This window comes from Nicotiana tabacum, chromosome 7, assembly GCF_000715075.1.
Source record: "Nicotiana tabacum cultivar K326 chromosome 7, ASM71507v2, whole genome shotgun sequence".
NCBI classification, from domain to species: Eukaryota; Viridiplantae; Streptophyta; class Magnoliopsida; order Solanales; family Solanaceae; genus Nicotiana; species Nicotiana tabacum.
Genome location: NC_134086.1, coordinates 82,985,823 through 83,057,911, shown reverse-complemented (window position 1 = coordinate 83,057,911; position 72,089 = coordinate 82,985,823). Strand labels below are relative to the sequence as shown.

Below are 72,089 nucleotides of genomic sequence, written 5' to 3'. Positions count from 1 at the left end.
CAGGGTTGTAACCCCTATTTAGGTCTTGTTTTGTTGTTCAAACCCCTTCACCGTTTGTCTAATGCAATTTTCTATTTTTTGTTATTTCTAGTCATTTATGTTTAGTTCTCTCCTCCTTTTATATTTTTTTTCTCTCATGATGGCTCTAGTGTCTTGACGTGCACGCATAATTCTAGGCCTGGTCTTAAAGTTTGTTTAATCATGAATCAATGAAGCAATTTTAAAGATGATAGGGACATTTGAGGAAAATAATTACAGATTTGGACATTTTGAGATCATTTGAAGCACGAACCATGTGAAACTGGGGCAGATAATTTGGGAAGTTAATAGGTTGGCAAGAATTTTTAAAGGAAAATGCATCTCGAACGATTTGAAGCAAGCCACTTTGAGTTTAAGTGCACCTCAAGTAACAAGATAAAGTCAATGAAGTTTTCTCCAAATTGACGGAGGATATCTACTGTGAAAAGGGAATCATCCAACGAGGGTTCTGTACTTGACAAGATGCTAAAGAAAAGTGGAAGGTATATCAGTGATATCAACGCCGAAGCAGCAAAAGAATTATTGTGCATGATCTTCAATTTTTTTTTCAAGTTGCATGTGTTGCACTTGGCATTTTTAGGGATTGGGAAGCCCTCTTTCAGCTACCCAAACACTTATACCATTTGATACTCTCTTGAGACTATACTAGTTTCTTTGACCTCCCATCCTTTGGAATCAAGTTAGAGTCATAAAAAAAAGAGAAAAAAAGTTTATGTCCCAATAGGTTTATTTGAAAAGGTTCATACTAAATGGAAAATTCAAAAAAAAAAAAAGCAAAATAGAAATAAAAAAGGGAAATAAAAAAAAGGGGAAAAAGAAAGAAAAGAAAAAAAGAGAAAAAGAAAAGAAAAAGAAAAATCGCAACAACAAAAGTAGTCTTGTGAACTACGTTTGATCTGATTCTTGTCACCACAAGATATGTAGGCAGCCTTAGGGTTCGGTCATACAAAATAAAATTATAAAAAAATTTCATAATCCCACGAAGTCGAGAGTGGGGCGGTCTTTCTTAGTAACTTCATCAAAAAAAGGAAAAAGAGAATTCCTTGTTTTAGAAATTGGGGCAAAGTTTTTAGAATGGATTCCAAAAGTTGTAAATAAATTAACCCCATTGTCTTAAATATTTTGAGCCTTTATGATATCCTTTCTTTCTAACCCTGTCCAAAAGCTACATTATAGTCCAAAAAGACCTCCCATATAATCTTTGAGAGTGCTGAGTTAGCCATGCCAGGAGAACATGATATTTTTACCGTGGTTGATGCCTTGCCATATGCAGAATCAGAGGAAATAAGAAGAAAAGAACAAAATAAGAGAGTCTTGTTGGTGAAAACGTTCACAGGCACTATAAGGCGATGGTGAGTTGAGAAAAATAACAAAATGAGAAAGGCTTGATGGTGAAAACCTTTCGGGCACCACAAGTCGAATAAGGATCGTGAATCAGATTGGATAATATGAGCACTGAAGCCCAGTTTCACGTTTTAGAGGTACAACAAGAGTTGAACATCGGACTTGTTTGACAGATTAGGCCACTTAATCCACAGGTGCATGTCATGGTCATTAGAGTTGTTATCCACATCTGATAGGTTTCTACTTTGTAGTTTTCTTGTTAGGAATCATCTCTTTCCTTTGTCCCTTACTCTATTCCTTTTGTCTTGTTTACTTCCTCTTCTTGAGTCTGTTTGGTCAAAACAAGTTAGAAATGACTTCAAAATTTGCTACCAGCTTTCCAATTACACAAAGCGGAGTCTGGCTAGCACATCAAAGCAACATAAGTCAGGAAAGAACAGTATGCGCACTAAGTTGGTAACAATCAATGTACTAAGTTTGATAAATGTCAGTTCATGAGCAATGCAACAGATAGAGGGTATTGGGTATGAATGGAGCAAAGGTATTTTCTGTGATAAGGCTGACAGAGAAAGTGGTTAGTCAATAAACAAGCAAGGTCTTTCAAGGTGAAATCAAAGTTATCATGGCAAGCGAAAGAGCAATCGCCGCAAAGTCAAGGACACAAACCAACCACCATGTTTAAACTCACAAGTTTTCTTTGTCTGAAACAGGGACGAAAGCTATGTTCATATCAAAGCTTGGAAGCTTGAAATTTTCAAGTGAGCTATTGAGAAGATCGCACATCACCCTAGGAGAAACACTGCCTAGTCTGGGTTTTCAAGTTATATGTTGTTGTAGGAAATACACTTCCTAAATTAAGAGTTCATTCATAGGAGACGCACTTCTTAGTTTGAGTCATTGAAGTTTCACCCATAGAAGACGCACTTCCTAAATTGAGAGTTCATTCATAGGAGACGCACTTCCTAGTTTGAGTCATTGAAGTTTCACCCATAGGAGATGCATTTCCTAAATTAAGACTTCATTCATAGGAGACGCACTTCCCAGTTTGAGTCATTGAAGTTACACCTTTAGGAGACGCACTTCCTAAATTGAGAGTTCACTCATAGGAGACACACTTCCTAGTTTGAGTCATTGAAGATTCACCCATAGGAGACGCACTTCCTAAATTTAGAGTTCATTCATAGGAGACACACTTCCTAGTTTGAGTCATTAAAGTTTTACCCATAGGAGATGAACTTCCTAAATTAAGACTTCATTCATAGGAGACGCACTTTCTAGTTTGAGTCATTGAAGTTTCACCCATAGGAGATGCACTTCCTAAATTGAGAGTTCATTCATAGGAAACGCACTTCCTAGTTTGAGTCATTGAAGTTACACCTTTAGGAGACGCACTTCCTAAATTGAGTGTTCATTTATATGAGACGCACTTCCTAGTTTGAGTCATTGAAGTTTCACCCCTAGGAGACGCACTTCTTAGTCTGGGTCTTTCATAATACACCTGTACCAACACTTGAATTGCTGCTTTGTTCTTCAGGCAGGCTCCTGATTACCAACACTTGAATTGTTGCTTTGTCCTTCAAGTGGGCTCCTGAGTAGCAACACTTGAATTGCTTTGTTCTCCAGGTGGGCTCCTGATTACCAAAACTTGAATTACTTTGTTCTCCAGGTGCGCTCCTGATTACCAACACTTGAATTGCTGCATTGTTCTTCAGGTGGGCTCCTGATTACCAACACTTGAATTGTTTTCCTTTCCTCTAAAACTTGAATTGTTTTCCCTTGAAACTTGAACTGTCTTCCCTTGTTCTCCAGGTGGGCGCCTGATTGCTCTAACTTTCCGTGTTCCCTTATTTTCCATGTGGGTGCCTGCAATCAAAACAAAAAAAACAAAATTTTCTACCCCAGTTTGCGTTGGCAAGATTTGTGAGTTGTTAGCAAAATTGTAAACCATTTACACTATTGATGAAATGATGAGTAAACTAAAGACTAGACTAGGATGTGCGTCTGCTACGAGTAAAAAAAAAATTGACTAGCAAATGCGTCTGCTAAAAATAAAACCTGAATGAACCAAATTGGGAAGTGCGTCTCCTAGGAGTGAAACTTGAATGAACCAAACTAGGAAGTGTGTCTCCTATAGGTAAAACTTCAATAAACCAGACTAGGAAGTGCGTCTCCTAGGGCCGAACTTAAATGACTCAAACTACGAAGTGTGTCTCTTAGAGGTGAAATCTCAATTTAGGAAGTGCGTATCCTACAGGTGTATCATGAAAGACCGAGACTAAGAAGTGCGTCTCCTAGGGGTGAAACTTCAATAACTCAAACTAGGAAGTATCAGGAGCCCACCTAAAGAACAAAGCAGTAATTCAAGTGTTGGTAATCAGGAGTCCACCTGAAGAACAAAGCAGCAATTCAAGTGTTGGTAATCATGAGCCCACCTAAAGAACAAAGAAACAATTCAAGTGTTGGTAATCAGGAGCCCACCTGAAGAACAAAGAAGCAATGTAAGTGTTGGTAATCAGGATCCCACCTGAAGAACAAAGCAGCAATTCAAGTGCTGGTAATCAGGAGCCCACCTGTAGAACAAAGCAGCAATTCAAGTGTTGGTAATCAGGAGCCCACTTGAAGAACAAAGGGAAGCAGTTCAAGTGTTGGTAATTAGGAGCCCACCTGAAGAACGAAGGGAAGCAGCAATTCAAGTGTTGGTAATCAGGAGCCTACCTGGAGAACAAAGGAAAAGCAATTCAAGTTTCAAAGGAAGATAGCATAGATTTCAAGGGAAAGTAGCAAGGTTCAAAGGAAGACAGTTCGAATATTGGCAATCAGGTGCCTACCTGGAGACAAATGAATTCACTTCAGAATGCAATGCAAGTCAGCAACAAAAGAAGCTCGCGGAAAGAATGCGAGTCAACAGTCTGAGGTGATCAACAAAAGTTAGTCACAATCCAGAATATAGAAAAAAAAAGAAAAAAAAAGGCAAGAAGGGAATCCAAATGCAGAAGTTGATGAAAGATGTGAGCTTCTCAAGACATGGTTGAGGTCACAAGCACTGTGTCTGGTTTTGATCCGAAAAGCTGAAGAAGAACGAGCTAGCACCTGCAACTAGCAAGCGTCAATGTTCAAATCCAAAGTCTGCATGAAGAACCATTCAAGACTCAAGATCAAGCTTCTAAAAACTTATAGATAGGAATCTTGTAACTCGTAGTTGACAGGCTTAACTAGTCTTTTTCATTTGTTTTGATTTTGATGTAATAACAGGACCATAGATCGGAACCTCGACGGAACGGCACCTCGACCGGCTCTCCACCTCGGTATACTCTATCATCTCACTCACCCCAGAACTACACGTGGCCTGATTCCTTTATAGCCAAGGATATGTAGGCAGCTCAGATACCAGGGCTCGGTCACATTCCACTTTTTTTTAGTTTTAGTCTCTCCAAATAAGGGTCGGGTCAAAAAACCTGTCTTGTCGTTCTTTGTCTGAAAACTCTTCGCATTTCCAGTCAAAGAGGGGCAGCTGTAGACATGTGATTTTTGACCCTCCCCAAGATTTTTCATATTTAGCACGTAAATATTTAATTTAGTCCTAATATAGCTATTTCAACTCATTTTTACTATTTTACTTTATTTTATTACAAGAAAACAAAAATTGCAAAAAATAGGTTCATTAACGTTTTGTAGTCATTTTTAATATTAAAAAATACAAAAATAATACCTTATTTTTATCTTTACATAATCTTGAAAATACAAAAAATATAAAATAGTTTCATGTTTTAATATAGTTTAGTGTAATTAATTAGAATTTGTTTTTGCATCATGTAGTGTATTTATCTTATATTAAAGGAATTTAGCTATGGTTTTGAATAATAATTTTTTGGAGTCTTGGAGCCCAATTTTAAGACCCAACAAGACATGAACTTACCCCAATCTCCTAAATTTAGGCCCAATAAGACCAAGACCATACTCTTTTAACCTAGAAAAACTTTTTTTTAAAAAAACCTAGGGACCTAATACACAAAAGACCTAGGGACTAGTTGGCAAAATATACAAAAATATAGACCTAGACTAGGGAATATAGACTAACGCCTAGAAAATCTGAACATAGGGTAATTAGCGCCGTTCTGAACAAATACACAGAGATCCATCGTCCTGCTTCTTCTTCATAGATTGGAAAACCAGCAAAAACCATAGGACCCCCTCCCTTTGAGCCATCATCTTCTTCAGCAAATAAGGGACATCAACAATAAACAACAAAATCCCCTCCATCAACTACTTTCTTCCTCTAACAACACAAACTAGCCACGATCCCTCCATTTCTGAAAACCAGCAACGCACACACATAGAAACAAGAAAAAGAGAACAAATCTCGGAAAATCACCCCCCTCTCCGCCTCGTTTGGCTCTCGCCGAATTCTGTCTTGCCGACGAGAAAGCCAAATTCGGCGGGGCTTCGCGATGGCCATAACTGTCACCCCTATATCTAACTACTATTCCTGTCCTTGCTTCCCCTTCTACTGTCACTGTTTCGGTGGAGTTGCACCATCGACTCCGAACGAATAGAAAACCGACGATATTCGTCGAAACTGCTGATATCGAAATTGAGCTGTTGATGTCGTTTGAGGCCATAGTTCGATGTTTCCAGGAAGAATCGAGGTTCTGACGTGGTCTTTGTTAACAGGTCTGTTCGTGTTTAGCTTCGTCGGCCTGGTTTTCTTTGTAGATGGGCAGGAAGCTCTTTGATAAGTTGAAAGCTACAAAAGGTCAATGTTTCGTTTTCCAATTTTTGTATCCCAATTCATATTATGCTTGCCATAAGGTTGAATTTTTGTGTCATCTATCTTCTCTGCTTATGGATTGATCTACGATTGTCTTACTGTTTTATTTGTTATTGTTGACGGATGTTCAAGCCATAATTGCTTACTGTTTTCTTAGTTTTTTTAGTTAGCATGTGGTGGTAGCCTGCCTTGAGTTGTTCGAATTGGATGGTTATGTCCGTTTTTACTTTACCTTCACTTTGGACAATTCTGTGTTTGGTTGTATAAAGGAGAGTATAGAGTTGTACAATGACTTTGGAAACTACTGTAGAAATGGATCTAATACACTAACATGAGATTATTTTCACATCAATACGTTGAGTGCCAATGATTTCAATATCAGATTTGTGAAGTTGACTCCAGGATGCATTTCCTTATTTATTTTTCTCCTATGAATTTGAGATTTCACTGTGTGAGTTATGTTTGTCGAATTATTATGTCAAAAAAATATTTTTTATTCAGATGTTTTATTGTATCATGTAATTATGACGAAATGAGTAACTGCAACATTTTGGATAAATAAGACTACATCTGAAGATATTTTGAAAGACAGTGAATCACAAATCATGGACCTCACTTAATTAACTTTAATTCTTTAGAAATCGGGGTGTTCCATTTAGTGAATTTTCCATGGCCCTCGCAAACTTGAAAGTGCGTAGTTGCTTTAGGCGCGTAATTTAAATTAACTTCCTTAAACTCGAGTGTGCATTTCATGTGACCCAAATCCAAATCTCAACAACGCTAGATAAAATGTGTCGCGGACTGTGGGTACATTTCATGTGGCATGGTCCAAGGTGCGTTTTAAATAGCATTGAACCTTCTTAAAAATGACTAAAAGCGGTTAATAAATTAAAATCTACCATAGGCTAAAACATGTTTTAAAATCAGATAATCAGGCCAATAATAACAGTTGAGCGACCGTGCTAAAACCACGGAACTCGGGAATGCCTAACACCTTCTCCCGAGTTAACAGAATACCTTACCCGAATTTCTGTGTTCTCGGATTGTAAAACAGAGTCAATCTTTTCCTCGATTCGGGATTTGAACCGGTGACTTGGGACAACATAAATTATCCCAAGTGGCGACTCTGAATCTTTAAATAATTAATCCCGTTTTGATTGTCTCTTTAAATTGAAAAAAAACTCCCCTTATACGCTTTCAGGTGTAGGAAAAAGGAGGTGTGACAGTGCACCACCCGCTCCCATTTCATTATATCTTATGGTACGCGTAGCACCCGCTCCTATTTTATAATATCTTGTGTAAGAATACCATCCGCTCCCATTTCATAATATCTTGTAATTTCAAGGAATCCCAGCAATGGAAAATAATCAATATAATAACTTCCCGGCAAGGGAACACAATAATGTAATAATTTTCCCGGGAAGGGAACAACAATATTGAAACGGTTATCCCGGCAAGAGAGAATCAGCTATAACCAATCTCAACTTAGCTTGTACTCAGTACAATTATTGAAAATACTCAATCATAGAAGATCATTAAGTAAAGCACCCAAGTGTCATTTAAGAACACAACAACTTTCAATTTAAGACTCACGGTCATGCTTGACACTAACGTATAGATACTCATCACCATGCCTATACGTTGTACTCAACAAGAAGCAAGTAGAAAATATGACTCAACTCCTAATCCCTCAAGTTAGGGTTAGACCAAACACTTACCTCGATGCCTAGAACACCACTCAAGTCTCAATTATAGCTATACCCCTCGATTCCACCACCAATCCGCTAGAATCTAGTCACAAGTTACTTAATTACATCAATAAGTGCTAAATGAATAAACACCAATGCATGAAAATGAGTTTTCCAAAGTTTTACCCAAAAGTCTAAAATCACCCATGAAAATCTTTGATTTGAAGTTGAAATCATGTTAAAAGATGTTAAGGAGTGAAGAAAATGAGTTAGAAATCACTTACCAACGTTCGGGAGAAGAAAGGTTGATTGAAAAATCGCCTCTTATGTTTTTGGGGTTTTGAAAAGTGAAAAATAACTGAAATTCCTGTTAATTTATACCCCTCTCAGACCCCCCTGTGCGGACCGCATCAAATGGACCGCAGCCGCACAAGCCTCCTTGAAGACCTACAGTTCAGCACCCTGTGCGGACCGCACAGAGGCGATTGCGGCTGCACAACCTCCACCGCGCTCCGCACAAAGGCGACCGCAGTCGCGCTGACCCCTCCACGGTCGCACACGATTTCTCGTGGACCATACTAAAGGGTTCAGAGACCTGCAACTTCCTGAACCTGCAACATCTGACTTTCTAAGCCTAAGGCATCACGAAACCTACTCGAAAATCACTTGAGCCCTCGAAACTCGAACCCAAGTATACACACAACCTCAAAAATTTTGTACGGACATATTCGTGTAATCAAATTACCAAAATAACATCACGAGCATCGAATTAAACCTCGAGATCAATGAAATTTCTCAAACTCTTTTAAACAACAAATTTCTCAATTAAGGTCCGGATCGCGTCAAACGACGTCCGTTTTAACCAAATTTCACAGGAATGACTCAAATCATATATAATACTTGTATCGGGCACCGGAACCAAAATACGGGCCCGATACCATCACCTTCTAATCAATTTTCATTTCGAATTTCCTTATAAAATTTCACTTAAAAATTCATTTCTCAGGCTTGGGACGTTGGAATTCAATTTCGGGCATACGCCCAAGTACCATATTTTCCTACGGACCCTCTGGGATCGTCAAATCACGGGTCCGGGTCCGTGTCCGTTTACCCAAAAGGTTGACCGAAGTCAAATTAACTCATTTTAAAGTCAAGACTTAACATTTTTCACAGAATTTCATATTTAAGCTTTAAGGCTACGCGCCCGGACTGCCCACGCAAATCGAGGTTACTCTAAATGAGGTTTCTAGGGCCTTGGAGGCATAGAATCCAATTAAAAACAGGTGATGACCCTTTGGGTCGTCACATAATTTCCTTATTTTACTTAGATTTCACATAAAAGCTTTCCAGAAACGTGCCTGGACTATGCACGCAAATCAAAGTGAGAAAAAAAAGGTTTTAAGGCCTCGAAACGTAGAATTTACTTTCAAAATAGGTGATGACCTTAACAACCGTTCGTCCTCGAACGAAAATTAGAAAAGTACCTGAGTCGGAGAAAAGATGGGGATATCGGCTCTGCATATCGGACTCGAACTCTCAGGTAGCTGCCTCGGCAGGCTGACCTCTCCACTGAACACGAACATAAGGGAAACTCTTCAATCTCAACTGATGAACCTGCCGGTCTAGAATAGCTACCGACTCCTCCTCATAGGACAAGTCCTTGTCCAACTGGACAGTGCTGAATCTAACACGTGGGATGGATCACCGTGATACTTCCGAAGCATGGACATATGAAACACTATATGCACGATTGATAAATTCAGAGGTAATGCAAGTCTGTAAGACACCTCTCCCACTTTATAGAGAATCTCAAAAGGACAAATGAATCTAGGCCTTAGCTTGCCCTTCTTTCCAAATCTCATCACGCCCTTCATAAGAGACACCCAAAGCAACACTCGCTCGTCGAGCATGAATACTACATCACGAACTTTACGGTCGGCATAACTCTTTTGCCTGGACTGAGCTGTACATAGCCTATCCTGAATGATCTTGACCTTGTCCAAGGCATCCTGTACTAGATCCGTACCCAACAACCGAGCCTCTCCCGGTTCAAACCATCCAACCGGCGACCGGCATTGCCTACCATATATCCCTCATAGGAAGCCATCTGGATGCTTGAGTAGTAACTGTTTTTATAGGCGAACTCCGCTAAAGGCAAGAGCTGATCCCGCGAGCCTCCAAAGTCAATAACACAAGCTCGGAGCATATCCTCCAAAATCTGAATAGTACGCTCGGACTGCCCATCTGTCTGAGGATGAAATGTTGTACTCAAATCGACCAGTGTGCCCAACTCTCGCTGAACTACCCTTCAATAATGTGAGGTTAACTGCGTACCTCGGTTAGAAATGATAGACACAGGCAAACCATGAATATGAACAATCTCCCGGATATAGATCTCGGCTAATCTCTCAGAAGACTAGGAAACTGCCATAGGAATGAAATGCGCTGATGTGGTCAGCCTATCAACAATAACCCACACTATATCGAGCTTCCTCTGAGTCCATGGGAGTCCAACAAAGAAGTCCATAGTGATACGCTCCCACTTCCACTCAGGAATCTCAATCCTCCGAAACAACCCACCAGGTCTCTGATGCTCGTACTTTACCTGCTAACAATTCAAACACCGAGCCACATATGCAACAATATCCTTTTTCATCCTCCTCCACCAGTACTGCTGCCACAAGTCCTGATACATCTTAGCAGCGCCCGTATGAATGGATTACCAGGAACTATAAGCCTCCTCCAAAATCAACTCTCGAAGTCCATCTACATTAGGCATGCAAACTCGACCCAGCATCCTCAAAACTCCATCATCTCCTAATGTAACCTGCTCGGCACCTCCGTGCCGCACTGTGTCTCTAAGGACAAGCAAATGAGGATCATCATACTGTCGATCTCGAATACGCTGAAATAATGAAAAACGAGCGATTGTGCAAGCTAACACACGGCTAGGCTCAGAAATATCCAACATCACGAACTGATTGGCTAAATCCTGAACATCCAAAGCAAGCGGTCTCTCACTGACCAAAATATACGAAAGAATGCCCATGCTTACTGACTTTCTAATCAAGGCATCGACCACTACATTGGGTTTCCTCGGATGGTATAAGATGGTAATATCATAGTCTTTCAATAGATCCAACCACCTTCTTTGCCTCAAATTTAGCTCCTTCTGCTTGAACAAGTATTGTAGACTCTAGTGATCTGTGAACACCTCACATGACACGCCATATAAATAGTGCCTCCAAATATTTAGCTCGTGAACAATGGCTGCTAACTCCAAATCATGAACTAAATAATTCTTCTCATGAATCTTCAACTGTCGCAAAGCATAAGCAATGACCTTGCCATCCTGCATTAATATTTCACCAAGTCCAATACGAGATGCATCACAATACACTGCATATGGCCCTAAACCTATGGGAAGAACCAACACCGGCACTGTAGTCAATGCTATCTTGAGCTTCTGAAAGCTCGTCTAACACTCGTCCGACCACCTAAACTGGGCACCCTTCTGGGTCAACCTGGTCATAGGGGCTGCAATAGATGAAAACCCCTCCACAAACCGATGGTAATAGCCCGCCAAACCCTAGAAACTTCAGATCTTTGTAGCTGATGCGGGTCTAGGACAGTCTTTTACTGCCTCTATCTTCTTCGGATCCACCTTAATACCCTTTGCTGATACGACGTGACCCAAGAATGCAACTAAACTCAACCAAAACTCACACTTCGAAAACTTAGCATACAAATGACTATCTCTCAAAGTCTGAAGAATAACTCTCAAATGCAGCTCATGCTCCTCCCGGCTACGGGAATAGATCAAAATATCATCAATGAATACTATCATGAATGAATCCAAGTAAGGCTTGAACAATCAGTTCATCAAATCCATGAAAGTTGCAGGGGCATTTGTCAACCCGAATGACATCACCAAAAACTCATAATGCCCATACCGAGTGCGAAAAGCTGTCTTAGGGACATCAGATGCCCTAATCCTCAACTAATGGTAGCCAGATCTCAAATCAATCTTCGAAAATTCCTTGGCACCCTGAAACTGATCAAACAAATCATCAATCCTCGGCAATGGATACTTATTCTTGATTGTGATCTTGTTCTACTGCCGATAATCTATGCACATCCTCATCGATCCGTCTTTCTTCTTAACAAACAACATTGGCACACTCCAAAGCAAGACACTAGGTCTAATAAAGCCTTTATCAAGCAAGTCTTGAAACTGCTCCTTCAATTTTTTCAACTCAGGTGGGGTCATGCGATACGGCGAAATAGAAATGGGCTGAGTGCCCGAATCCAAATCAATGCAAAAGTCAATATCCCTATTGGGTGGCATACCCGGCAGGTCTGAAGGAAATAACTCAGGAAACTCACGAACGACAGGCACAAAATCCATGGAAGGAACCTCAGCGCTAAAATCACGAACATACGCCAAATAGGCCAAACATCCCTTCTCAACCTTGCGCCAATATGAGATAACCCTACTGGTAGAATGACCAGAAGTCCCCCTCCGCTCAGAATGAGGCAACCCCGGCAAGGCTAATGTCACAGTCTTGGCATGACAATCCAAGATAACGTGGTAAGGTGATAACCACTCCATCCCCAATATGACATCAAAATCAACCATATCCAAAAGTAACAGATCTACTCGAGTCTCAAGACCCCCAATCACAACTATGCATGAACGATGGACACAATCTAACATTATAGAATCACCCACCGGTGTAGACATATATATAAGAGCACTCAATGAATTACTAGGCATGACCAGATATGGTAAAAAATAATATGTCACATAGGAGTATGTAGATCCTGGATCAAATAGAATTGAAGCATCTCTATACAAACCAGAACAGTAACTATGATAACTCCATCGGAGGCCTCAGCCTTAGGCCTCGCTGGAAGATCATAACATTGGGGTTGGACCCCACCACTCTTAACTACCTCTATGGAAATGCCTCTTGCTGGCTGGCTAAGATGGCGGTGGAACATTCGGTGCCTGAACCATGGCACGTAAACCCTGATGCTGAGAGTTGCTCGGTGCTCGAGGGCAAAATCTAGCAATATGCCTCGTGTCGCCACAAGTGTACAAGCCCTTGGCTGCTGGGACTAAAGACCCTGAAAACTTTGGAGTGGAGGTGCACTGATAGGAGCTGGTGATACACTGTAGGGCAGCTGATCAGAATACTGCATATGAGAATCACGGCCACCTGGAGCACCGTGAGAAACCTGTAGTGCTGAATGAAATGGCCTGGAAAGATGGCCATTACCAAAAGAATCCATGCCTCTAAACGAGGCACCACTAAACCTGCCTGAATGACGAGGCCTCTTGTCAGACCCCTAATCACTCCCCTGTCATAGAACTATCTCAACTCTCTTGGACACATTAGCTGCATCCTGAAAAGAAATCTCGCTCCCCGTCTCCTAAGCCATCTGCAATCGAATAGGCTAAACGAGTCCTTAAATGAACCTCCTCACCCTTTCTCTCTCAATGGGAAGTATAAGAAGAGCATGACGGGCCAAATCAATAAATCTAGACTCGTACTGAATGACAACCATAGAACCCTGCTGGAGATGCTCAAACTGCATCCGATAGTTTTCCTTTTGAGTGATAGGAAGAAACTTTTCCAGAAATAGCTGGGAGAACTGATCCCAAGTCAAATCCGGTGACCCAGCTAGTATAGCCAAACAATAATCTCTCCACCAAGTCTTGGCGGATCCAAAGAGACAAAAAGTAGCAAATTCGACCCCATTGGTCTCCACTATCCCCATGTTCCGTAGAACCTCATGACAACTGTCCAAATAATCCTAGGGATCCTCAGAAGATATACCACCAAAAGTAGTAGTAAAAAGCTTGGACAAGGTCACTAGTCTGTGCCACAACACCTGGCTAAACTACCCCAACTGGCTGAGCTGTTGGAGTCTGAAACTGGGGAGCCATTTGCTCCGAAGTTCGAGCAGAGGAGTCTAGGCTCCTCCTCCAGCCTAAGAGATGGCTGGTGCTATAAGAAGCAAGCCTGCCTGGGAGACACTCTCCATAAGGCCCACTAGTCGGACCAGAGAATCCTGAAGTACCGTGGTGGCGATGAACACCTTTGGGACCTGAGCTGGTCCTGCTGGAACTGTCTGGGATGGAACCTCATCATCAAACTCAACCTGAGGCTCCGCTGCTAGTGCTGCTGCTCGAGCTCCGGGCTGAGCTCTACCTCTACATTAGGCCCTATCACGGCCTCGGCCTCTGCCCCTCGCAGGAGCTGCTATTGGGGGCTTGGGCTGCTGGTCAGCTGATGAAGCGGTATGTGTCCTCACTATCTGCAAAAGAATATAGTGGAAGTTCAATTAGCATTGAGAAATCAAGTCGCAAGATAGGAAAGAATGGATGTGAAGTTTTTCCTAACTCTGTAGCCTTTGGGGGATAAACACAGACATCTCTGTACCGATCCTTCAGACTCTACTAAGCTTGTCCGTGAATTGTAATACCTAGGCAACCTAGAGCTCTGATGCCAACATGTCACGACCCAGATTTTCCACCCTCGGGAGTCGTGATGGTGCCTACTCGTGAAAGTTAGGAAAGCCGAGTATTACCGATTTTATTACCCTTTTTCCTTAAATTTTTAATAGTTATGAATTAACATGTGATCAACAATGGAATACTCATAATAATCAGAATTGCGGAAGAAAAAAATTAATAGTTTAACCAAATACTAGTACAAAATCCAACATACTACTCTACCCAGAATTGGTGTCACAATGTCATGGACCCTCTACGAATTCTACGAACAGCGGTCTGAATAAAAATACAAATTTGTCTCTAAAATACATAAAAACATAATGGAAAGATAGAAGGGGATGCCAAGACCTGCGGACGTTTGCAGGACTACCTCGGGTCTCTGCCACTGGACTGAAGGCAACAACCTCACTCTAGTCCAAAAGCTCCAGAATCGGGATCTGCACACAGTGCAATGTATAATATCAGCACAACCGACCCCATGTGTTGGTAAGTGTCGAGCCTAACCTCAGTGAAGTAGTGACGAGGCTAGGACAAGACTACCAAATAAACCTATGCAGTTATATCATACACAACAAATAATAAAAACAGAAACTAGTAGTTAAAGATGGGAAGGGGGAACATGCTGCGGGGGATAACAAGTACTAATAGAATTTCAGTAGAGAGGCACAAAGAACACCATAAATCAATTATGAACAAGAATAAGGAAAACAGTAACAAGTGCACGGCATCACCCTTCGTGCTTCTACTCTCGTCCTCACCATAAGAATCAATAGATTCGACACGACATCATCCTTCGTGCTTTTACCTCACATAATTATGGCACGAAATTATTCTCCATGCATTATCACTCATATCATGGCACGACATCGCCTTTCGTACTTTTACATTTACAATATCGGCACGTCATCACCCTTCGTGCATTAACACTCACTCACAAATATCACGCACAACATCATCCTTCGTGCTTTTACACTCTTCCATACCCAAGCAACAATCACAAAGCAATTCAGGCAAGATTATCAATAAAATCACAATAGAATCCCGGCAAGGGAACAATAGTATAACAATAATATCCCGGAAAGGGAAATAATATCATAAGCAATAACATCCCGGCAAGGGAAACAATATCATAAGCAATAACATCCAGGTAAGGGAAACAATATCATAAACGTCTTCTCTTTTCCACAATCACTTCACAACACAATTCTCAACTTGAGCCAATGCTCTACAATGTTCAATTACCAAGAATACTTCTATAAGTCTTGTTCAACATTAGAAATCATCATATTAAGCGGAAAATACATAACGGAGTTACAACAATCATAGTATAAGACTCACGGGCATGCTTGATACAAACATATAGCTAGATACTTGTCACCATACCTATACGTCGTACTCAACAATTAACACATAGAAAATAAGACTACAACTCATATTCCCTCAAGCTAAGGTTAGACCAAACACTTACCTCAATGCCACGAACACAATCAAGCCTCAACTACCGCTTTACCTCTTGATTCCACCATCAATATGCTTGTATCTAGCCATAATTTACTTAATAACATTAATAAATACTAAATAAACCAATTCTAATGCATGAAAATAGGTTTTCTAATGATTTCTCCAAAAAGGTCAAAAATCGACCCCTGGCCCGCTTGGTCAAAATATGAGATTCGAACCAAAACTCGATTACCCATTCCCCACGAACTCAAATATATAATTTGTGTTGAAATCGGACCTCAAATCGAGGTCCAAATCCCTAAAATTTGAAAATCCTAAGTTCTACCCAAAATCACCCAATTTCCCACGAAAAACCCTTGATTTTGAAATAAAATCATGTAAAAAGATGGATTAGATTGAAAAATATGAGTTAAAAATGACTTACTATTGATTTGGAAGAGTTGGTGCCTTCAAAAAATTGCCCAAGATGTTTTAGGGTTTGAAGGAGTTTGGAAAATGGGGAATAATCCCATCAAAATTTCATTTAGCAGGTCTCAGTTGTCGCAATTGCGACAAGGGTTCGCAATTGTGAACCTCTTTGGAAACTTGTTGTGTTCGCAAATGCAAAGAAACTATCGCATTTGTGACCCCTGCTAAATTTAGCCATCATCGCAATTGCGAAGGAAATGCCGCATTTGCGATGGGGTGTGCTTCGCAATTCCCAGCCCAGTGTTCGCATTTGCGAAAAGGGCTTACCTAGGCTTGGTTTGCATTTGCGACAGTGGGGTCGCATTTACCAAGTATGTCCACTTCGCAATTGCGAAGCCTGATCTTTCAATTGTGAGATCAGAGGCCTGGGCAAAAATACGAGGTACCAGAAAATTTTCCTAAGTCCAATTTCACTCGGGGCTCCAAACCAAACATGCACGCAAGTCCAAAAACATCATACGCACTTGCTCGTGCTATCAAATCATTAAGATAATCTCAACAACTATGAATTAAACCTCAAATTCATGAAATCACTCAAGAACATTGAAATTTCTATTTTCTCAACTATAGGTCCGTTTTATACCAAATCAATTTTGATCATTACCAAATTTCACATATCCAACTTAATTATTAATTTAAACTTGTACTGGGCTCCGAAACCAAGATACGGGCACGATACCATCAATAAATTACATCAATTCACTTCTAAAAGCCTTTATTTTTTCTAGCGAACAATTTTCATTAAAAATTCTTTTCTTGGGCGTGGGACCTCAGAATTCGATTCTGGGCATACACCCAAGTCCATATATTACCACGGACCCTACGAGACCGTCGGATCACGGGTTCGGGTCCGGGTACGTTTACCAAAAATGTTAACCAACGTCAACTTTAATCCATTTTAAAGGTCAATTTTCTTATTTTACTTAGATTTCACATAAAATCTTTTCGGAAATGCGCCCAGACTGCGCACGCAAATTGAGGTAAGACAAAAAGAGGTTTTTAAGGCCTCGGAACGCAGAATTTACTTTCAAAACAATACGACTTTGGAGTAGAGAGATATTCGCATTTTAGTGACATTGCGCCAAACAGCTCTCTATGGGTCCTACATAGGCATTTAGATATGTTGATATATATAGATGCCTCAACCCCATTTGAACTCATTCATTTTTAGTATCTTCAGACCCTAGACACCAAAAATAACTCTCTCAAGGTTCTCTCATGATCCAAGACCCAAAAAAGGGCAAACAACACAAATCTAGTGTCGGGAATCCCATCGCGCTAGTAAGTTTCTTGTTTCTCTTGGTGTTGCTGATTTTTGGGTGGTTCCAACTCGTGGGGGAGGTTTTTTTAGTGGATTATGTTATGTAAAATACTCTCCCATGGTTTTTATATCAATCCTAGGTTATTTCAAGTCTAGCAAATGGATTACACCATATTTCAACATCAAAAGTTAGGTCTAGTGAAGAATAACATCTCTTTGAGGTTGTGTCGTCATTGAGGATAGTTGTGGATGTGTTTTGCTGAAATTTCAAGTTGTTGCTACTGCCTAAGGTGAGTGTAACAGCCTACTAATTGTTTTAAGCTTGCTTGTATGTTGGTTATGCTGTTACGATGATAAACTACAAGATAATACTTGAATTAGCCATTACTAGAAACACATGGTTTTCCCACGGCGAAATCAGTGGAAAACTGGTGGAAAAATCGAGTTTTCCCACTGCACTCTCACTGAAACAGATTACCGGAAATATCTTCCCAGAGAAGAGGTGGGAAATTTCCCACGGTTTTCCCAGCGAAGAATTAATATGAAATAAAGAAGTTTCCCACCACCAATCAGTGGGAAATATTATTAGTAACTTTTATTAATTTTAATACATTAGCGAGGGAAATGGTGGGAAAATGCATGGGGATCTGAAAATAAAGTATGAGCTTTTCCGCTAATAACCGTGGGAAATATGCAAATGCAGAAAAATAGAGTATGAACTTTTCCACAAGTATCTGTGTGAAATATGTAAATTATGAAAATAAAAGTATGAACTCTCCCATTGATATCAGTGGGATAAATGCAAATTCTTAAAAAACGTATGAACAATCCCACCGATATCAGTGGGAAATATACAAGTTCTGTAACTAAATTGATGAACCTTCCCACGGATTCAGTGGGAAGTGCACGGGAAATCTAGAATTTTTTTGTGCATAATGCTGCTTTTTATACTGCACCACCTACAAACAAAAAATACCACTAACAACCTAAATATAATTAAACATTCACACACAAAATTCAGTATCTCCCGATCTATTTCATTAACAACCAACCAAAACTGAAAATACTAGAAACCAATAATGCAACTAAACATTCAAATAAGAAATTCAGCATTTAATCTTATCCAATTGATACATAATATCCAACATCCTAGTCCCACCCAAAATTAGATTAATAAAAAAAAACTACTCCTTAGTATTGTTAGAGCGTGATGTAGAACGTGGTAAAGGAATGCACCAGATGCTAAGAGGGAGTTTAGCTGGGCCTTGAGGCTTTCAATGTCACTAGTGACACGTGCAAATGCACCATCCTTTTGCCTCATTTCATCCTCCCTCCGCCTCTCCTCTTCCTCCCTCCCCTATCTTCTTCCTCCCTTTGCTTTGCCTCCTCCTCCCGCGCAGCTCTTTCCTGTGCATACAACTAAGTGATCTATGATATTCTTCTATTCAATAGCTCAAACTTATTCTGATTAATCGAGGACCTTGAGGAAGATGAGCCACCAGAAGACCGACGGCTAGAACTAAACTCTGATCCAAGGCCGTAAACTCTTCCCTTGTGTACGCCACCAGCCGCCTTAATCCACAAGTCCATATAATTCTCATGCGATGGTTGGATTGGCTTTCCTTGATCATCAGTTGGTTGGCTTTGAATGAACTCATACAAGGATTGTTTGCAAGTATTCTGCAAAAAAATTACAACTATTATATGAACAAATTTAATTAATAAAAAATATTAAAAAGTAACTTGAAATCTTACCTAGGTTGTCTCGGCTCGCGGCTCGATCCCAATTGTCTTTGTTCCATCCTTTAGCTTCTTCATATGTGTATACTCAAATACCTCATCTTGAGTAGCTGGTCTTTTTAAAAACTTTTCCTGTTAAATACATTATCAGTTACAACTCGTGAGTCAATGTGGAAGCACTGATTATGTGTCCTACAATTTGTTGCAAGAATAACTATTGAAGCAGAATTTGACATCCACGTCAAAGCAAGTAATTTAAACTTTTCTATTTGGCTTAAGTTTTTTTGTCTCTTTCAAGATCATACTGTTTTAGATCACAGCTTAAATTTTAGGATATTTCATAGCTAAATTTTGATGCAAGTCAAGCTTTCTTTCTGCAAACTGAAGGAAGCGCAACCTCAAAAGATTAGCATGTTGCTCATCAGTTAAGGACCTTCTTTAATGTGAAATATAATGCAGGGGCCATGAATTTGGAATGGTCAAAAAATGGAAATTGCTTCAATGAATTTGAGCATGTACCTATAGAAGATTATAGAGGAAGTAATCAAACTAGAAGACGATGAAAATAGTAGTTTAGCAAAGTCTGCAGTAGAGGAATTAAGTATAAGACATATGAATGTTGAAGAAATACGCAGCTCTCGGATTTCAGAAAAGATGATCATTCAAGTACCTATTAAAAACCAAATCTTTCTCAAAGTGGAAATAGTTTCTTCCTTTTCTGCAGAATGTAAGATTAATGAATTCTTAGGTAAAGAAACAAAAAACAGATTCTAATACACAAGCAAATCAACATGTCAATAGATGGACCAATCTATTTTTACAAAAAAAAAACCGATTCTAATACACAAAATATTCAAAATACAAACTTTTGGAACTACTCATTAGTATGAAATGATACAATGAAGATAAGATAGTAATTCAAAAAAATAAAACAATTTGTGTAAGTACTAACAACAACAACAACAAATATTATCAATATACTAAATATGTCTAAGTACTAAATATTATCAATCTACTGACCAGCTAAGGCATTTGTTTGGCAATGACAACCAATTCAACTAAAACTTCTGACATACCAAATAAGATATGTTTTCCAGATGCACACTCAGGTCTTAGGATCAAAATGAGCAAAAGTAGTTTACTCAACCCAAAAAATGAAAGATCAAAAACAAAGATAAGACACCTCTTGCTTCATGATTTATATTTGTCTTTCATGGAAACAACATATTGGAGAGAAAAACAGTAATGGTTTCTAACGCATAACTGCAGATCAAAGGGGAATTGCCATACAAGATATCCACGAAACGTCTGTCCATAATACTAAAGACTCTATCAGTCATTAGACTCCTAGTTTTATGCAAGATGCTTGTGCTATGCCAGAGGAAGATGCCAGGACTAGACTAGTATAATAAACACATACCAACGTCCTATACATAATGGAGTAGATTCAGATGAAGGCATGAAAGAGTGCTTTGTAGGCCGACTAGAAGATGTGGGCATGCTAGGGGAAGAATAAGAGGGTATGCCGGGGGAAGATGATAAAGGAATAACGGGAGACGATGATGTTTGAATGCCATGGGATGGAATGACTGGAGTAAATGATGGGTGTATGCCAGGTCTAGGTGTAGGCATAGATGGGCAAGCAGGTCTAGATTAAAACGTCCCATTTATGTTTTGGGAAGACATATGATGATAGTAAGGGCCAGAGGATGGAGTAGTATACCCTAGGCATGGTATAGAGTATGAGGGAGGTGGAACTAAAGACGGACATGTAGGTGGAGGCACATGCGGACCAGAAGGTGCAGGTGGTGGAGGGGTAGGGAGATGACCTAAGTTACGTGAAACTTGTTTCTTCTTCTTTGATTTACCTCCAGCAGCCATCTGAATAATACAAGCATAAGAAAAAAATAGCATGTTAATTCTCTTAGCAATAAATTTAAAAGCATAATTACCACATAAGTTAGAAAAAACAAATATGTCAATTATTATCATCGCTTGTTTCATTTTCATCATCCATTCCATCGTCATCGCTTGGTACATTTTCATCATCAGTTTCATCCTCCTCGCTTGTTTCATTTTCATCAGAAAATTCTTCCTTCTCAATGAATTCATTTTCATCACCTGAATCTTCCTCCGCATTGGCCATAGATGTCCCAATTTCATAATTTTGTTCAACTGACAGATCAACTTCTTCGTATATGCCTTCACTATGCAGCTCATATTCTTATTTATTATCCACAATTTGTTGAACACTTGATCTATCATTTGGGTACGCTACAACCAGTGAATCCTCAACTTCCACTCTTCCAACTAGCTTAGTTTTAATAACTACCCACATTTCATTCATATTTTTACACGTCGATGGTAAGGAGCGTAATATACTTGCTTCACATTTTGTGCTATAACAAATCGATCATAGCTTTCGTACTCCTTGGCGTGCTTAACTTCTACTATTTTGTATTGTGGGTGTACCTTGGTACCTCTATTTGGTGTGGGATCAAACCACTTGCATCGAAAAAGTACCAATCGTTTCTTTGGCCAACCAACATACTTTATTTCTAAAATCTCTTGGAGCACACCATAATAATCAATATCCCCACCTTGGTTACCATCACCACCTTTCACCCATGCCCCACTATTAATGGTTTTCTCATTCTTAGACCATTCTTCCGTATGAAACTTGTATCCATTGATAAAATACGTAGATATGATTTTGACTTGTGCGGTAGGACCCAAGCTATATCACGCAAAAAAGGATCACATATACCATTTTTTGGATTATGAACCTATATAGAGTTGAAGAAAATCAAGAAGTTAGAAAATCATATAGTGTGTAAATAATAAAAAATTTGTTACATATTAATTAGCACATACGTATTCTCAAAACCACTCTGAAAATCTAGGATAAACATCAGCATGGCCGAACTGACTCACAAAGTAATTGTCAGACATTTTATAATTTTTATTAGTTAAACGAAGAATAGATTATGCACATATGACAATAGTATATTTTTAAACCTACTTGTAAAATTGTTGAACTTCAGGGCAATTCAGTGTAACGGTCCGACCGATCGTTTTGAGCTTTTACATTTTTCTCACAAGTCCTCGGGCATGACTAGCCCCGTGTGATATATTATGACTTATGTAAATTGTGGGTTTTGGTTTTCAGGATAATCGGAATAGATTTGGAAGAACAATTCTTAGATTGAAGCTTTAAATTTGAAAGGTTTGACCAAGGTTTGACTTTTTAGTATTCGATCTCGAATTTGGATTTTAATAATTTGTTAGCTCTGTTAGGTGATTTTGGACTTGAGAGCGCGTCCGGAATATATTTTGGAGGTCTGTGGTAGATTTAGGCTTGAATTGGCGAAATTAGAAATTTGGCATTTTCCGGTCGGCAGTGAAAATTTTGATATCGGGGTCGGAATGGAATTCTGAAAAATGGAGTAGGTTCGTTTGTATCATTTGTGATGTGTGTACAAAATTTCAGGTCATCCGGATGAGGTTTGATAGACTTTTTGATCGAACGAGGAATTTGGAAGTTTTGAAATTCTTAGGCTTGAATCCGAGGGTAATTCGATGTTTTGATGTTATTTTGAGCATTCTGAAGGATGGTACAAGTTTGAATGATGTTATGGGATGTGTTGGCACATTTGTTTGAGATCCCGAGGGCCTCGGGCATGTTTTAGATGCTTAACGGGTTATCTTTGGACTTGAAAGGCTGGCAGATTTTGCTGGTATTTTGTAGCAGACAGTTTGCTCTTTGCGTTCGCGGTCATGGACTCGCGTTCGTGAAGAGTGTTCTCTGATGTGGTGAATTATGTTCTTCGCATTTGCGCTTTGGGTGTCACGTTCGCGATGTGTTGATGCTATGTTCTTCGCGTTCGCACTTTGGTGGTCGTGTTCGCGTAGTTATGTCTCCAGAGGTTTCGCGTTTGCGAGGCTTGTGTCGCGAACGCGTAGAGCATTTTTTTGGGAGCCGATATTTTCTTCATTGTGGACGCGATAGTTGTCTCGCGTTAGCGAAATAGGAAGCCTGGGTAGCTTTATAAAGTACTCTATTTCGAGGATTTCGGCCATTTTTGCATTTTTGGAGCTATGGAGCTCGAGAGAAGACGATTTTGGAGGGGATTTTCATAGGATTGATTGGGATAAGTGTTCTTCACCCAAATTCGGTTGAATACCATGATTTTGCCTTAATTTTTATCATTTAATTTGTGAATTTGGGATGAAAATTGGAAGAAAAATTGGAGGGTTGAATTGGGGATTTGAGGGGCCATTTGAGGTCCAAAATTTATCGGATTTCTAGACGTTGGCCCGGGGGTCGGGTTTGTCCATTTTCGAGATTTTTGAGTTAATTTAATTATTTCCGCTTTGTCTTTGTTCCTTTAGCGTGTATTAATGACGTGGAACTGATTTTGGTTAGATTCAGAGAATTTGGAGACCGATTCGAGAGGCAATGGCATCGCGTGCTAGAGTTTGGACCGGATTAAGGTAAGTAATGATTGTAAATGTTGTTCTGAGGGTATGAAACCCCGGATTTCAAATTGTTGTGCTACTTTGAGGTGACGTACACCCTAGATGACGAGCGTGGGGTTGTGCACCTTTGGGGATTGTGACTTAGTCCGTCCCGTATGACTATTAAGTCGTGTATTTGATTGAAATTTGTTTGACATCATAGTGTTTTCGAAAGTATTACCATGTTTTGGGCTGAATGCCATATTTGGGCATCGTGCCGACTGTTTTGGACTCTTAGGGGATTTTCACTACTATTCCTCACTATTTTGACTTCATATTTGTACTCAGTCATGTTGTATTCTACCGTTTTAATAACTCAGTCTTATTTACTCCGTTTTGATATTTTAAATGATATTTTGGGATAAGCATCATGTTTTACCGTTGCCCGAGTAGCTTGAGAGATTTCTGACTGAGTGAGTTTGATGGCCTGTATTGTGAGGATATTTTGGGATCGGGCTGTGCGCTGCAACATGTGGTTACTGATTCATGATTATGAGGCCGAGGGCCTGATTTGTTATGCCACGAGGTAGCTTGTAATGAGGTCGAGGGCCTATTTGATTATTCCATGAGATGGCTTGTTATAGCGCTTGGGTTGTAGGAGCCCCTATGAAGTCTGAACACCCCCAGTGAGTGCGGGTACCCAGTATGAGTGATGTGATGTAGCCCGAGGGGTTGTTGTTGTTTCATGTTGTTGCCCGAGGCGCTGTTCTTGATCCATGTTTTGCTCGAGGGCTATGATTTATTCATGTTATGCCCGAGGGGCTGATTATGAGTGATTGTGAGGTAGCCTGAAGGGCTGGTTCTGTTGATATTATGCCCAATGAGTGGTTTTTACTCACTATTTTATCACTCTTTAGAAACTATTGGAAGATGTTTTAAAAAGAAAATGGGTTCTACTGAAATTGAGTCTGATTTACGAAATAAATGATTTTTGTACTATTTTGGAAATGTACTATTTGTTGTACCGTTATGACGTGATTTACGTATTTTCTTATTGCTCAGCTTTCATTTACTTTTATTACTTACTGAGTTGGCGTACTCACATTACTCCGTGCACCTTGTATGCAGATTCAGGTATTTCTGAACCCGACAGTGGGCGTTGATTGCTCAGTGGAAGAGTCATTGGAGTTAGCAAGGTAGCTGTCTGGCATTCGCAACTTTGCTCTTCTCCCTCTTGTCTTCGTTAGACTGTTTTTAGTATATTTTCAGACTCTCCGTTGTATTCAAACCTTAGTAGATGCTCGTGGCTTGTGACACCCCGATGTCGGGCTTGTGTTATATTTCCGCACTGGTTATTTGGACCTTTATTATGGGATTTCTTGTTAAATTAAATGGCTTAAAATGAATTTTATAGAAAAATGGTTGATTTGGGAAATATGTTGGCTGGCCTAGTTTCACGATAGGCGCCATCATGACCTTGTCGGTTTTAGGGTCGTGACAAGTTGGTATCAGATCCTATGTTACATAGGTCTCACGAGTCATGAGCAGGTTTAGTAGAGTCTCGCGGATCATTACAGAGACGTCTGTACTTATCCTCGGGAGGCTGCAAAACCTTTAGAAAATCCCGAATTCTTGAATTCTTATCGTGCATCCTTGATTCAGTATGAAATGTAACTCTTGAAATTCCATCCAGGCGTTCGTATGCACGCATGAGCGCTCGATATCGGTTGTGCATCGACGACTTGTGATTCCCTAATCTAGGGGCGAGATGTGATTTTTGTTTGTTGATGTTGGGCCAGTCTGGAGGGCTTGAGGCCGGGTTTTGCCTGTAGCTTGAGTAGTGAGGCATTGATTGTGTGAGCACGTGCTATTGAATTTATATGTTCGGTAGTGTCCCTATTAGTGGAAGTGATGGCTGGATGACTATGTGATAAGTATGATGTGACTCCGAGATGTATTCATATGATTTGGATGTGACGAGAAGGGTCTGCTTGAGGATAGAAAGAACTATCTGTGCTTGATTTCCATCGTGATTTGTTGTATAGTGCAAATTGTGGGTGTGTTGATGGATCCTTTCATGTTGTCCGGTTGGGAAGTGAAGTAGATTTCATGTTATGATATGAGTTTAGACTCAGGAATATTAAGTGATTGCGTAATGGTTACGACGGTGGAAGGGTATAGAGAGATGTTAGTTTGAGGTGAAGCAGGTGGGTTATCTTCTGCGGAGTGTTCTGAAGTTTGTGTGATCCTTATATTGTTTGTTGGAAGACCCCTTTTAGCAGTGAAATATATGCGTTGCAATTTTAGCTTGGATCGTGTATGGGAGTTGTCTTTACTGTTACGAGGGTGAATGCGAGATTTGCAGAAGATTTGAAGTGCTAGAGGGTTTGTGTTGCATGAGCTTATGAAGGATTTAGTTTAACGTCACCATGGTATTATGGCGGTAGTAGATTATGGGCATTGTGAGTTCTATGTGTTTTGACCTATGGCTTTGAGCCAAGTGGGGGAGTTTGCTATTGATCAGCTGATTGCACGGTTATGTGCTATGTTGGCCCTAGTTTAAGGCGTACCGGTGAATCTGTTATGGTTTACAGAGGTTGAGATAGAGGATGGCTTGAGTAAAGGAAATGTCAATAAAGGTTATGTTCTTCTTTATGGGTGTATGAGAATCACGGAATGACTTGAGTTGTTATTGGTAGAGGATGTACGGTGCATAGAACAAGAAGTTGTTCGGTTGCATTAAGGTGGGGTTACTTCCATAGGTGTTGCTGTTCTAATGGGCACTGGCTGTTCGACCCGTTTGGTCAGTCTAATTGAGGTTTGAGAAGAGTGGATGACTCTCAAGAATGGTCCTAATGGTTAAAGAATTTACATGTAATAATTTGGATTTTAGGTGTGTATTTGGCTAGAAATTGAGGTTTACATTGGAGGATGACAAGACTTGTGGCATTTCTGTATCATTATGGATTTTACATACCAGTATCAGGAAGGCAAAGGTAACGTCCTTAGATTCGCAGAAGGTTTTTTCAGAGTGGGTATCTCGGTTGTGGTACTTTTGGGGGTGCTTCAGAAAAATACAATGGTCCAAGGGGCTTAGGGCGGTGTAATTTTATGCTTGGGTATCGCATAGTGAGTCTAGGTTGAGGATTATGGTATTTTGGCAAGGAGAAGTATCAATATGAAGGTAATTTAGAAGGAGCTTGGGATAAATAGGATAGCTTGGTAGTAGGCTGGACCGGCATGGTAAGGGATATGATTAGTTTTTTGGATGCTTACGAGGTCATGAGTTTCTACAGGCATTTCGTGGCAATGCTCTTGGGTTTTTGGTGATCTGCGTAGCTTGATCAAGTTAAAAAGATTCTAACATGATGGTTTGGTCGGGCGCAAATGGAATTCGGAGAGTCCTTTATGGTTTGTACCGCAGTTGGAGATGTACCTTTTCTACGAGCGTGAGGAGCATGTGATGTATAGTGATTTTCTTCTATATGGGATCAATGGAAAGTTCTTAGCTAGTTGAGTACATAGTTGCTTGCGACTCAGAATGGATATGAAGTTGTCATGTTTATCCTAGGATGGTATGGTATATGCGGTATGTTGTGTAGGATTGAGATTTGCTTGTGTAAGGTCACAGTTCAGTTTTGAAAGGAAGGTCACAAATTCTTAGGCAACATGGATAGTTTCAGATGACTAGATAAATGAGGTCACTGATTGGTGTGGCTTGATGAGGGTATATATTTCAAAAAGGGGCGATGTGTTTGAGTTATGGATACTTCATTAGTATTGTGTCACTCTCTTGTTTGATCGACTGCTGATGTTCGAGTTTGCTTGGCGGCACAGGAGAATTATAGGAGTACCCCTCGTGGGATGATTAGATATTAGAGGTGTGTTATATATTCGGACGGTTGATTTGGGATCGGATATGGTGATTCGTTTGCAATATGGACTTGGAGACTGGAAGTTCTTATAAACAGGTTATGTTGTGGTTGTGGGTCATGTGTATCGGCCTTGTGTGGTAACTATCGGGGTTTGGAGACCCGAGTGGATCCCTTGTCGCTTAGTATGTTAGATTTTGATGTGATGTTGGCTATGGACTGACTGTCTCCGTTTCGTGTTATTCTGTACTGTCGCGCTAAGACGGCAACGTTAGCTATGCCAGGGATGCCACAGATTAGAGTGGTGAGGTTCGAGGGATTATGTTCTCAGTAGGGTGATTTCATTTTTGAAGACCCAGCGGATGGTTGGGAAGGATTGTCTTTCTTATTTGGCCTTCATGGGGATATCTATGTAGAGGCTCCTCCCATTGATTCAGTTCCAATGGTGAGGGACTTTCTGGATGTGTTTCCTGCTGCCAGGCATGTCGCCGGGTAAGGTTGTTGATTTTGGTATTGATTTGGTGTCGGGCACCGTATCATATGGCACCGGTGGAGTTAAAGGAGTTGAAGAAGAAACCTTAGGAACTCCTTGATAAGGGGTTCATTGGTAGGCCTATATAGATGTATGATCTGCATCGAGTCAGCTTTGTTGACTCCAAGTTACTATTGTCGAGGGATGTGTTGATTTAATTGTTATTGAGCTTATTAGAGTTCCAGAGTGATCTATGAGTTACCTTTCCATGTCGCAAGGCGTTATGATTGTGCATTATAGGCACATGTGGTGCGGTATTATTAGGGTCTCATAATGGAATTCGAGCGTGAAGAGTATTGGGTGTTGCTCAGTGGATGGCATATTAGCTATGTCCTTTCGGGTTTGTGTGGTAACATGTCAGTTGCTTCTCCATGGTTATGATGATTTGCTTTTGGTACTATGCATCAAATGGCGCGAGATTGTTGATTTTGAGCATAGTGACTTGAGGTGCTTCATGTGGACCAGCGTTTTGATAAGGTTGCGCATTGTAGCGAAGTTATGTGGAGGCATTATCCTTCGTGTTAGATTTGTGTATTTTGGTTCTACGGTGTGTGGTGACTTCCTAGTATCGTGTTGTGGTAGTACTGGTGAGCTTGTAGTACAACTCTCTCAATTGAGTCACTTCCCATGATTTGAGTATATTTGGACTATTGCTTATTGGTGCACGGGTTGTAGCTTGAGATTGTATCGATGTGTCATGTCACTAGAATAGTCGTAATGAATGAGATGAGGTCATTGGGATCTAGAATGAATACTATCGGATTCGATTTCTGCATGTTGGGAGGATAATATCAATGTTCGGCTTAGGAATTTACTATGGTCCGTGCCAACGGCGAGGGAGGTTCATGAATGGTTGATTTGAGGAATGGTTGTGACTTTCTACGTGTTTCATTCATCATTGGCAAAATATGAAAGTGTTGGAATGGGGCTTTATATGATAAGATTTTTATTATCGGTATTCGGTTGTTTTGGGAAATTGCTGTGATTAGAAGTTATCGCTAGGAGTGTCTCAGTTATGGGGTATATCATGTAATTGCATCTTAGGTACGAGTATGGTTGATACAGCTTGTTCGGACTTATTCAGAGTATAGATGTGAGGTTCTGACCTTATAGATGATTTCAGAAGTTGAAATTTGGTTATAAGGTTTATGGGGTAGGTTGGATTGTGAAATTTCAGTTACATTCTGTTATCGGACCTATATGATATAGGGTGACATTGGATCACCCCCGGGTATGTGCATGGTAAGGTTACATAGCGATTCGATGATTTTCGGAATAACTCTGGCACGTTCGAGGATGAACATATGTTTAAGTGGGGGAGGATGTAATGACCCGACCGGTCGTTTTGAGCTTTTGTATTTAGCTCGCCAGTTCTCGAGCATGACTAGCCCCCTGTGATGTGTTATGACTTATGTAAATTGTCAGTTTTTGTTTTGAGGATAATCGGAATAGATTTGGAAGAACAATTCTCAGTTTGAAGCTTTAAATTTGAAAGGTTTGACCATGTTTTGACTTTTTAGTATTCGATCTCGAATTTGGATTTTTATGATTTGGTTAGCTCTGTTAGGCGATTTTGGACTTGAGAGCGCGTCCGAAATGTATTTTAGAGGTTCGTGATAGATTTAGGCTTGAATTGGCGAAATTAGAAATTTGGCATTTTCTGGTTAGCAGTGGAAATTTTGATATCGGGGTCAGAATGGAATTCAAGAAATTGTAGTAGGTCCATTGTACCATTTGTTACATGTGTGCAAAATTTTAGGTCATTCAGATGAGGTTTAATAGACTTTTCGATCGAAAGAGGAATTTGGAAGTTTTTGAATTCTTAGGCTTGAATCTGAGGGTGATTTGATTTTTTGATGTTGTTTTGAGCGTTCCGAACGTTGGAACAAGTTTGAATGATGTTATGGGATGTTTTGGCATGTTTGGTTGAGGTCCTGAGTACCTCGGGCATTTTTCGGATGCTCAACGGGTCATATTTGGACTTGAAAGGCTGGCAGATTTTGCTGCTATTTTGTAGTAGACGGTTTGTTCTTCGTGTCCACGGTTAGGGATTCGCATTTGCAAAGAATGTTCTCTAAGGTGGTGAATTTTGTTCTTCACGTTCGCTTTGGGTGTCGCGTTCGTGATGTGTTGATGCTGTGTTCTTCGCATTCATGCGTTGGTGGTCGTGTTCGCTTAGTTAGGTCTCCAGAGGTATTGTGTTCGCGAGGCTTGTGCCGCGAACACGTAGAGCATTTTTTTGGGAGTCGAATTTTTCTTCATCGCGAACACGATACTTGTCATGCGTTCGCGAAAGAGGAAGCCTGGGCAGCTTTATAAAGTACTCTATTTCCAGAATTTCGGCCATTTTTGCATTTTTGGAGCTATAGAGCTCGGGAGAAGACGATTTTGGAGGGGATATTCAGAGGATTGATTGGGGTAAGTGTTCTTCACCCAATTTTGGTTGAATACCATGATTTTATCTTAATTTTATCATTTAATTTGGGAATTTGGGATGAAAATTGGAGAGTTGAATTGGAGATTTGAGGGGTCATTTGAGCTCCTATTTTGATATTCTTGGTATGTATAGACTCGTGGGAGGATGAGGATTGTATTGATGTGATTTTTTTCGGATTCTGAGACGTGGGTCCGGGGGTCAGGTTTGGCCAATTTCTGGATTTTTTTAGTTAATTCAATTATTTTCGCTTAGGCTTTGTTCCTTTAGCGTGTATTAATAATGTGGAACTGAGTTTGGTTAGATTCAGAGCATTTAGAGACGGATTCGAGAGGCAAAGGCATCGCGGGCTCGAGTTTGGACCGGATTAAGGTAAGTAATGATTGTAAATGTTGTCCTGAGGGTATGAAACCCTGGATTTCACATTGTTGTTCTACTTTGAGGTGACGTGCATGCTAGATGACGAGCGTGGGATCGTGCACCTTTGGGGATTGTGACTTAGTCCGTCCCGTATGACTGTTAAGTCGCGTATTTGACTGAAAGCTATTTGATATCATTGTGTTTTGGAAAATATTACCATGTTATGGGTTGAATGGCATGTTTGGGCCTCGTGCCGACTGTTGTGGACCCTTAGGGGATTTTAAATACTATTCATCACTGTTTTGACTTCATATTTGTACTCAGTCATGCTGTATTCTACTGTTCTAATAATTCAACCGTATTTACTCCATTTCATATTTTAAATGATATTCTGGGTTGAGCATCATATTTTACTGTTGCCCAATTTACTTGAGAGATTTCTGACTGAGTGAGGCCAATGGCCTATGTTGTGAGGATAATATGGGATCGGGTTGTGCGCCGCAACATGTGGTTACTGATTCATGATTATGAGGCCGAGGGCCTGGTTTGTTATGCCACGATGGGGCTTGTTATGAGGCCGAGGTCCTATTTGATTATGCCATGAGATGGCTTGTTATAGCCCTTGAGCTGTAGGAGCCCCTCCGTAGTCTGAACACCCCCAGTGAGCGCGGGTACCCAGTGTGAGTGATGTGATGTAGCCTGAGGGGCAGTTGTTGTTTCATGTTGTTTCCCGATGGGCTGTTCTTGATCCATGTTTTGCCCGAGGGACTGTTCTTGATTCATGTTATGCCCGAGGGCCTGATTACGAGTGATTGTGAGGTAGCCCGAGGGGCTGGTTCTATTGATATTATGCCCAAGGAGTGGTTTATGGTACATGTTTTGCCAGAAGGGCTGTTTACGTTTTTATCATTTTTACTCACTGTTTTATCACTCGTTTGAAATTATTGGAAGATTTTTTAAAAAGAAAAGGGTTTTTACTGAAACTGAGTCTGATTTAGGAAATAAATAATTTTTGTACTGTTTTGAAAATGTACTGTATTTACTGTAGCGTTATGACATGGTTTACGTGTTTTCTTACTGCTCAGCTTTCATTTACTTTTATTACTTACTGAGTTGGCATACTCACATTACTCCCTGCACCTTGTGTGCAGATTCAGGCATTTCTGAAACTGGTAGTGGGCATTGATTGCTCAGTGGCAGAGTCATCGGAGTTAGCAAGGTAGCTGCCCGGCGTTTCCAGCCTTGCTCTTCTTTCTCGTGTCTTCCTTAGACTGCTTTTAGTATATTTTCAGACTCTTCGTTGTATCCAGACCTTAGTAGATGCTCGTGACTTGTGACATCCCGATGTCGGCTTGTGTTATGTTTTCCGCACTAGTTATTTGGACCTTTATTATGGGATTTCTTGTTAAATTGAATGGCTTAAAATAACTTTTATAGAAAAAGGGTTGATTTGGGAAATGTGTTGGTTGTCCTAGTTTCACGATAGGCGCCATCACGACCGGGTCGATTTTAAGGTCGTGACATTCAATAATACATGTGTTGTAGCCACCTTTTTTTCCTTATCAGTCCAACTTCTTTTTTGACGACTTCTCCGAACTTTACCCAATTGATTGAATATGGATATAAGGGGTTCCAAAGGATCATTATCGCCTTCATCATGCCTTTTCGGCCTATTTCTCAAAATGGAACATGATTTTTAAAATAATACGAACAAAAGTGAGAGGTTTCTCTAAGTAGATACACTTCACATATTGATCCCTCAATCTTGGCCTTTTGTTTCATGGTCCGTTTACATTTTCTAATAATCCTGCATACCACACTTTTCGATAGGAATTCTTTTAACTAAAATACATAAAGAGAAAATAGTTAATGGTCCTTACTTCTCGAAGGGATACATCCATCTAGATTGAACCGGTCCTCCAAGTCGTGCCTCTTGTGCAAGGTGAATTGGGAGATGTTCCATTACATTGAATAAACCACATGGAAAAATTTTACTTAGTTTATTTATGATTAAAGGAATATTACTTTCCATGAAATGCCGAAACGTCAAATTTTGAAGTTTCCGGTTCGATAGTGAGATTTTGATCCGAGGGTCAGAATGGAATTCTAGAAGTTTGAGTAGCTCCGTAGTGTTGAATGTGAAGTGTGTGCAAAATTTAGGTCATTTGGACGAGGTTCGATAGACTTTTTGATCGAAAGCATAAATTTAGAGTTTTGGAGTTCTTAGGCTTGAATCCGTGGTTGATTCGTCATTTCGATGTTGTTTTAGGTGTTCTAAGGATTGGTATAAATTTGGGTAGTGGTATATGACTTGTTCGTGCTTTTGGTTGAGGTCCCGAGGGCCTCGGGATGATTTCGGGTGGTTAACAGGAAGTTTGCAGTTGAGAGTTTGCAGCTGAAGTTTCAAATCTGCTATCATAACCACACTTGCGGCTTGGGGACTACAGGTGCGAGCCCACAGAAGCGATAAGGGAAGCCGAAGATGTGGCTAAGAGGAAGATGGGCTAGATATGCAGATGCGAGAGTTAGGCTGCACATGCAATGTTGCAGGCGAGGGGAGCATGTCGCAGAAGCGGAAATGTTGAGTTAATTAGAAGTCGCAAATGCAACCTTGGATCCGTGGAAGCGGGACCGCAGAAGCGGATTAGCTGGGTAGAAATATAAAAATTCTTGCCTTCGCGAATTTGAGCTATTTTCACCTCTTTTCAAACGGGAAGAAGCCTTGGGGAGCATTTTCAAGAGAGATTTTTAGAGGAATTCATTGGAGTAAGGTCTTTGGTCCCTAAACTCGTTATTGAGGTAATTTTTATCATTATAAGAATGAAAATTTAAGGAAAATCAATGGTAATTTGGGAGTTAGGGCTTAACTAATTAGAGACCTTTGAGTGATAATTTGAGGGACCATTTGAGGTCCTATTTTGGTACTTTTGGTATGACTAAACTCATGAGATTGTGAGGATTCTGGAAAGGTAAATATCATCCGATTCCGAGACGTGGGCCCGAGGGGCGTTCTGGTCATTTTACCTAATTTCGCGCATTAGCTTAGAATTTAATTGTAGAATCAGTTACTTGAAGTGTTATTTACATTATGCAATTTAATTGAATATATTTGGGCCATTTGGAGTCGAGTACTCGTGGCAAGAGCGTGGTTTCAGGTTGATTTGAGCTGGTTCGAGGTAAGTGGCTTGCTTAACCTTGTGTGGGGGACCTTCCCCTCAGGATTTGGTATATTTGATAATTGAAATGCCTTGTACGTGAGGTGACGAGTGCATACTTGATCTAATTGTTGAAAATTCGATTTTCTTTAAGTAATTTCAATTTTGTTCCTTTTTCCTGTTTTATACTACTTGAAATTTAAGCCTGCTGTTAGCTTAGAAAAAACATGTTTAATTGACTTAATTGCTTATTTGCCTAAACTGCCTTAATTGCATTATGTGAAGCATGTTAGGCTAGAATTTCCTATTTTACTTGGTATGAAATTGAGCTTAATTGGGTATTTCTTGTGTTGTTGCCGCGTGTTTTACTTTGGGACTATGGGACGGCATCCCAGGAGATCCCCTGCACGTATTTATATTGAGTTGAGGTGCGGGATATCGAGAGATCCCTATCATGTATATTGAGGATATCAAGAGATCCTCGGGATACAGAGAAATCCCTATCACGTATATTGAGGATACCAAGAGATCCCTAGCATATATTGAGGATACCGATATATCCTCGGGATACCAAGAGATCCCTGACATATATTGAGGGTACTGAGAGATCTTTGGGATACTAAGAGATCCCCGTTATTATTCTTGTGAAGAATGGTATCTTCTTGTGCTTGTTTTTGCCTCTGTTTAAGTTATTGAGTTCCTTATTTGCTTGTATTAAATTCTTATTGTTAGATTTGAACTGTACTGCTTACCTTATTCTGTCATACCTTATATTTTTATTTTATCTCAGTAGGGCCCTAACCTTCCTCGTCACTACCCGACCGAGGTTAGGCTTGGCACTTACTGAGTACCGCTATGGTATACTCATGCCCTTTCTGAGCATGTTTTTCATGTGCAGATCCAGGTACTTTGACTCAGTCCATCACCCTTGAGGCGAGGCGACTGCTCCAGAGACTTCGAGGTATATCTGCCGCATCTGTAGACCAAGGAGTCCCTTTCTATTCTATCTTGTAGTGATAGCCCTTCTACCTTTTCTGTTGATGTAGATATTTCGGAGTTAGAGCATTTTTATTATATTCGTAGCTTGTGATTAATGGGTTTCCAGGTTTTGGGAAAAGTTGTTCAGTTTGAGAGTTTATATTTGTATATGTCGAGCGGCATTTTAAACCTTCATTTTGTTTATTCTGAAGCCTTTATTGTTTTATCTATTATTTTTTTCCTTTTTTCCGCACTTGTTAGGCTTACTTAGTCGTAGAGACTAGGTGCCGTCACGATAGTTCACGGAGGGCGAACTGGGGTCGTGACAAGAACACAAGTCCTTAAAAAACAAGCTTATCTCTGTGATGGGTTTCCATATTCTCAGGCAATGAACTAAATGCAATATGAATAAATGATTCCAAGAAAATGCAACAATTGTGGCTTTTCATATACATCAAATTTTCTGCTTTCATGTCAACACCTAGATATGTTTGACGCATACCCATTGGGCATCTTCAAATTCCTAACCCAGTCACAAATCTTTCGTTTATCATCCAAAGTGTATGTACAACTAGCCTTATGCTTCACCATCCTGTTATTTACTTCTTTTAGTTCTAATTCTCTTTACCTGCAGTATTCTTGTAAATCCATCCTGGCCTTCAAGTTATGTTTTGTCTTATTCTTGTCATCCATAACAGTATTAAATAGTTTATCAAAATAATTCTTCTCAATATGCATGACATCCAAATTATGCTTCCAATAAAGTAACTCCCAAAATATTCTTTGTTTAGTCCAATTATGCTCAACACTATAACCAGGTATTCTAGCCGACGGAGACTCCATCACCCTAGGTAGATCTTTAACCCTCTCCCAAATTTTCTCACCTGACAAGGTTGGTGGTGGCTCATCATAATCTATTTGATTCTTCATAAACGCACTAGTATTTCTCCTGAACTCAGGATCCATTGGCAAGAACCGCTGGTGACAGTCAAATCATGTGTTTTTACCTCCATGTCTCAAAGTGAATACTTTTGTATATTCCATACAGTAGGGGCAAGCTAACTTTCCAGCAGTCAACCACCCAAACAACATTCCTTAGCAGGAAAATCATTAATAGTCCACATCAAAGCAGCACGCAATCTAAAGTTTTGCTTAGTTAATATATTGTATGTTTCAATACCTTCATGCCACAATAATTTTAGATCATCAATCAACGACTGCAAATATACATCAATTGAACCATTTATATTACTTGGAACCGGAACTATGCAAGTTAGCAACAAATATGGACTTGTCATGCCCATTTCAGGTGGAATATTATATGGCATAACAAAGACAGACCAATATGAATATGGTGCAGAGAGACAGAAAATTGAGTGAATCTATCAGCACACAAACCCAACCTAACGTTTCTTGGTTCATTAGCAAAGTTTGGAAACATCCTATCAAAATGCTTCCACACTTTTCCATCCGAAGGATGACACAAAACACCAGGTGGCATTCTATTTTCATGGTTCCATCTCATGTGAGGAGCAAAACTCATTGATGCATACATCCTCTTTAATCTAGAAATAATTGGTAAGTAATGCATCTTCTTAACTGCAACTTTCTAACCTTTGGCATTTGTGACTTCCTTAAAACGAGACAGTCCAAAAAATTTGCACGCTTCTAGAGACGCATCATCTTTATAATATAACATACAACCATTTTCACAACAATCAATTTTTGTTGAGGAAAGTCCTACCTTAGAAACCAATTTCTTTGCATTATAGTAATCATTGGGTAAGTTAATACTCGGACTAATTTCACTCAGAGCCTAATTATAGCATTCATGCCCACTTGAGAAATATTCCAATATGATTTAATAGTTAGTAATCTAACTGCAACAGACAACTTAGAGTGCATTGAGCATTTATAGAGTGGACGACTAGACGACTTTAATGACTCATAGAAGCGCTTTTCCTCATCATTGAGAGGCTCAACAACATTTTATTAGGATTGAACCCCTGGGTAAAAACCAAAAGCATCTGATAGCATTTCATGTAATCGAGAATTTTCAACGTTATTATCCATTTGTGTACTTCTCTCACCACTAACTAGATTTTGAAAATGAGCATCACCAACACTACAATAGTTCTCTTCATGAACAGTCCACACATAATGATTTTCCACAAACCCCTTGCTATAAAGATGAACTTTAACATTTTCCGATTGCAACAACTTTGTACACTTGCATTTCACACAAGGACACCTAATTGTTCTTTCATACAAAATTTAGGAAGTGTTTTTGCATGTGCAATAAATCCTTTAACAACTTAAACAAATTGTTCCTTTAATCCACAACAATTAGGATGATTCCTATCGTACATCTATCTACGATGTTCACGTTCCATCTAGTACACAAACACACACAAACAAATGAATATACTTAGAACAATTTATTTGTTTCAAGTTAATTTACAATTAATTTTGAATAGTATACCTTAAAGAACTCACTTAGTTTACAATTAATTATGAATAGTATACCTTAAAGAACTCACTTTCATTGGTCTTTTTATTAAGTTCTTGGAATCAGTTTAAAAGGCAAACCAAGGTTCTAACACATTGGTTATCATCCATTAATAAATTTAAACTTGGAGGATAGATATAATATTCACAATAAAGGATTTTTTATCAAGGTAAAAGCTAAATAAATTCATGTAGTTGTTCTAGCAATTTAACATCTGAAACCAACCTAGAAATTAGCAAATGAAGTTACCTCAAGACTTATAATCTGATTTTGTCTTCTTTTATACTTTTGTATCTTCACTTCCTGGTCACTTAAAAAAGTCGGAAACTTGTACGCATATATTCCATGAAAACTGTTTGGAGAAATCGCTATTAATGCGCAAGGTTAGGAAATCAACTTTTCCACGTACAAACTTAATTAAAGTAGCATAATTCCATTGATTTCTATGAGAATAGGAAACCTATATTTCATTACCCTATTATGGTACTTGAAAACCTATTGAAGTTAATTACTCATAACAAGTAAAATTTAAGAAAAAGTAAGTAACTTTCTCTAACAAGTTAAATTGCAATAACACTATAAATATTTTATTGCATTATCAAAAATTTACCATCAATTATTGGAGTAGCATATTCATAGGGCTATTATCCTAGATCGTAGGAGTAATAGGTTTTCATCTAAAAAGAATTAATCTAACTCCTACTTTTAATGAAAAGTGATAAAAGAAAGGAAATTACTTCGAGACCTGAGTCTTTCACCTTTGACCCATAAATGAAACAAACAAAGTACTAAGTATTTGAAAAGATAAAAATAAAAATAATAGTAATCACAAAAAGAGTAGTAAACAGTTAACTACTACTACTATATTTCAGATGCTCTTCATTAGGATTACCCTTGACCCTATATCTAATGACAAATAACTGATTGGAAGCAATTGAATAAAAATACCAAAGAGTTTTTTACCAAAACATAATAGCCCTTCAAGCTACTGAAAGTCATTTTCAGGCCCTTCAGCACTGAAGAAGTTGCACCAAGATTTAAATAAACCATTCTTGAATCCAAGTTGAGGTTTCCCATATCATAGTAATTTAGTAGACTAGGACATATCAAACTATTGACACGCACAATAGATCAAAATTGAAAACCTTTATAATGAAATTCCATTAAATTAAAGACAGAGAAGCAGAATTGTGCATATGCTTGAAAAAAGAGACATTAAATAGAGAAACTTCACTACAAGCTAGATTGAATTTAAGCTGCAATTAATAGTACCACAGAACCATGGAAACTTCATAACAGACGACGTAATCTCAACAAACAATAGGTACGAGACCAACCTTGTTGGTAATGTCATCATAAATTTCTGTATTCAGCTGACATTTTTCCCCTCACCTATCACTAAACACACAAAAACCAACTAACATAAAGAGAAGATTGAAAAACTTCAGAAGCAAATTAAAAAAAAATCTACAGTATAAGAAATGACCAACTTAATCTGGAATCCTAGGTTTAGTAAAATCAGAAAGGAGGAAATTAAAGAAAGGGGGGAGAGCGATAGAGACAGAAAGAGGGGGCGGAGCCTTACTGATTTTTCATGAGCTTAGTAGCTCATCAGCGAAAATGGGGGAATTAGGTATGCTCGATCGGAGAAGAGAATGAGAGAGAAAGAGAAGAATGAGAGTAAAAAAGAGATAAAAAAAATAAGGGGTATACCTAATGTAATAGGAAATACTTTTCCACTGATTCACTAGGTACTTTTGGGGGAATTTTCTTTATATAAATTAAATTTTATGGTGAGATAATTTTTAAACTCGTGGGTTTTTTAGACCAAATATAAGAATTCAAAATTTTGAGCTTCCTACTACATCAGTGGAAATATTAAAATAATTTTTTTTTCTTAGGTTCCTGCCATTTCACGGGTTAGATTTTAATAATTTTATTTTTAATGACATTCCCACTAATTCGGTGGGAAACAAATTACGCGCTTTTTTGCACCAACTAGTTCCCACCTATATTCTGTGGGAATATTTTTAAAAAAAGGTAAAGGAAAACTTTTCTATTTCCCACTGAATTTTTTTATATTTCAGTGGGAACTGCCACTGATAATATATCTGTGGGAAATTTCCCTGGAAAATTTGCATTTTTCTAGTAGGGAGCTTAAGTCTATGATATTGTATTGCCGTTGAGGGTTGTTTTAAGCTAAATATAACTTTTATTTCGACTTGAAACTACTATATGAGGTATTTGTATTGTGTTCTTGCATGTTCTTAAGGTTATATTGATGTTGATTAAGTTAAATGGTTGGACTAGACATGAACTAGTGATTAAAGTTGCTAATTGAAGATAGTTGGAGTTGTAGAGTGTAACGACCCGACCGGTCATTTTGAGAATTAATGTCTCGTTCCCCTATTAACTGCTTTCCCTGTATTTATTTTTGCTATTGTGAGTTGTCGAGAAGATTCATTTTGACTTTCAGAGTGTTTTGGAATACTTAGTCCCTAAATGAGAGCTTAAGCTTTAGAATTTGGACTGTAGTCGGAACAGTGTGAAGACAGCCTCAGAATAGAATTACATCCATTTCGTTATCTCCGTTGGGTGATTTCGGGCTTAGGGCGTATTCAGATTGTGTTTTGGAGGTCCGTAGTTTATTTAGGCTTGAAATGCCGAAAGTTGAATTTTTGAAGTTTCCGGATCGATAGTGAGATTTTTATATCGGGTTCGGAATCCGATTCTGAAAGTTGTAATAGCTTTGTAGTGTTGAATGTGACTTGTTTATAAAATTTGGGGTCAATCGGACATGATTTGGTTGGTTTCAGCATCAGTTGGAGAATTCTTAAGATTTAAAGTTCATTAGGCTTGGATTGGAGGGTGAATCGTGGTTTTAGCATTGTCTGATGTAATCCGAGGGTTGGATTAAGTTCGTATATTATTTTCGGATTGGTTGGCATGTTTGATTGAGGTCCAGGGGGCCTCGGGTGTATTTCGGATGATCAACGGGTCATTTTTGAACTTATAGAAGTGGCAGATTTTCTGGTGTTTTGTTGCAGAGAAATATTTCTTTGCGTTCACGAGAGGGGTCTCGCATTCGCGAAGAGTATCGTGGAGAGGCAGCTAAGTTGTGCTTCGCGTTCGTGATGATGCTCCCGCATTTGCAAAGGAGTGGACCCTGTAGCCTATGCGTTCGCGAAAAGGTCCTCTCATTCGCGAAGGGTCCGCCAGTGCAAGCTACGCGTTCGCGAGTGGACCCTCGTGTTCGCGAAAGAGGAATTTGGCCAGTGGAATTTTTGTGCATCGCGTTCGCAAAAGTGGTCTCACATTCGCGAAGAAGAACGCATCTGGGCAGAATTTAAATTCAAAAATCGAGGGTTTGAGTTCATAACTCAAAAATTGGATTGAGAGCTCGCTAGGAGGCAAAATATAGAGAGATTTTTGGAGGAAGTTTGTGGGTAATGATTCCTAACTCCATTTTGATTATAACCCATTAGTCTAAACATAAATTCATCATATAATTTCGGATTTGGGGTGAAAATTTGAGAAAAGTTCTTAGGCCTAATTTTGGGGTTTTGATCAAGATTTTGGTGTCAGATTTGAGTGAATTTGGTATGGTTAGACTCCTGAGTGAATGGGTGTTCATAATGTTTATCGTAAAAATGGTAATAACAATTAAATTTGATTATGGGACTCTAAAAATACGTGATCTGTTTTTATGCTAGCTTGTTAGGCAATTGATGCTATGTGAGGCTTAGAAATGAAATAAGAGCTAAGAATAGGGCGATAATCAAACCGTTGGGCCGATAATCGGGGCCTCGATTCTGTCGATTTGGGGCCTCGAAGTCGATTTCGGAGCTTGGCAGGGAGCTATCGAGGGGGTCGGAATGCGGCTAACATTTAAAATAGAATTAACAGATGCTCTTTATGGCCAATACCAAGCAATAAATGATGAACAATAATGAAGATAATAAATAAGAGCAATAATGTCAAGAGAATATGTTAGAGAGCGAAAGAGAATATTCTTGTATATTTCGTGTGGAGCAATTGAAGCAACAGCCTACAAGGTGACAATGATCCCCTTTATATAGGAAGAGGAATCCCATCATAGTACAACAAGCATTAATTACAAAGATACGAAGATGTGAGAACTAGATGACACCCTGATTCGGGTCATAGACTAGTCCACTAGGCTTTGTCAATCCTAGCCGTACGCCTAGGGAGCTTCCCATTCATACCATCGTCGAGGTCGTCATTACCCTGAGTGTGAGTATCGACTACCCTCGAGGGAGGGTATTCGGTTCGTGGACTTGGGCCTTCGAGGTGATTTTCAAAGGCATTGATGGCATTGTTGGCCACATTATCATCCCATATAAATTGGGGCCTTTCAATACTATCTTTTTATCCACAGGCTTTTCAACATCTTTCCATCCCTTTCTTCTCATTGTCCTTCTTCATCAATACCCGACATGTTTTGGGTCTCTGGCTTTAAGGTCTTATGGCGGCATTCTTATCAGCCACACCATGGCCTTTTGCCTGGGTTTTCCAGTGCTGAGTGAGACTATACTTTCTCGTCGCAGTTGTGGTTATTGTTACGATTATCACTACAGTCGTTGTTGGATCGACGTGATGAGATATGGGGGTCGGCCTATTTTGAATTTTGAGGATGTTTGGAATCTACCCTACTGCTCGAGAGAGTGTTCGAACTATACACCGCAGCTTACTCTCCTACCCTGTCCTGGTGTGGCAATTCATCCCTCAGGTTTCTTCCCAAGGGATAAAATGGAACAACCGGTCGTTAAGATCACATGGCCTAATGTCCCGGAAGGTGGACTTGAAGTGGTCGTGCGAGTAGGGTTAAGGCCCGCGAATCTTCTACCTTCGGCTTCGGCGGGCTGTGTCTCTTTTTTTTTGCTTCTTCTGCATCACCTTCCTCTTCTTCATCTCCGCCCTCAGAGATATTGCGCTGTGGGATTGAGATGGGAACCTAGAGGAGATGGCGGTCAAAGATATCACCGTCGAGGATGCATGCTCGAGAAGAGTGCTCGAAGATGTTGCTGTCGAGGTTGTGCTCTCAAGAGTAGGCTAGGCTCTTAGGCTTTTACTATATGTATACCTTCTTACTTCTTTGTTTCTGTGTAAGGACCCTTTGTGGGCTTTTGTAATCATATGTTTTTTGATTATAAAGATGTTTTCCTAGCTTTGTCTTCGATGTTTGCTATATTTCCTTTTATTTGCGTTTATGGAGACTCTGAATGCATGATTCTATTGACTATAGTTAATGTCGAACCCAGATGCGGATGTTTTTTCTGACCTTTGCTTGACTAATACGACCTTCCATGGAACCCTTCATCATCTTTTGGGTCAAGCCTGTATTGGACCGATAAGCTCGGATCATCGGGCCCCTTACTTCGAGTCGAATGAAAGTAATGCTTCGAACCTTGAAAATGTGATTTATCACTTAAGCTCCGTGGTAAAATTTGAGGAGAAATTTGCTCGGAGGCCCGTGGACAGAGACTGTGTTTGATCTTTCAAGGGCAATCCCTGAGTGGAGGTTCGTTCAAATCCAGACCACCTGGAAACGTGCTTTGCGCTTAGTGTAAATAGCCTTAAGGCGCTGTAGATAGATCTTGAAAAAGGGTTTGTCCAATCTCTGATCGTGTCCCGGGGGCAAGCCCATACGGGTGGAGCCTAAGTGCTTCTTTCCTTGGAGCCTAACTTCTTTTTAATGGAGGCCCTCAAGGTCGGGTATCACCTCAGGACTGGTGATGACGCCATTGGCCTTTTAAAGCCTGACTTCTCGCTAATAAAAGTCCTCAAGGTCAGGTATCAACTGGGGACTAACGGAGGTGCTTTTGGCTTTCTATAGACTAACTTCTCCTTTTGACGGAAGCCGTCGAGGTCGGGTACCACCTCGGGACTGGCGAAGGTGTTAATGGCTTCCTGGAGCCTAATCTTTATCTAATGGCGATCCTCAAGGTCAGGTACCACCTCAGGACTGGAGAAGGTGTTATTGGCTTCCTAGAGCCTAACTTTTTTCTAATAGAGATCCTTGAGGTTGGGTACCACCTAAGGAATGGCAAAGGTGTTATTGGCTTCTTGGAGCCTAACCATTTTGTGATGGAGATCCTCGAGGTCGGGTACCACCTCGGGACTGGCGAAGGTGTTATTGGCTTCCTGGAGCCTAACCTTTTTCTGATGGAGATCCTCGAGGTCGAGTACCACCTCGGGACCGGCGAAGGTGTTATTGGCTTCCTGGAGCCTAACCTTTTTCTGATGGAAATCCTCGAGGTCAGGTACCACCTCGGGACTGGCAAAAGTGTTATTGGCTTCCTTGAGCGTAACCTTTTTCTGATGGAGATCCTCAAGGTCGGGTACCACCTTGGGACTGGCGAAGGTGTTATTGGCTTCCTAGAGCCTAACCTTTTTTTGATGTAGATCCTTGAGGTCAGGTACCACCTCGGGACTAGCGAAGGTATTATTGGCTTCCTGGAGCCTAACCTTTTTCTGATGGAGATCCTTGAGGTCGGGTACCTTCTCGGGACTAGCAAAGGTGTTATTGGCTTCCTAGAGCCTAACCTTTTTCTAATGGATATCCTCGAGGTCGGGTACTACCTCAGGACTAGTGAAGGTGTTATTGGCTTCCTGGAGCCTAACCTTTTTCTGATGGAGATCCTCGAGGTCGGTTACCACCTCGGGACTGGCGATGATGACATCGGTCAGTGTCCTTACTCGGCTATGAGGTATGTAGATCGCTCGCGATAGTGGTCTCACATTCGCGAAGAAGAACGCATCTTGGCAGAATTTAAATTCCAAAATTGAGGGTTTGAGTTCATAACTCAAAAATTAGATTGAGAGCTCGCTAGGAGGCAAAATATAGAGAGATTTTCGGAGGAAGTTTGTGGGTAATGATTCCTAACTCCTTTTTGATTATAATCCATTAGTCTAAACATGAATTCATCATCTAATTTCGGATTTGGGGTGAAAATTTGAGAAAAAGTTCTTAGGCCTAATTTTGGGGTTTTGATCAAGATTTTGGTGTCAGATTTGAGTGAATTTGGTATGGTTAGACTCGTGAGTGAATGGGTGTTCATAATGTTTATCATAAAAATGGTAATAACAATTAAATTTGATTATGGGACTCTAAAAATACGTGATCTATTTTTATGCTAGCTTGTTAGGCAATTGATGCTATGTGAGGCTTAGAAATGAAATAAGAGCTAAGAATAAGGCGATAATCAAACCGTTGGGCCGATTATCAGGGCCTCGAGCCTGTCGATTTGGGGCCTCGAAGTCGATTTTAGGAGCTTGGCAGGGAGCTATCGATGGGGGTCGGAATGCGGCTAACATTTATAATAGAATTAACAGAGGCTCTTTATGGCCAATAATTAGCAATAAATGATGAACAATAATGAAGATAATAAATAAGAGCAATAATGTCAAGAGAATATGTTAGAGAGCGAAAGAGAATATTCTTATATATTTCGTGTGGAGCAATTGAAGCAACAGCCTACAAGGTGACAATGATCCCCTTTATATAGGAAGAGGAATTCCATCATAGTACAACAAACATTAATTACAAAGATACGAAGATGTGAGAACTAGATGACACCCTGATTCGGGTCATAGACTAGTCCACTAGGCTTTGTTAATCCTAGCCATACGCCTAGGGAGCTTCCCATTCCTACCATCGTCGAGGTCGTCATTACCCTGAGTGTGAGTATCGACTACCCTCGAGGGAGGGTATTCGGTTCGTGGACTCAGGCCTTCGAGGTGATTTTCAAAGGCATTGATGGCATTGTTGGCCACATTATCATCCCATATAAATTGGGGCCTTTCAATACTATCTTTTTATCCACATGCTTTTCAACATCTTTCCATCCCTTTCTTCTCATTGTCCTTCTTCATCAATACCCGGCATGTTTGGGGTCTCTGGCTTTAATGTCTTATGGAGGCATTCTTATCAGCCACACCATGGCCTTTTGCCTGGGTTTTCCAGTGCTGAGCGAGACTATACTTTCTCGTCGCTGTTGTGGTTATTGTTACGGTTATCACTACAGTCGTCGTTGGATCGAGGTGATGAGATAAGGGGGTCGGCCTATTTTGACTTTTGAGGATGTTTGGAATCTACACTACTGCTCGAGAGAGTGTTCGAACTATACACCGCTGCTTACTCTCCTACCCTGTCCTGGTGTGGCAATTCATCCCTCAGGTTTCTTCCCAAGGGATAAAATGGAACAACCGGTCGTTAAGATCACATGGCCTAATGTCCCGGAAGGTGGACTTGAAGTGGTCATGCGAGTAGGGTTAAGGCCCGCGAATCTTCTACCTTCGGCTTCGGCGGGCTGTGTCTCTTTTTTTTTTGCTTCTTCTGCATCACCTTCCTCTTCTTCATCTTCGCCCTCAGAGATATTGCGCTGTGGGATTGAGATGGGAACCTAGAGGAGGTGGCGGTCAAAGATATCACCGTCGAGGATTCATGCTCCAGAAGAGTGCTCGAAGATGCTGCTGCCGAGGTTGTGCTCTCAAGAGTAGGCTAGGCTCTTAGGCTTTTACTATATGTATACCTTCTTACTTCTTTGTTTCTGTGTAAGGACCCTTTGTAGGCTTTTATAATCATATGTTTTTTGATTATAAAGATGTTTTCCTAGCTTTGTCTTCGATGTTTGCTATATTTCCTTTTATTTGCGTTTATGGAGACTCTGAATGCATGATTCTATTGGCTACAATTAATGTCGAACCCAGATGCAGATGTTTTTCCTGACCTTTGCTTGACTAATACGACCTTCCGTGGAACCCTTCGTCATCTTTTGGGTCGAGACTGTATTGGATCGATAAGCTCGGATCATCGGGCCCCTTACTTCTAGTCGAATGAAAGTAATGCTTCTAACCTTGAAACTGTGATTTATCACTTAAGCTCCACGGTAAATTTTGAGGAGAAATTTGCTCGGAGGCCCGTGGACAGATACTGTGTTTGATCTTTCAAGGGCAGTCCCTGAGTGGAGGTTCGTTCAAATCCAGACCACCTGGAAACGTGCTTTGCGCTTAGTGTAAATAGCCTTAAGGCGCTGTAGATAGATCTTGAAAAAGGGTTTGTCCAATCTCAGATCGTGTCCCGGGGGAAAGCCCATACGGATGGAGCCTAAGTGCTTATTTCCTCAGAGCCAAACTTCTTTTTAATGGAGGCCCTCAAGGTCGGGTACCACCTCGGGATTGGTGATGACGCCATTGGCCTTTTAAAGCCTGACTTCTCGCTAATAAAAGTCCTCGAGGTCAGGTATCAACTAGGGACTAGCAGAGGTGCTTTTGGCTTTCTAGAGACTAACTTCTCCTTTTGACAGAGGCCGTCGAGGTCGGGTACCACCTCGGGACTGGCGAAGGTGCTATTGGCTTCCTGGAGCCTAATCTTTATCTAATGGCGATCCTCAAGGTCGGGTACCACCTCAGGACTAGAGAAGGTGTTATTGGTTTCCTAGAGCCTAACTTTTTTCTAATAGAGATCCTTGAGGTTGGGTACCACCTAGGGAATGGCAAAGGTGTTATTGGCTTCTTGGAGCCTAACCATTTTGTGATGGAGATCCTCGAGGTCGGGTACCACCTCGGGACTGGCGAAGGTGTTATTGGCTTCCTGGAGCCTAACCTTTTTCTGATGGAGATCCTCGAGGTCGAGTACCACCACGGGACCAGCGAAGGTGCTATTGGCTTCCTGGAGCCTAACCTTTTTCTGATGGAAATCCTTGAGGTCGGGTACCACCTCGGGACTGGCGAAAGTGTTATTGGCTTCTTAAAGCGTAACCTTTTTCTGATGGAGATCCTCAAGGTCGGGTACCACCTCGGGACTGGCGAAGGTATTATTAGCCTCCTAGAGCCTAAGCTTTTTCTGATGGAGATCCTCGAGGTCGGGTACCACCTCGGGACTAGCGAAGGTATTATTGGCTTCCTGGAGCCTAACCTTTTTCTGATGGAAATCCTTGAGGTCGGGTACCTCCTCGGGACTAGCAAAGGTGTTATTGGCTTCCTGGAGCCTAACCTTTTTCTAATGGATATCCTTGAGGTCGGGTACTACCTCAGGACTAGTGAAGGTATTATTGGCTTCCTGGAGCCTAACCTTTTTCTGATGGAGATCCTTGAGGTCGGTTACCACCTCGGGACTGGCGATAATGACATCGGTCAGTGTCCTTACTCGGCTTTGAGGTAGGTAGATCGTCGCTATTTCTTCCATGTATAAATAAGATTGTTTCTTCTCTTTTAGAGATCTCACTATTTAAGAAGTTACCCTTCTCTTTCCGTATCAAACCTTTTATTACTTCTGCTCTAACACACTTGCATAAGTTCCCGCTTTAATTCTCCAATTTTATCATAGCCATGACTGCTACGTCGGGGTTTGTACGACAGAGAGGGGAGAGCTCTGCCTCTGGCATTTGGGACCAATGAGAGTATGCCATTCCTTGAGAAATGGAACTTTACACGTAAGTTGTGCACTTCGTGCTTTCTCAGTTTTTCCTATGGCGAAGGCTAGTTTCGTAACTGTGCCCTCTTTTCTTGATCTTATGGGCATCGAGCGACGTTCTTGATTTGTCTGATTGGGACTGAAAGTTGGTGACCCACGACCTGTGACGAGTGCAAGTGGCGAGCTTTATCCCAAGGCCGATGTGAAGCAAAAGAACGTGGTGAGTGCTATGCTATTCTTTCCCCTCTCTTCCTTTATTTGGAGAGGCATTTTCCTTGTATGCGTATTAATCCTTCCAACAAAGGTATTAGAGAGTCGTTCTAGGAGAGGCCATGCTCCTTCGGAGAATTGAAAGGGTTTCCAGCTTCTGGGCTAAAGAACAAAAACAATAAGCAAGAGATGCTTTTATAGGGCAATGGCATTCAAAGCAAGGCAAAACGGTACCGGGGCTTCGGAGTGGAAGCATCATCCAAGCCTGATGTGTCAGCGGTTCCTGGTTCTGGAGAGAGGGTTTCTCCATTGATGTTGCCTTTTTTTTCCTCGACAGTAGGTCGCATACACCGAGCGACCATGCTTTGACCGGAATCGACTCTTGCAGGGCTAAAGGAATTGGATTGGCAGGTGTGCTCTCGGCCTTCGAGGGAGCCCGGCGGCTTCACTTTGTTGTGAGTTTTTTCATAGGCCTTTTGGGCTTTGTGCCTTCCCTTCCTTACTGGGTTTTCTTTTGCAGGCCTTCAACAAGCTTAAGTCCGGGCTGCTTCGTCATGAAGCCAGGCTGCGGAAAGCTCTGGATGAGGAGAGATCCCTTAGGCTCATTTATGATGAAAAGGAGGTCGAATTGGTATACTTGCGGTATAAGGTAGGCCAAAGCTTGAATTATGAGAGCTACTGGAAGGAGCATGTAATTTTCTGTTCCGGGTGAGCGTGCATTTCTCCTTCTAGTTCCCGAGGCTAACACTTCATTTACCTCAGTTGCAGAAAAAGACAGAGGCCTTGGAGTGCCATTGGGATCAAGTTGGCGGGGCCAGGTGCGAGCGTGATGAGCTGAAAGCTTGGGCGGAGGCTCAGGCTTTAGAGGGGAAGGATGCTCTGGATAAATTTTCTGCTTTTGAAGCTCAACTTCACTTAGTTTGTGATAATGCTTTGGTTCAAACAGAAATGATTGCGAAGATCGAGTCCGAGTTTTCGAAGGTTATGGCTAAGATCGTTTATGCCCAGGCAGAAACTGCAATGAGCCGAACTAAGGTCGACCAGGAGATGGCAACCTATTTAAAGGATGTTACCGATGATCAAGCTGAGCGAAGAAAGATCCTCGACCGTTAAGAGAGGGTTGAAGAATACGCTCGCTGCAAATCTCAAAAAAAGACCCTCGAGGAGATCCGTGCTAGGGGATTTGCCCTCTCGTAAAAGTTGGCACGAGCGAGGGCGGACGAGCGTGATGCTCGGTTGCTTTTGCTCGATGTTGAAGAAAGCAAAGATGAGGCCGGCAGGCCATAGATTTTGCTATCTGCATGTAGCATTTTCAAAATAAGTTTGTAGATAGAGATTGTGTTTTTTTGCATATGTGTGTAAAAGAAAACCTTGCGACTTATTTCTTTTTGTATCTCTTTCTGTTTTGGCCAGGTGAACTGGTCTTCGAATTGGTAGGAATCCTTAGAGTTGTGATACGTCCTTGGGGCTCATTAGGCTGGCGACCATGGCTTTTACGCCTTGGGTCGAACTAACCTTTTATGCGGGTGGCCCTGAGGCTCATTAGGCTAGCGACAATGGCTCTTATGCTTTTGCCCTTATGCATATTTGGTTAACTATTTTGAGCCCAGCCTTCGAATCGGGTTACGACCCGAGCTCATTTTGACCCTCAAGTTTTGTGTGAGCTGGCGACAATGGCTCTTATGCTTTGGGTCGAAGTGACCTTTTATGTATGTGGCCCTGAGGCTCATTAGGCTGGTGACAATGGCTCTTACGCGTTTGGTTGATGAGACCATTTATGTGGGCTTTATTTTTCCCTCAATAAGGATTTTCAAAGTAGTGTTTGTCTGAATCTTTGACGACTTAATAAAAACCTCGATTGTGAGTCGTTATATGGTGATGATCGAGAACCTTGGGAGGTTTGGCTTGGCGGTTGAGTATCTCAAAGCCGATGTTTAAGAGCTGAAGTGGACGAAGCTCTTTTGCTTGTGTCGAGGGTAGCCTGTTTAACTAGTTCTTTCTGAAGTAGATTCGAAGTAATTGAAGGCCTGTGATTTTGTAGCGACGGTCAAACATCCCCGAGTCGTGTTGGTTTAGCTGGTACAACATTGTGACCGGAGTCATTTGCATTTGGCCGGAGCCTTTGAGTCCCTGGTGAGATAGTTTCGGCATCTATATCGAGGGTATTCCTTTTTAGGGGTCTTACAAATTCGATATATAGCCGAAACTTTGAGATCGGGATTATTCCTTTAGCAAGGTCTTACAAGTTTTACATACCTTTGAGGTCTTACAGTTTTGGATACTTGGTATAAGTATTGTTCATGCCTTGCTTGAGGTCTTACAGATATAGTTGCTGCCTTATGTAGGTCTTACGAGACCGAGTCTACCCGCTCGGGGTCTTATGTCCTCGGGTTTTTTAATGAATGGATATTGGCGACAGTCCCCGAGTCATCAAGGGTACCTTGTATCGGAAGTCGTTACTTTAAACTTTGTATTGCCTCATTGAGGGCTTACAATTTCGGATATCCCGACCTTGAGGTAGTGCATTTTCTGAGATTTTGACGCTAGTCCCTGAGTATTCGGGTCACTTTCAGCGAAGAAGTTGCTTTTGCGGAGGTGTCGGGTTTTTTTGGGGGCGTGAGATGCTTTTATAAAAGATATTTTTCAATTATTTGGTACAAGTGTACATGTTTTCGCCATCGTGGACCCAAATATACGGACAGGGTTCGTTCGACCGTTTGGCCTGACACATTATTTTCCTATTGGGATCCTATTTGGCGTTTCTTGGCTTTTCCAAGCGGAAGGCCTTCCGGGGGGATGCCCCCTAGTGTTCGAGGTTGATTGCAAAAGACGCCTTGAATACTTGTTGGATCTTCCTTAGGTAGCATATATATGTTTCCTTGTTAAAAACCTTGCCAATAAAACCCTTCTTGAGATGAAAACTCGGCTGAAGGAAAATAGTACAACGTATGCTTTTGAAACCTAAGGCCTTCGGGCTGGGAAGAGCTTCGGTTTCGACCGGGTACCTGCATTTCGATTAGTATAAAATGCAACTGAAAAAAGGAGACGATCATACCTTAGAGCAAATGGCACTTCGGATCTTGGTGTGACTTTATCGTTTATTATGAGGACTCGGTACGGTCCTTTGTTTCGTTAAGTTGGGTGTAGCCGAGAATTTAACTTGTCATCGCTATTTTATTATTTGCTTATCCTTTGGCTTTTTCGGTGGTGGAGGTATCAACACTGGCGCTACGTCATGCACTGCGAAATTTTCCTTTGCCGCATGCTGCTCCCCATAGACAGTTTTTATCCCATCCTTTGTCGAGAATTTCATCATTTGATGGAGGGTGGATGGTACTGCTCTCATACAGTGAATCCACGATCTTCCTAGCAAGGCGTTGTATCTCATGTCTCCATCGATAACATGGAATTTGGCATTCTGGGCCATGCCAGTCATGTTGACTAGGAGGGTGATTTCTCCTTTCGTTGTTTCACTTGCCATGTTGAATCCATTGAGGACTCAAGTGGCGGGCACGATTTGGTCGAGCAGACTGAGCTGCTCTACCACCCTCGACCTGATAATGTTGGCCGAGCTACCTGGATCCGCAAGTACACGTTTAATTTGAAATGTATTTACAAGGAATGAGTTTACCAGTACGTTGTTATGAGGCTGAGACAAGGTCTCGATGTCCTCGTCACTGAATGAGAGAGCGTCCTCGGGTATGTAACCCCGAGTTTGCTTTTCCCTAACGAAAGACATTTTTGTTTTCCTCATCACGGGCTCCCGTGGGGTATCGATGCCTCCCAAAATCCTGTGCATGACATGTTGTTGCTCATTTGTTTTATTCTTTTTGGCCGCCTCTCTTTCTTGGAACTGATTTTTAGCTCGGTTGCTGAGGAATTCCCGTAGGTGACCTTTGTTAAGTAGTCGGGCTACCTCTTCTTAGAATTGGTGGCAGTCCTCACTTCTGTGGTTATGTGTGTCATGAAATTCGTATACTAAGTTATGATTCCTTTTACGAAGGATCTGATTTTATAGGCCTGGGCCACCTGGAATCTCTAATTTTACTGATGGCGAACACGATATATGATACATCGACGTTGAAGTTGTATTCCGATAAGTGAGGTTCCCCCGTTGGCTCTGCGTTCCTATCGAATTTGGCTCTGTTGATGAGTCCCCAAGGATCCTATCCTCGGTTTATCCTTTGATCATTGAGAGGTGGGTTATGCCTCTAGGCGTTCCTCCTATCTTCGGTGTATGGTTGATATCGTTCTTTGTTTGGCTTTGGCCCATTTGCCAAGAGTCTGCTTCGGTATACTGAGCCCGAGGGGGCTCCCAGCTGGTCATCTTCGACCCTGATTTTCAACTGGTATCGATTGTGGACGTCTGACCAGGTCACGGCTGGATATTTGACCAGATTCTGTTTCAGCTGCTTCGAAGCCATCGAGCTTCGTTCATTCAGACCTTGAGTGAAAGCCTGGACTGCCTAGTCGTCGGAGACCGGTGGTAGTTCCATTCATTCCATTAGAAAGCAGGATACGAAATCTCGCAGCATCTCGTTCTCCCTTTGATTGATCTTGAAGACGTCATATTTCCTCGTTGCTACTTTGGTGGCACCGTCATGTGCTTTTATAAAGGAGTCTGCTGCATGGAAAATGATTTTATGGAGTTAGGAGCTCGGTTGTGATACCACATCATGGCCCCCTTCGAGAGTGTTTCCCCAAAATTCTTCAGTAAGACGGACTCGTTCTCGTCGTCTTTTACGTCGTTGCCTTTCACTGTGCAAGTGTAAGTAGTAACGTGCTCATTGGGGTCCGAGGTCCCATTGTATTTTGGGAGTTCTGGCATTCTGAACATCGTTGGAATGGGTTTAGGGGGCCACTTCCTCTAGGAACAACCTTTATATGAACTTTTTCGAATCTACACCTTTCAGGACTGGGGGTGTGCCCGGAATTTGGTCAACCCTGGAGTTTTAGGTCTCGACCTTCTTGTCATTGGCTTCTATCATTTCCTAACCCGATTTTATCCTTCTGGTGAGGTCCTCGAGCATTTTTACAATGGTGGGATCAGTCATCGAGCTGTTATTGCTCGATCTCTCCAGTACCTGTTCGGCTGGGGGAGCTATCCCCGGTGCTATCGTGCTTGGAGTTTTTTGGTGACTTTACACCAGAGCAATAGCTAGCTATTGTGCCTGCAACATTTTAAAAATAATATGAAGGTTAACTTCACGCTCTTCCCTGGTTGGGGTTTTCTGAGCTTCTTGTGAATCTCCTTGATGCACGCTCTTGTCGGTATGCGAGCTTATATCGACCCGTTGGGCATCGCGTAAGACCGCCTCTATAGGGATTGGTTTTGGCGCATTCCCAGGGTTTTATGGCGGCACACCAACACCTAGAATGTCCACACCATTTTCTCTGTGGTCCTCAAGATTGTTGTCTTCGCCTCCATTCACTAAGTTAGACATTTTGACCTGAAATCGAAGATCTTGGACAAGAAAAAGCGTGAAAGATAACTTGTGTTGTGTGACGAAACCAGCAAGAAAATAATCACTATTATTTTTAGCCCTACGATGGGCGCCAAACTATTTATCGTGAAAATGGTAATAATAATTAAATTTGATTATGGGACTCTAAAAATATGTGATCTATTTTTATGCTAGCTTGTTAGGTAGTTGATGCTACGTATATGAGACTTAGAAACGAAATAAGAGTTAAGAATAGGGTGATAATCAAACCGTTGGGCCAATTATCGGGTCCTTGAGACTGTCGATTCGGGGCCTCGAGGTCGATTCCGGAGCTTGGCAGGGAGCTATCGAGGGGGCTCGGAATGCGGCTAACAGTTATAATAGAATTAACGGATGCTTTCAATGTCCAATGATAAGCAATAAATGATGAACAATAATGAAGATAATAAATGAGAGCAATAATGTCAAGAGAATATGTTAGAGAGCGAAAGCGAATGTTCTTTTATATTTCGTGTAGAGCATTGGAGCAATAGCCTACAAGGTGACAAGTATCCCCTTTATATAGGAAAGGGAATCCCATCATAGTACAACAAACATTAATTACAAAGATACGAAGATGTGAGAACTAGATGACACCCTGATTCGGGTCATAGACTAGTCCACTAGGCTTTGTCAATCCTAGCCATACGCCTAGGGAGCTTCCCATTCCTACCATCGTCGAGGTCGTCATTACCCTGAGTGTGAGTATCGACTACCCTCGAGGGAGGGTATTCGGTTCGTGGACTCGGGCCTTCGAGGTGCTTTTCAAAGGCATTGATGGCATTGTTGGCCACATTATCATCCCATATAAATTGGGGCCTTACAATACTATCTTTTTATCCACATGCTTTTCAACATCTTTCCATCCCTTTCTTCTCATTGTCCTTCTTCATCAATACCCGACATGTTTGGGGTCTCTGGGTTTAATGTCTTATGGAGGCATTCTTATCAGCCACACCATGGCCTTTTGCCTGGGTTTTCCAGTGCTGAGCGAGACTATACTTTCTCGTCGCTGTTGTGGTTATTGTTATGGTTATCACTACAGTCGTCGTTGGATCGAGGTGATGAGATAAGGGGGTCGGCCTATTTTGACTTTTGAGGATGTTTGGAATCTACACTACTGCTCGAGAGAGTGTTCGAACTATACACCGCTGCTTACTCTCCTACCCTGTCCTGGTGTGGCAATTCATCCCTCAGGTTTCTTCCCAAGGGATAAAATGGAACAACCGGTCGTTAAGATCACATGGCCTAATGTCCCGGAAGGTGGACTTGAAGTGGTCATGCGAGTAGGGTTAAGGCCCGCGAATCTTCTACCTTCGGCTTCGGCGGGCTGTGTCTCTTTTTTTTTTGCTTCTTCTGCATCACCTTCCTCTTCTTCATCTTCGCCCTCAGAGATATTGCGCTGTGGGATTGAGATGGGAACCTAGAGGAGGTGGCGGTCAAAGATATCACCGTCGAGGATGCATGCTCGAGAAGAGTGCTCGAAGATGCTGCTGCCGAGGTTGTGCTCTCAAGAGTAGGCTAGGCTCTTAGGCGTTTACTATATGTATACCTTCTTACTTCTTTGTTTCTGTGTAAGGACCCTTTGTGGGCTTTTATAATCATATGTTTTTTGATTATAAAGATGTTTTCCTAGCTTTGTCTTCGATATTTGCTATATTTCCTTTTATTTGCATTTATGGAGACTCTGAATGCATGATTCTATCGGCTACAATTAATAGAATGCGGCTAACATTTATAATAGAATTAACAGAGGCTCTTTATGGCCAATAATTAGCAATAATTGATGAACAATAATGAAGATAATAAATAAGAGCAATAATGTCAAGAGAATATGTTAGAGAGCGAAAGAGAATATTCTTATATATTTCGTGTGGAGCAATTGAAGCAACAGCGTACAAGGTGACAATGATCCCCTTTATATAGGAAGAGGAATTCCATCATAGTACAACAAACATTAATTACAAAGATACGAAGATGTGACAACTAGATGACACCCTAATTCGGGTCTTAGACTAGTCCACTAGGCTTTGTCAGTCCTAGTCGTTCGCCTAGGGAGCTTGCCATTCCTACCATCGCTGAGGTCGTCATTACCCTGAGTTAGAGTGTCAACGAACCTTGAGGGAGGGTACTCGGTCCATGGCCTCGGGCCTTTGAGGTGATTTTTTGAGATGCCTTAACAACGAGAAATTGGCCTCTCCGATTTCACCGTATACACATAATTTGTGACTTTTACCCAATTCCGAGACGTGGGCCCGAGGAGGATTTTGAGTGTTTTTCTATTTTCTTACCTTATCTTCGATTCTTTTAGCTAAACTCATTGTTTGTAGTTATATTTACATTAAGATATTGATTTGATTAGATTTGGGCTACTCGGAGTTGGATACTCGTGGTAAGAGCGTGATTTCAGATTGATTTTGAGTTGGTTCGAGGTAAGTGGATTGCCTAACCTTGTGGGGGAACTCTCCTTAGGATTTGGTATTGTTATTATATGAATGTCGTGTACGTGAGGTGATGAGTGCGTACATGTGCTAATTGTTGGAAAACCCCATTTTCATTAGGTAAATATATGTGTTTCGTTTTTGTTAAACACTACTTGTATTTTACATCCTACTATTTAGCTTAGGAAGGCATGCTTAAGTGATTTAACTGTTCTATCAGCTTAAACTGTTTACTTTAAATTCTGTGCAACATGTTTAGAATAGAAATCTCTGCTTTCTTGGTACAAACTTTTATAGAATTGTAGAATCTTTCTTGAGATTGTTGTGCTTTTACTTTGGGAGAACGGGAAGATATCCCGGGAGATCCCCCTGCATGTTTACTTGGTACTACGGATCGGTATTCTGGGAGATCCCCCTGCACATTTATATTTGAGACTACGGGACGACATCCCGAGAGATTCCCCTGTACTTGATATTTACTTTAAGACTACGGATTGGTATTCCGAGAGATTCCCTTGCATACTTATGATTCAGACTATAGGACGATATCCCGGGATATCCTCTGTACATTTATGTTTGAGGACGACGGGACGATATCCTGGGAGATCCCTTGTTGCTATCTTTGTGTACTGAGTTATATTCATTCTGTGATTTTATTCTTTATCGGCTTTAGTACTCTAAATTTTACTGTGATATTTCATACTATTTTACCTTGTTTTATATATATATGACTAGTAGGGCCCTGTCCTTCCTCGTCACTACTCGAACAAGGTTAGGCTTGACACTTACAGGGTATTGCTGCGGTGTACTCATGCCCTTTCCTGCACATGTTTTTCGTGTGTAGATGCAGGTTCTTCAGCTCAGCCGTTCTATCAGTGAGGAGGGCGATATCAGAGACTCCGAGGTACATCTGTCGCGTCCGTAGACCTAGAAGTCCTTCTCTATTCTCCCGTTTAGCTTTAGACTTTATGTATTTACTTTGGATTAGACATTTTGGAGTTAGAACATTATGTAGTTTTTTATAGCTTGTGATTTCATGAGATTCTAGGTTTTGGGAGTTTGATTTAGTTTTGAGACTATATATTGTATATGTCGAGTGGCATTTTTAATCTCTTTATTTATGTTTTACCTGTATCTTGCCAATTTCATGTTTCATTTTCTTTTTCCGCAATTTGTTTGGCTCACCTCGTTGTAGAGACTAAGTGCCATCACGACAGTTCGCGGAGGGAGAACTTGGTTCGTGACAAGTTGGTATTAAAGCTCTAGGTTCATTGGAGTCGTGAATTATATGCCAGTTTATTAGAGTCTCACGGATCGGTACGGAGATGTCTGTACTTATCTATGAGAGGCTATGTAACTGTTAGGAAAATTTTACTTCATTTGATTTCCTTGTCGTGAGAGATTTTGATATCAAAATTCCAAACCTTTGTCTTCTATTCTCTCACAAATGGTGAGGACACATCCTATCGGAGATGACCAGGTACCTGCACCCCCAGCTAGAGCTGGCAGAGGTCGGGGTCGGGGTACAGCCAAAGCACCCATGCGAGCTACCGCAGAGGAGCCACTAGCAACTCTAACTGGAGCCCAGGCACCTGATAAGCCTACAGCTACAACTATTCCAGCTCTTCAGGAGATCCTTGCATAGTTCGTGAGCATGTACACCACTCTAGCTCAGGCAGGGTTTATTCCCCTTGTTGCAGTCACATCCCAAGCTGATGGAGAAGCGCATCCTCCGGCCGCTTGCACCCCAGAGCAGCGTGTCCAGGTTGATCAGATCCCACAGGTTATACCGGTGCCGCCTGTAGCCCATTTTAGCCTGAGGATAGGGAAGCAGCTTCAGAGGATGAGAATCGGAGGCTTGAGAGGTTCAAGAAGTACAAGCCTCCTATATTCATTAGTCTAGCATCAGATGATGCCCTGGGATTTCTGGAGGAGTGCAACCGTATTCTCCGCACTATTGGTATATCAGGATTGAGTGGGGTTTCTTTGAATACCTTCCAGCTTCGAGGAGCAGCCTATTAGTGGTGGCGTACTTATGAGTTGGATAGCCCAACTAAGGCAGCTTCCCTTACATGGACTCAGTTTTTCGATATGTTTTTGAGGGAGTAAGTTCCTCAGAGCCTTAGGGACACATGGCGCACGAAGTTTGAGCATGTGCGCCAGGGTGCTATGTGTTACACTCCACGTTTTCGTACATGAAAGTACGCTATGAGTAAATTGAGATAAACTCGGGAATGAGATTATTTTTTAGATTATTAGTATTATGTCATTTCAAACAAGTGATAAATATATTCGTGAAGGTTAGAGGGTAAACGAATCAAAGGAAATGAGTTTCGTCAAAGTTTGATATTTTGGGATAAAATATGATCCGAGCTATAATACTCGATATTTATGGACTAGTGTTATACAAGGTACCATATGGCCATGATAGTAAGGTGTATAAAGTATGTTAAAAGTGAGTAGTATTTTATATAATTTGAGATAATTCTTAATTATGTGGGTAATTAATTAATTATTGGTTAATGGGAGATTACCTAATTGATTATGAATTTAGTGGGTGGTTAAGGTCTTTTGGATAAAAACCAAAGGAGTTCACGTGGCAGCCCATTATGCCTGTACATATATGACTATTATTGTAAGGTGGAAACTAAAGTTATGTGGCTAAGCCACCACCAGAAGTAATCCCACACACCCATTCAAACACATACTTAAGAAGATTTGTGACCTTTTTTTTGCTTCATTTGGTGTATGTCATTCTTGGCAAAGCTATGATAACGTTCAACCCATTTTTTGCTTCATTTGATGTATCTTATTCTTGGCAAAGTTATGATAACGTTATCCATTCTTCAAGTTTCAACAAAAATGTGAATTCTTGCAACCAAAAGAAATCCAACGACAATTGTTAGCAACATAAAATTTTGCGGTTCTAAAGTAGTACATTGCAACCTTTTTCAAGAACATCATACGAATGTTTTCCTACTCCAGGTATGTTAAGGCTATCCCTTCTTTCTTTTTTGCATGATCCAAATTATATGGAAGAAATGAGCAAACACACAATTTTCATAAACGACTTTATTCATAGAAATACTAGGGGTCTCTATGTTCTTGATTCCCCATGTGACATATTATTCTATCATCTGTTCATGGGTCTCAAAAATACGTAAGTTGGTAAAGTTTATTTCATGATATCAATCAGAGGCCTAATGGTCTTATGATGTACCGAGAGATTTTATTAACATAATTCATATGCATTTCATGCATTTATACATGCACATTGACCCATGACCAGATTGCATTATATAGGCCTAATGGTTTTCATATATAATGGTCTTATGTATATGTATATGTATATGGGATATGAGAAAGGTTATGGCGTTATATACGCACCACCACCTGATCAGCTGGTATGCGTTGATGATTTTTCCCACAATGGTCGAGATGATATGATGGGATTCCCTCAGAGGCCCGATGATGTTATGAAACATGTACCTATACATGACATGACATTCATATGCATATGCATGACATCATAATTATTTCATGATTTACAGAGTTATGCAGACTTAAAGGTTGAGTCATTTACTCTATATTTCTTCCATGTGTATTATGTACTTATTTATGTGCCTTACATACTTGGTATATTATTCGTACTAACATCCCTTTTGCTTGGGGACGCTGCGTTTTTTGACCGTAGGTCCTGATAGACACGTCGAGAGCCCTCCAAGTAAGCTATCAGCTCAACGGAAGATGTTGGTGTGCTCCATTTACTTCAGAGTTTATTGTTAAGTTAGTATGATTTAGATATGTATTGTTTGGTATGGTGGGACTCTATCCTGGCCTTTATGAAAATTGTGTATTTTTAGAGGCTTATAGATAAATTTTATGTACGTAAACGATTGTATGGCCTTGTCAACTTATGTTCAGTATACGAGTGGTTATTTTTGTCTTATAGGCCCGTATGTCTTATGTATAAGTTGGTTTCACATGTTGTATTCTACTTATCCCATGGGAGCCTTCTGGCTCAGTTCTCTATGAAAGTATGACATGAAAAGATACGTTATGATGGTACTCGGTTGAGTAAGGTACCAGGTGCCTGTCGCGGCCCATTAGTTTGGGTCATGACAAAAGTTGTATTAGAGTAGTTCTGTCCTAGGGAGTCTAGAAGTCATGTCTAGTAGAGTTTTGTTTATGGGTGTGCCATGCACCACACTTATAAGAAGGAGGCTACGGGGCATTTAGGACTATCACTCTTTCTTCTTACTCTAGATCGTGTGGTAGAGCTCAATTATAAGAACCCAATTTTCTAAAATCTGTCTTATTCATAAAACGCCGATGCCTACATCTAGAAAGACGGTTGGTAAAAGATATAGTTGTGGAACAGTTGAGTCAGAGCAACTCGATTTATACTACGTGCTTATTATGAGTAAAGGTAAGGTCTCCAGCAGATTGTGTGTGTACTAAGAAGTGTGAGCTTTTGGAAAATAATTCCTAAGGCATGAATATCCATCCACCCATATGGTGAAAAACAATAAGAGATTCAGAAGATAGATACAAGTTTAAACAAGTTAAAGAAGCAAGGTGAAGAAGGGAACGATATACCCAGTTAGTGAAGATGATCATTATCTACAATTCGGAAAAAGAGATATAAGCATTGTGAGTTACCTTCAACAGTAACAGAGGTATGTATAATTGGCCACACCCATCTCATTTATGCCATACAGAAGCTAAAAAGTGTAGTTTAAGAGAAGGACGGGATATCAGGATCCGGCTGGAGTTAGAGTAACTCAAAATGGTGAATGGATTGTTTGCATTAGTTCACATTTCTAAAGGATATTGCAAAATGTCCTACTGGGTATGAGTCTTTCATAGATGAATTTTCCATATCATATGATTCTTGGAAGAAGAGGCGTCATATGGTCTTCGCTATTACATTGTTGGGTCTCCTGGTATTTCCTTTGGAGGGTAGACATATTAGCACGCGTCTGGGGTCAATAGCCTGTTACACCCTATGTTTTCGTATGTTAGAGTATCTGTAAGTCAATTGATGTAAGCTCAGAAATGAGATCAACTTTGAAAGTACGTAAAGTAAGTTAATCCTTTTATAATGGAGGTTACAAATCTTTATGATCATGAATAACGAGTACCAAAAGGGTTGGAAAGCTTAGGCGCTAAATGAATTAAAGAAAATAAGTTTTGTCGAATGTCGACAAGTTTGGAATGTTATAACCTATACTTTTGGGGTGAGACAAGCGTGATTAACATGATGATGAGGTTATGTTATGAGTTAATTTAGTCGCATGATAGTCGTGTGTTATGTTTTTAAGTCAAGCAAGTTGTGGAACAAAAGTTGGAAAAGGTCATCACAAGTTACATTCAAAAATGAGTTGAAACTTAGGTTAAATGTACATGAGCTTTTCTCCCAACATACTTTGAATAAAGGGATGATCTACATATTGAATTTAAGTTCTATGAGTCTAGTTTACAACTCATTAAACTGTTTATCAATACGATCTCGGAGTATAGAGATATTTGCATTTTCGCGAGAACGCGCAGCTAGTAGGTGACAAGTAGGTGCATCACCTACTTGCCAAAAAGAGAGGCCTCAACTAAGTCGGTCAAGAGGGGAGTTTTAAGGGATTATAAACTCAGTTATTTCACCTATCTTTCAGACCAAGAAAACCTAATTGAACCCCTACAACTCCTCCCCAAAAATCCCACACAAACCCTAGGGTATTCCGGGTGTTATGACGCGATTCTAGTGCTGAAAAGTCCGGACAGCTTGCTAGTTTCTCTTTCTCCTTCTTGTATCCGTGTTGAGGAACTTATTTTTGATGAAAACAGACCAGGTTTCGTGGGTTATACTCATTACAAGGTAAGTTTATGCTTCTCCTTCTATTATCTATGCATTTGCGAGTTGTAACTCGATCGTAAAGAATAGACCTAGCTAGTTTCGAAAGAATGGTATGTTGTTTGTTCTTGTGTAATGGTTGGCTGGTTGTAAACTTATTTTTAAGTTGAATTCATGGATGGTTTATTGGAGAAGAGGTATAATGATGTACTTTTGGTTGTATTTCCCAGTTTGAAAGAAAAGACAAGTAGAAACGTGTTTAAGTAAACTGAAAAATTATTTTTGAGTTGATGAACTTGTGGGAATATTTTTGGGCTGTTTCGTGTTGGTATTGGGTTGTCTCTTTTACTACTATTTTTATGGAGTTGAGAGGAGGAAGGTTGTGGAGAAACACCACATAATGGCAAGGTTGTTTGTTGGTCGTTCGTCGTAACATTTTCGGGTTGGTTGACACTATTATGGTTGTCGTGTTGTGTATGAAGTGATAGGGGTATGTTGGGCTGTTTGTGATTGTTTTGACTAGTGTGAAGTCATATATATAGGGGATGTTCTGTCCGTTTCATTGTAAAATAGGTTGTGGTCGATACACAATAGTTACGACGCTTAAATGATAACGAGAGTGTCATTTCTCTTATTGTAGACTAAGGAGTCGTGAAATTGCATAGCTTGAGGTTGGGAAGAATATACAAGGTATGTTAAGGCACTTACTTCTTTCTTTTGGCATGATCTAAAGTGACATGAAAATAAACGGTACGCTAATTCATAACGGATCTACTCCTAGAAACTAAGGTTGTCCATGTTGTTATTTCCTTATAAAGTTATTCTAAACAAGTGTGTATGATCCATAAATCCCACTAAGGTTCATATTGATGGTAGGGATGTCTGTAATGTTAATCGAAGGTGCAATGACCTTGCATCACTCCGAAAGGGTTAGAACGTGATTCCATGAGTCGAGCATGCATTATATATATGTATCTATTTTACTCTACCGAGCCGCTCTATAGTCGGCCGTGTATGGCACCTATTGTGCAACCACTGATCAGTTGGGTTTACCGAGCTCCACGTGGCCGGGTATGATTCTACCAAGCTTTATGATGGCCGGGTACGTTTTTACCGAGTCCTCTTTGAGGTCGGGTACAATATGATGATGATGATGCCCACAGAGGCGAATGTTTTTTAAAAAGTTCATGTATATATATGTATTATGCATTTCATGTCAGTAGCCCCCAGAGGCACTCAGATGTTAAAGGTTGTATCTCCTCTATCTCTCTTTACATTACTGTTCTTGTTTATGCTTTCCTACCTTACATACTCGGTACTTTATTTGTACTGACATCCCTTTTGTCTGGGGATGTTGCGTGTCATGCCCGCAGGTCCCGATTGATAGGTTGACAGTCCTCCTAGTAGGCTATTAGCTCAGCGAAGGTGTTGGTGCACTCCACTTGCTCCGAAGTTGCCTAGTTGGTCAGTATGCTTTAGATATGTATTGATTGGTATGGCGGGGCCTTGTCCCGATCTTTATGATTTTATGTACTCTTAGAGGCTTGTAGACAGATGTCAGGTGTACGGATACATGTATGGCCTTGTAGGCCTATGTTTTGAGTTTACAAATGGTCATGTCGGCCTTATAGGCCTGTATGTCACATATATAAGTTTGTATATCATTTTGGGTCTTTATATGTTGAGTATTCCCTTATGTTTTATTCTTGTTATCTCATGAACGATTTTCTGGCTCATTTACTCATGATAGTATGATAAGAAAGATATGTTACGTTGGTACTCGGTTGAGTAAGCACCGGGTGCCCGTCGCGGCCCTCTGATTCAGGTCGTGACAAAAGTGGTATTAGAGCAGTTCTGTCCTAAGGATTCTAGAAGTCGTGTCTAGTAGAGTCTTGTTTATGGGTGTGTAGTGCACCACACTTATAAGCAGGAGGCTACAAGGCATTTAGGACTGTCACACTTTCTTCTTATTCTAGATCGTGTGTTAGAGCTCTGTTGTAAGAATTCAAACTCCTAAATTCGACTTTAGTCGTAATACAACGATACCTACATTTAAAAAGATGGTTGGTAAAAGATTGTATGTGGTTGTGAAAGAGTTGCGTTAGAGGAGCTCGATTTTTGCATGATGCATATGATGGGTAAATATAAGGTCTTCAGTAGATCATGTGTGTACTAAGAAGTGCAAGCTTCGCGATAAGGAGCCTTAAGGCAAAGAATATCTATCCACCCCTAAAGGCAATGAAAGATTCAAAAGATAGATACAAGCTTCAACAAGTAAAAGGAGCAAGATGGGAAGGGTACAAGGCACCTAGTTAATAAAGATTATCGGTATTTTCATCTCTGGCAGAAAAATATAAGCATTGTAAGTTACCCTCAACAGTAACACAGGTATGTATAATTGACCATACCCATCTCAGTTATACCCTATTGGGGGCTAACATGTGTAGATTAAGAAAAGGACGAGATATCAGGATCCGGTTGAGGTTAGGATAACCCATAATGGTGAATTGATTGTTTGTGTTAGTTGACAATTTCTGAAGCATAATGCAAATGTGCTAATAAATCTCCTTGTGAGATACCCAGATGACGCACTCTAAAATAGTATAGCTAGATATTAGTACTATAAAGATAGCCACTGGAAGCCTTGAAGGGATAAATATTACCTTATCATGGCTCGTGTCCCTAGGAGAGAGAATTTTAAGCATCCCGAAGAGCCAGTGAGGTGAAGCAAGGGGAGCTAAAAGCAAAAGAATATCTTGTTGATGTTTTCAGAATAAAGTGATAAAAATAAATGTTAGTAGGAAAATAAGAATAGAGTTAATGAAGAATTATGAGTAAGATGTCCACATGGATGACAACGGTTGAAAAAAAAATGATGATGAAAATGACAGAATTATAGAGTGTATACTTAAGTGAAGGAAAAAGATGAGAGGTGACAGGCCTTGAAACAACAAAGGAGTATAGGCCATAAAGTCATATCTTCTTTTCGAGAAATAAGTTCGCAACTCTAACGCGATTAACAGCAGGAAACGATATACCCCCAGAGTAGTAGAAATCAGTATGGGTTGGTAAACAAGATAAACTAAATGTGAACTAGGGACTAAATGATATGATAATAGTCGACATCATGAGAATTTCAGAGGTTGCATTCCGACGATAATAGAATGGATGACAAAAGAATGCCCTTTAATGGTCATTCAGGAAGTCGCTTCCCTAAAGCAAGCAATATGAGAAATATTAGAAGAGTAATGAGAAGAGACATAAGGAAAAATTATGAGTGAGATGTGATATATGGATGACAACAGTAGTTAAAAAAGATGACGATATTACTGGGTCCATAGTCAGGTGAAGAAAAGACAAGAGGTGGTTGGCCTTAAGACAACAAAAGAGCATAGGCCATAAAGTCATATCCTCATTTCAAGAAATAAGTTCGTGACTCTAACATGATTACTAAAAGGAAAAGTTAGACTCCATAGTAATAGAACCAGTATGGGTTGATGAACAAGATAAACTAAACATGAATTAGGTACTGAGTGATTCAATAATAGTCGGTATCGTGAGAATTTCAGATTGCGTTCCGGCGATAATAGAAGGGACAACAAAATAAGATTCATGAGAAATTCAAAGAATGGTTATTCAGGAAGACGCTTCCTTAAAGCAAGCACTGTGAGTGGAGTTAAGCTTAAGGGACTGTATGTGCCATTTATAGTAATTGTCACCCTCATGAGTAAGGAATTTCGTTATCCTTGGTATAAAAGGATTACTACAAGGCGAGTAAGGGTCATCGATGATATGAATGGACGCCAAAGATTAAGAGGTAAAATATCTATAGGTAGATCATCGTAGCTCAAAATCTTAGCACTCCCCTAAAGGAGGGAATATGGAGTTATGTGACAAAAATAGTATAAGTGGTTTAGTAACTATGGAATGATTAAGGAAGAATGCGATAAAAATGAGAAAGGAATGAGATTACACTTACTCAAATTCTACTGATATGCTACGATTCCGGAATAGTATGCAAACATAATGTCAAGGAAAGGAAGTAAGGGTTCCTGCCGAGATTTTATTGATAGATAAGGAGTTAGCATAATATGTATGATAAGACAAAGGAAATAACCCAAGAAAAATCTCATGGGATATTGATATGAGAATAGGACAGCGAGTAGCAGGTAGTTGATTCAGGAAGAGCCTAGTTATGACTAGACAAGGGGATATAGACAAATTAGCAGATCATACATGATAAACATAGAAACCCAATATAGTAAATTCAGCCTCGAAGTTATGACAATACTTGAAGATATACACAGATAGGAGTTGGGACAGTTAAAGGTACCATATGAGTATTATGGAAATAACAGAGAGTCCCACTACGAAGACAGCCAAAACTTCAGCTTCTGAAGCAACCGTACAAGCACATGAGTGTGGAGGTAAGTAACTAAGGATAATTATAGGTGAGTACGAATATCAAAGATTCTATTGGGAATACGATGTAATAAGCTCGCAGCTTTACAAGAGTCAGAGGGTCTTCCTAAGTACAACAACGAAAGACTAGCTGAGGAAATAAGAAAAAAGGCTTCAACCTAAACATGGTAACTCGAAGGAGAAAAAAAATGGTCTTGTAACAACAGTCTCACAACAACATTGTATGCACCCCATAAGAAAGTGGCACCTATCATGGCCAATATGGGTGGGAACTAAGATAAACCAAGTATAGATGCAACAAGTGGCAAACGACCAAGAAAAGCAATTACTCGCATTTATAGAAAGTTGAGAGGAATTATTCGATTAATGATCCAGAGATAATTACATTATGAATGCACCTATGATTTGAGAGTATTATGCAACATATATGATTGACAATCATACAGCCATAGAAGACTCTGGTATAAGTTAAAAGAAATTATTGAGTCCAGGTTATAGACAAAGGATTAAATTGTTAGATGACGGTATCATGGATAATCCATAGCTTCCATGAAATGCTAAAGTAATAACTAATGCCATGAGCCACAAATTGGAAGATAACTTAAGCCTACATAAAGGTTGATCAGAGGGAAGAGGAAACTAAAGAGTTACACCAACTAAGTAAATTAGGAGTCTGATTATTGGACCCAAAAAATTATAGACTTGATGATTGAGAATATTACATGATCACTCTTAAATATCAAAGGTACAAGAGAGACAGTACAATAGCCATATTCTATAAGTGCATCAGAAGAATACCAGCCTCATAATAAGTCAGTATAAAGCCCTCGCCGAATTATGTATACACCATATGTGCAAGTACGATAATAGAGCTTCAAGTTATGGATATGAATTATAACTATGTGGAAGGAAGGTCATGAAAGAGATACAAGATGTGATGTAAGATTTTAAGGTAAGTAGGGTAAAGGTGAGCAACATACATGATACTCAAATGTAAGAGGTTGTGAATAGTCCATACTTTGGATAGAAAGCTAGAAGCGCAGTGATTTAGTATCCACGAATGATAGTGGCATCGTCAGTGGCATGTCTTCCAGCCTATGGTTTCTAGGTATCAAGGAGGCTAACTAAGAGAGTAAAGAAGAGTTAGAGATAATGTGATGTCTCACTTGATGTTCCAGAATGACATAAGAAAATTTATGATGCAATCAAGTTGAAGGAAGGTTGCGAGTAGTATAAATAAATATATGTAGGACGCAAGCTAAAGTACGGCGAAACAACAAGGTTTTACAAAGAGAGGAATAAGGACAAGAAAGGGCTAATGAGATAGTCCCGAGAAATGGGTAAGTTCTCGGGGTTAAGCCCGTGAAAACAAGAGATCGGATGATTTCTCAAAGTTATAGAAAGCTCAATATAGCCTGAACGAACTCAAAGGAGTTACTCATCGTAAGTAGCATTTAAAAAGAGATGTAATGTTGCCCTACTAGTAGAATAAAGGTGTAATTGTGGCAGATAAAGAATGATGTTTGGGCTTTCGATTGAATAATGATTTGAATAAAAAAGAAGAAGAAAATATTTCATGAACGGCACAGGATTAGAATCCCCCCTCCATAAGGTGAATCACATTGGGATACTTTGAAATACGATTAAAGAAATTTCTCCAGATGTTCCCCGACAAGACGTGAGCCCTAGCGGCAATGTTACATAAGAGGTCAAGTTATCAATGGCAAATTATGATCCATATTAAGGTGAAACAATGATGGATGAATAAAAGTTACAAAGTATGAGGTGAGATTAGGCCATCATTCATAAGATTAACAGTAATAAGGAAGCATTAAAAGACATAGATTTATACATATGGGATAAGCAACGAACGTAACCTGGAGTTTGGTAGCAGACCTCAGTAACAATAAATCAAAGTAAGAGTTATGGTATAGCATGACCTACCTAGATGCAGTAAAGGCATACGAGTGGATAACTGGGTCTATAAAATAAGATATAGCAGTAATAATAAGTTCAACAAAGTACCGAGCAAAGAACTTCAAGTATACGTATAGATGCCCAGAGGGACATCTTGTCAAGCTCTGCATATGTTTACAAAGTCAGGCCTAGAGATTGACTAAAAGCTAGAGGGAAAAAGGAGAGAAGAGTCGTATAGCGCATTTATAAGGTCAGAGTCATACAAGCTGCATGATAGAAGGTAGCAACAGTTACGAGACTAGGAATATTTCGACCATAAGTCGTGGTGTGAGAGAGAGGCCTAAAGAGGGGAATGCCCTGGACTTTAGATTTATCCACAAAACAGTTGCCTAAATGGCAAAGAGAGTAATAATGCACCAGTCAACATTTGCGGACGAATGTTCCAAAAGGGGGAATGATGTTACATACCATGTTTTCGTATATGAAAGTATGCCATGAGTAAATTGAGATAAGCTCGGGAATGAGATTATTTTTGAGATTATAAGTATTATGTCATTTCAAACAAGTGATAAGTAAATTCGTGAAGGTTATAGGGTAAATGAATCAAAGAAAATACGTTTCGTCAAAGTTTGATATTTTGGGATAAAATACGATCCGAGCTATGATACCCGATATTTATCGACTAGTGTCGTACAAGGTACCACATGGTCATAATAGTAAGGTGTATAAGGTGTGTTAAAAGTGAGTAGTATTTTAAATAATTTGAGATAATTCTTAATTATGTGGGTAATTAATTAATTATTAGTTAATGGGAGATTAACTAATTGATTAAGAATTTAGTGGGTGGTTAAGGTCTTTTGGATAAAGACCAAAGGAGTTCACGTGGCAGCCCATTATGCTTGTACATATATGACTATTATTGTAATGTGGCAACTAAAGTTATGTGGCTAAGCCACCACCAGAAGTAATCCCACACACCCATTCAAACACATACTTAAGAAGATTTGTAACCTTTTTTTGCTTCATTTGGTGTATCTCATTCTTGGCAAAGCTATGATAACATTCAGCCATTTTTTTTCTTCATTTGGTGTATCATATTCTTGGCAAAGCTATAATAACATTATCCATTCTTCAAGTTTCAACAAAAATGTGAATTCTTGCAACCAAAAGAAATCCAACGAGAATTGTTAGCAATGTAAAATTTTGCAGTTCTAAAGGAGTATGGTGCAACCTTTTCCAAGAACAACATACGAATTTTTTCCTACTCCAAGTATGTCAAGGCTATCCCTTCTTTCTTTTTGGTATGATCCAAATTATACGGACGAAACGAGCAAGCACACAATTTTCATAAGCAAATCTATTCATAGAAATACTAGGGGTCTCTATGTTCTTGATTCCCCATGTGACATATTATTCTATCATATGTTCATGGGTCTCAAAAGTATGTAAGTTGATAAAGTTTATATCATGATATCAATCAGAGGCATAATGGTCTAATGACGTACCGAGAGATTTTATTAATGTATTTCATATGCATTTCATGCATTTATACATGAACATTGACCCATGACCAGATGACGTTATATACGTTTGTGTACGTGTATGTATATATATATATATGGGATATGAGAAAGGTTATGGCATTATATACGCACCACCACCTGATCAGCTGGTATATATTGATGATTTTGCCCACGGTGGTCGAGATGATATGATGGGATGCCCTTAGAGGCCTGATGATATTATCAAACATGTACCTATACACGACATGATATTCATACGCATATGCATGACACCATAATTATTTCATAATTTTTAGAGTTATCCAGACTTACAGGCTGAGCCATTTACTCTATATTTCTTCCATGTGTGTTATGTACTTATTTATGTGCCCTACATACTCAGTATATTATTCGTACTGACGTCCCTTTTGCCCGGGGATGCTGCATTTCATGCCTGCAGGTCCCAATAGATAGGTCTAGAGCCCTCCAAGTAAGTTATCAGCTCAACAGAAGATGTTGGTGCGCTCCATTTGCTTTAGAGTTTCTTGTTGGGTTAGTATGATTTAGAAGTGTATTGTTTGGTATGGCGGGAATTTGTCCCGACCTTTATGAAAATTTGTATTCTTAGAGGCTTGTAGACAGATGTCATGTACGTAAAATATTGTATGGCCTTATCGGCCTATGTTTAGTATACGAGTGGTTATTTTGGTCTTATAGGCCCGTATGTCTTATGTATAAGTTGGTATCACATATTGTATTCTACTTATCCCACGACAGCCTTCCGACTCAGTTATCTATGAAAGTATGACATGAAATGATAAGTTATGATGCTACTCAGTTGAGTAAGGTACTGGGTGCTCGTCGTGGCCCATCGATTTGGGTCGTGACACTATGACTATTTTGGAGTATGATATCTATTTCACTGACTTGGATAGGCATGCACCGGCCTTGGTTTCTATAGTTCGTGAGAGAGTTTGCCAATTTATTTAGGGGCTCATTCCCAGTATCAAGGCTAGCATGGCTCGGGAGTTGAATATGGATATTTCTTATTAGAAAGTGGTGAGCACTGCCAAGAGAGTAGATGGTATGCATGATCTGGATAGAGAGGAGATGGAGGCCAAGAAGTCTCGAGAGTCGGTCCATTATTTTTGTGCTTGTACCTCAGTTGCAGTTCATCATGGTAGAGGTTATATGAGTCGCCTTGCTCATTCAGATCTTCCAGCAGTCAGTGGTATTCCAGCTCTTCCTAGACCTCAGGAGCCTTATTATGCACCTCTAATATCTAGTGCGCCTCCTGCATGGGGTGCTTTCAGTGGTCAGTCTAGCAGACCTGGCCCGAGCCAGTCATAGCCACCACGTCCTTCTAGAGCTTGTTTTGAGTATGGCGACACATACCATATGGTAAAGGATTACCCCAGACTTAGGAGGGATTCACCTCCACAGACTTCTCAGCCATATCGTGCTTCGCAGAGTTCCCAGGCTATGATCACAATACCAGTTGCTACCCCACCAACCCATCCAGCTAGAGGTGGAGGTCAGGGAGGTAGAAGTCGCCCTAGAGGGGGAGGCCAGGCCAGATACTATGCCCTTAAGGCTATTACCTCTAATTCTGTCATCACAGGAATTGTCCTGGTTTGTCATAGAGATGCATCGATTTTATTCGATCTAGGCTCCACTTATTCTTATGTGTCCTCTTATTTTTCCCCGCATTTGGGCGTATCTCGGGATTCCTTAAGTTCCCTTATTTATGTTTCTACTCCTGTGGGAGATTCTCTTGTTGTGGACTGCTTTTATCGGTCGTGTTTGATTTCTCTTAGTGGTTTTGAGACCAGGGTTGATTTATTATTGCTCAGCATGGTAGATTTTGATGTTATCTTGGTCATCGACTGGTTGTCGCCCCATTATGCTATTCTTGATTGTCACGCCAAAACCGTGATGTCGGCTATGCCAAGTGTACCTCGAGTATAGTGGAGGGGTACTTTAGATCACACTCTCATTAGTGTTCTTTCATTTCTTAAAGCTCAATGAATAGTTGAGAGGGGGTGTAATGCGTATCTAGCTTATGTGATATATATCAATATTGATACCCTTATAGTTGATTCAATCCCAGTAGTGATGGATTTTCATGATGTATTTCCAATTGATCTTTCGGGTGTGCCACTCGACAGAGATATTGATTTCGGCATTAACTTGATGCCAGGCACTTAGCCCATTTCTATTCCTCCTTATCGTATGGCT

At 40.3% G+C, this 72,089-nt stretch overlaps 1 long non-coding RNA gene across 1 annotated transcript; it reads right to left on the bottom strand.

Moving 5' to 3' along the window:
* Positions 1–18,584: 18,584 nt before the first annotated feature.
* Positions 18,585–39,304, bottom strand: LOC107825831 (uncharacterized). Its single transcript, XR_001657161.2, has 5 exons — positions 39,176–39,304; positions 38,928–38,988; positions 37,840–37,942; positions 19,308–19,424; positions 18,585–19,232 (listed from the first exon to the last, which is right to left on the bottom strand). It is a non-coding gene; the product is annotated as an uncharacterized LOC107825831 (long non-coding RNA).
* Positions 39,305–72,089: the final 32,785 nt, after the last annotated feature.